Source organism: Xyrauchen texanus, chromosome 27, assembly GCF_025860055.1.
Source record: "Xyrauchen texanus isolate HMW12.3.18 chromosome 27, RBS_HiC_50CHRs, whole genome shotgun sequence".
Taxonomy (NCBI): Eukaryota; Metazoa; Chordata; class Actinopteri; order Cypriniformes; family Catostomidae; genus Xyrauchen; species Xyrauchen texanus.
Genome location: NC_068302.1, coordinates 23,595,752 through 23,667,840, shown reverse-complemented (window position 1 = coordinate 23,667,840; position 72,089 = coordinate 23,595,752). Strand labels below are relative to the sequence as shown.

Genomic DNA, 72,089 nt, shown 5'->3' with positions numbered 1-72,089 from the left:
ACATAATAATACAATAAAAAAACCATGTCATGACCCCTTTAACAGCACTGGTGTTTTTAACTGTTTGTATCACTCCTATCACTCAACATCCTTGATGATTTTCAGTTCAACAGCTTTCCGGCTGCTTGAATGGACTTTTATGTTCAAGAATTGGAATTAGAGCTTAAGAATAGTGTTTAGGTTGAGATTTCATCATATTCCAAAGAAGTAAAATAATCCAGGAATTAAGGCATCTAATTCCTAACCTGGCTCCACTATCAAATTATTTTGGAAAAAAATTCACACTCAAAAAATACTTTGGATATAAACCAACCATTTAAATATGCAGTGTCAAATGTACCTCTAGCCATGAGAGGAACTGTCCTTTCCCATCTTAAATAAAGCAGGAGAGCAGACATTCAGGGCCGGGGTGAGATGAGATGCTCTTCAAACACAAAAGAGACAGAATTATGAGGCTGTGAGATTATGTGTGTTACAGTACTTAAGTTTTATGGACTGTGTTTTTTTTTTTTTTTTTTTGAGTGTACGCAATACATGCAGGAGTGTGTGTGTGTAAGAATGTGGCTTATGCATTCTTTGAGATTTGATTTCTAAAGGGAGAATGTGTGCATGTGCGCAATCTGAGAAGGGAGTGCTGAGTGAGTGAGAGTACTCGTTTGTCATCGAGATTTTGTTTAATTACAGCATGTCCTTCTCTCCCTCATCCCTCCATCCTCAGAATCTTCTCCTCCTTTTCTTGTGTAAATCTCTCCCTCCATTCCTCCTTCAAGGGGTGCAACAGTCAGCTGACTGACTAAGACAGACTGATGAGTGAGTAGGATTGTGTGTATACGTGCTTGTGTGTGAGGTTTCCGAGAAACAAAAAGAAGCTTGAGCACGCAGCAGTCTCCTGCAGGGCTCTGGACAGGGTTTTGTGTGTGTGCACGTGCGCGTGCGTGCGTGCGCGTGATTATGCATGTTCGTGTGTGCATGCTCAGCCGGAATTTGACCGTGAACATAAACAGAAATGGATCGCAAAGTACACACAAATTTTCTGCATCTTCCATACTCTCTCCTACTGTGTGGTCAAATAAACCCACACATCTGCCTGCCAAACCCTCTTTCAACATTTAGTATCAAGGGAAAATGTTCAGCTAATGTTTATAATTACGATTCAAAACCAGACAGTAACTATCTAATCTGTTTACAGATTAAAATCTTAATTTACATTAATAAGCTTTTAAATTTAGAGTTTCTATTTTGATACGTCACTATTTCTTAACCTTTAGGAGGGCATTTTTTCTAACATAATTAGAATTAAATCAACGTTCTAACATACTTTTTCCTAACAATAGATCAAAATTAATAGAAATGAATTTACATTTAAATTTTAGTTACAAGAGATGGTCACTATGGTGTCTAAGCCATGACAATATATTTCATAGTATATCAAATATAAAATAACAGATTAAAAAAATCGGAATTCACTACAAGGCCATTTCTGGCCCGTACTTTTTAAATATCTAGGGCATTTTGTCACTTTCTTTGGCATCTTTACCCTGAAACCTGTTACATTTTTGACACTGTTGTGGATTATCGTGCAAATGATTGTATATTTTCAGTCAGGACTTAAAATATAAAACCTGTCCAAACTTCACCATTAAAGGTCCCGTTATACTTCATACGAAATTGAATAACAAATGGGTGTGATGCCATTTAAAAAAAAAAAACTTTCAGGATTACTCTGTACCAGTGGTTAAACTCCTCCTTTGAGGCCGACAGATAATTCTGGTTACATTGTTCAGTCAGTCAAGATCAGTCAACATGAAAACACTGGCTTGTAGAGTTATTAGCAAACAGGTGCAAACTTGCCTACATTTGTATGATCGTTCACATAGATACATTTCCAAAAACATGTCATGTGATAGTTTTTTTTTTTATTAGTCAACAAAAGGAATCAAATCTACTTAGATACTCTGTTGTTTGATATGCTGCTTCATTCATGTGCCATCTGCAGCTGAATATGGAAGCCGCAGAGTGCAGATTAAAAAATAATTAAGAAATAAATGATCAATGGATTAATCAAACCCTGAAAATCATGATTCGTAAGTTCATGCACGAATATGCTCGGAATTGTGTGAATAAGTGGCTTGAACCCCTGTTATTTGCAGTTCGAGAGGTCCCACAAGCCTCCAATGGGTTCCCCTGTTTGAATTACTGTTTAGGTGTAAGCCTCGCTGTGTCTTAGAAGTCATGAGGGAAAATTGGGAGGAGGTCCTGTGTGGATTATAAGAATGGCAACAAGGAGTCTAAATTTGACATGTATCCAATGCCCAGTATTGATGAACTGCTCGATTGTTTGGATGCGGCTCACTTTTACTCAACACTGGATTTGACAAAGGGTTATTGGCAGATCCCCTCAACACCAATATCCCGCAAGAAAATGGCTTTTTCCACACCATTTGGCTTACACCAATTTGTGACCCTTCCATTCGGATTGTTCAGGGCCCCAGCTACGTTTCAGTGCCTTATGGACAGAGTCCTCCAACCGCACTCTGCTTACACCGGTACCTATCTAAATGGCATCATAATATACAGTAATATGCATATGCAGCATCTGGGGGCTGTTCTGAGGTCACTGCAATGGGCAGAACTCATGAAAAACCCTTAGAAATGCGCAATTGGATGGGTGGAAGTATGGTATCTGGGGTCCACTTGGGCCACGGGCAGGTGCATCCCCAAATTGATAAGGCCCCATAGCAATTGCAGCCTGCCTGTGACCTAAGATTTAAAAAGGAGGTTAAACAGTTCCTGGCGCTGGCTGGCTACTATAGAACGTTTGTGCCTAATTATTTGGTAGTCACCAGCCCACGAACTGATCTCACTAGAAAGGGAGCCCCAGACCCGTTCCAGTGGATGGAGCTGTGCCAACAGGCTTTTATGCAGGTGAAAGCTGCGCTTTGTGTTGGCCGTTGTTATATTATATTTCTCTCTCCTTTTTGTGTTGCAGGCCGATGTGTCTGACGGGGTAGGAAGCCATGTTGACCCAGCTGGTCGAGGTGGGGGAGCGCCCGGTGCTGTACATCAGTCAGCAATAGAGGTGAGGTACAGCACTGTGAGGTACAGTGGGCAGTCCTCACCCTTCGCTACTACCTCCTGGGATGGGCTTTCACCATCTGTTCAGACCATGCCCCACTCCAGTGGATCACCCATTGGTATCTGGCTCTTCAGCCTTTTAAAATTGAAGTGGTCCACAGACGACTGTTGCAGACTTCTTCTCCAGAAATGGGTGGGGAGTATTGGGCAAACCGGATGGCTACCTGGCCTGAGTCAGGCGATGGGGGTATGTGAAGGTGGGGGCGTGGTTGAGTGCTGGCTTGAGAATGGAGAGAATCATTGCAGAGAGAGTTGGAGAGGGATTAAAGAGCTAGCCAGATGCCAGAGAGGGAGAGAGAGTTGTGCACGCATACACATCCAGAGAGTGTTTATTAAAGTCTGCTGAAAAGCGTGTTTTGTGTGAAAAATAAAATGACCTTTGAGTTGGATTTCGCCGTCTCCCACATCCTCCTTTCCCTTCCTTGTAAACTTGTTACAATCAATGTCATCATCATAAAGATGGATCAGTGAAGTTAATTTAACAAAATGAAGAATAAAGATGAGTAATGTCTGATCTGAGTAAAGAGTTAAGGCAGGAAGATCTTTATGAATGATGAATGTTCTAGTGACATGTTTAAGAGAGAAATGCATTTGTGTAGAAATCCTTTAGATTTAAAGGAATGTTTTTTTACTTTTTGTTCCAAACTCATATGACATTGTGTCTTCTGTGGAACACAAATGGAAATATCTTAAAGCATGTTCTGTTAACTGGTTTCAATAGTAATTTACATATTTGATTTGTGCTCCGTTTATGGGAGTTGATCAATGTTTTTTTTCTTTTTGTCCAACATGCCTTCAGAAGATTTGGAATGTCATGCACATGGACTACTTTAATGATACTTTTGTGTTCTTTTTTAAGTTCTGCAGAAGAAAGTATGTCATATGGGTTTGAAACGACATGAGGATGAGTAAATAATGACAACATTTAATTTTTTTGGTGACCTATTCCTTTAATAATACTTCTTACAGAACTACAAATTATCTTTTGTTCCTCACTCACTTTGGTTTGTCCAAATGTTTTCCCCACATTGAGATTGTTTCTCTCAGGTGGTTTGTCTCTGCCTCTTTTAATGTAAAACTTATGAACCTCTGTATTCTCTCTGTTTTTGTTTTTTGCTATTTTTGTGGCTTTTCCTCTGCTTTCTGTTTGAATATCCAAAAGCATAGCTTTGAGTGTGTGTTCACTGCTCCCTCAAGGGTGTGTCCCTCTTTAGTTGAACAATACAAGTTTCCGTGATCAGGAAACTTCCACCTTCTAAAATTGACAATACAAGCTTGATCTTTGACTTTTGTACAGTCAGTGGGCTGAAAAAGGAAGGAAACAATGCAATGCTTAGTCACATGTGACCTGCATTTAATCTGACACTTATACTACAACATATTAATATGACACACTGTGCCAATCAAGCTTGGTATTCAGTATGTGTGTGTTAACTAGGTTTTAGATATTTAACCTTTTTAAAGGCACTGTTTGGTGGATAGACAGTTTTGCATTTTAAGCCTGGCCTATAATATCATACATACAGGTACTATATTAATGCATTTACATACAGTTGAAGTCAAAAGTTTACATACACTTAGGTGGAATTTTTGTGATTTCATTTTGGTGAAATCCACAGATCTACTTTGTGCATGACACAAGTAATTTTTCCAGCAATTGTTTACAGACAGATTGTTTCACTTTTAATTGTCTATATCACAATTCCAGTGGGTCAGAATTTTACTAGACACCAAGTTAACTGTGCCTTTAAGCAGCTTGGAAAATTATAAATTGGAAAAGCCTTTAGGCAATTAGCTTCTGATAGGTTAATTGGAATAATTGGAGGGGTACCTGTGGATGTATTTTAAGGCCTACCTTCAAACTATGTGCCTCTTTGCTTGACATCATGGGAAAAATCAAAAGAAATCAGCCAAGACCTCAGAAATTGTACAATTTGAACAATGGTACGCAAGTATAAACACCATGGGACCATGCATCCATAATACCGCTCAGGAAGGAGAAACATTCTGTCTCCTAGAGATGAATGTAGTTTGGTGTGAAAAGTGCAAATCAATCCCAGAACAACAGCAAAGGACTTTATGAAAATGCTGGAGGAAACAGGTACACAAGTATCTATTTCAACAGTAAAATTAGTCCTATATTGACATAACCTGAAAGGCTGCTCAGAGAGGAAGAGGCCACTGCTCCAAACCACCATATAAAAAGCCAGACTACAGTTTGCAAATGCACATGTGGACAAAGATCTTACTTTTTGGAGAAATGTCCTCTGGTCTGATGAAACAAAAATGTAACTGTCTGGCCATAATGACCATTGTTATGTTTGGAGGAAAAAGGGTGAGGCTTGAAAGCCGAAGAAGCATGGGATTTGTAGTATCATGTTGTGGGTGTGGTTTGCTGCAAGAGAGACTTGTGCACTTCATAAAATAGATGGCATCATGAGGAAAGAAAACTATGAGGCTATATTGAAGCAACATCTCAAGACGTCAGCAAGTAAGTGAAAGCTTGGTTGCAAATTGGTCTTCCAAATGGACAATGACCCCAGGCATACCTCCAATGTTGTGGCAAATTGGCAACAAAGTCAAGGTATTGGAGTGGCCATCACAAAGCCCTGACCTCAATCCGATAGAACATTTGTAGGCAGAACTGAAAAAGTGTGTGCGAGCAAGGAGGTCAACAAACCTGACTCGGTTACACCAGTTCTGTCTGGAGGAATGGGCCAAAATACCAGCAACTTATTGTGAGAAGCTTGTGGAAGGCTACACAAAACATTTGACACAAGGTAAACAATTTAAATGCAATACTACCAAATACTAACAAAGTGCAAGTAAACTTCTGACCCACTGGGAATGTGATGAAAGAAATAAAAGCTGAAATAATTATCTTTACTATTATTCTGACATTTCACATTCTTAAAATAAAGTATTGATCCTAACTGACCTAAGACAAGGAATTTCTAAATGTCAGGAATTGTGAAAAACTGAGTTTTAATGTATTTGGCTAAGGTGTATGTAAAGTTCTGTCTTCAACTGTAGTTAAGATGTTATGATGCTTACATTGCAAAGGCATCAAAATAATCATGGTTTATGTAATCATCAGGGGTGTAAAGTAACAAATTACAAATACTCACGTTATTGTAATTAACTACTTTTTCTCAAGAATTTTACTTTTTTTTAAGTAGTTTACTTTTAATTGAGTACATTTTAAGTGCTGTAACTGTACTTTTACTGCGCTATGTTCCCACCAACTTCCCTATCCTGAATTGATTTTTATCCATAAACTTGATTGGCTACAAGAGTCTAGTGACTCCCGTCAAATCAAATCACACTTAAAAAACTTCAACAGGAGCTGCAGATCTGGCGCCAAATGTGGAGAATGCCTCAAGCACAGTTGAACGCAGTGAAAAAGGCCAATTGCTTGATCGTTTCATGTGAGTTTAACTTGCTCAATCCCTATAAAATCATTAATCCTGGCTCTAATTTGAAGAAACATATCAAGCTAAATTTCATATGTCTGCTTACTAGATTCTGTATCTATAAAATAGCCTATAATTTAACCATCTATCACTGAGATTATCGGGCTGCTGTGAGAGATTAAAATGATCTAGATGTTTATCGGAAAAAATTGAAATGTTCTCGATCAAACTTTTGAGTATTGGGGATGTACATTACAACGATCACGATAGCAACTGGTTGGTTGATCTAGAATCTAGATGAAATATAAAATATTGACTTTTTATTACCTGTCGTCTGCGCACTGTTTGATGACAGGCGGTTAATTTTTGTAGGCTACGCTTTATATATGCGCGTGTGCTCCAACAGCGCGAATGATGATTCGCGCCTAAATGATCAAATACACTTTATAAGTCTTAGTGAGGATTTAATGTAAACGCAGTCGTGAACTTTAAACAGTGGGACAAAAAGCGTATTTGTATCAAAATGTTGTAGGCATACATGTATGTGAATTGAGCACTGTCTCGTAGGCTCTGTCATATAAAAGTTATTAATCAAACAATAACAAGGAAATGAGAAAACCACTCACTACTTTTGACCGAATAACTTGAGGAGCTTTAAAAGTATTAATGTAATAGAATAAATCAGTGACATTTTTAATAAAAATATATTTTTTGTTATATTATTATAGTTTGTTTTTTAATAATACCGACCCCCGATGTAGAGAGTGTGTTAATTGGTATAATAAATTACCAGGAAAGTAGAGATAATAAAATAATTTATAATTATGCTTAGCCTTTATAAAAATTAACATTTGTTCAGCAATACTTCAGGCATAACATTCTCTCATATTTTACTCACTCTCATGCCATCCCTGATTTGTATGACTTTCTTCAGAACACAAATGAAGATTTTTGGAACAATATTTCAGCTCTGTAGGACCATACAATGCAAGTAAATGGTGACCAGAACTTTTAAGCTTCAAAAAGCACATAAAGCAGCATAAATGTAATATATACAACTCCAGTGGTTTAATCCATGACTTCAGAATTGATATGATAAGTGTGGGTGAGAAACAGATCAATATTTAAGTCATTTTTTGCTATAAATTCTTCTCTCTGCACAGTAGGTGGCGATATGCATGAAGAATGTGAATCACCAAAAATACAAGAAGAACAATGTGACATTTAAAGTTGAGATTCACTGAGCAGGAAGGAGAATTAATAGTAAAAAAGGAATTAAATATTGACTGTAGTCACATGGATTAGACTACTTTTATGCTTATTTATGTGATTTTATGAGCTTCAATATTTTAATTGTATGGACCTACAGAGCTGAGATATTCTTCAAAAAATCTTAATTTGTGTTCTGCAGAAGAAAGAAAATCATACACATCTGGGATGGCATGAGTAAATGATGAGAGAATTTTTATTTTTAGGTAAATTATTTAAGCGTGATATAGCCCCTGTACCAAACCACTTTTCCCATGACTGCTGTACCTCTATTCTGCAGGACATGACGTGCCAAGTGATCCTGCTTATTTAGCATTTTTTTGCATTCCTTGCATTGTTTGAACATGTTTTATGCACAACAATAATCCTCTGTCACCATTAAGGGAAATTTAGACCCTACACATAAACTGATTTTAATGTAATTGTTTCATACAAAATTATTAAAATGGTGATCAGTGTATTGAAAATAACTTTTTAATCTTAATTTCTGTTATCATGTCTCCCTATTCATTTTGGAATCAGATTCATGTAGTGCTTATTAGGGATGGGCATTCATTAATAATTTGGTATTTGAATATTTAAGCTCATAAAATTTTTTATATTCTATTATTTAAATGAAAGTAATTAATGAGAAAGAGACATAAAATATATATTTTTTAGTCATAAAGGTTGCATCACCATTAAGAAAAACAAGCTTCATATTATATTCAAAACAAGCTTATATCATGTCCTGTGTTTTTAAAAAAAATATTTAAACAAGCAATGCGTGAAAATAAAAAAAATAACAGAGCGAAAGCATTTAATTGAATTAAATCATTTAACCGCTAATGAAGTAGACTGATGTAGTTAACATACAGGACGAGTATAAACACTCTACATATAATAGTTATCATGTTAATATTGTGTCTCATGTCATGTTTTTGTTGAGAAAAACAAGCTCAGTAAACTATACTCATTTATACACACCAGTTTAAATGATTGAATGTCCCTTACCTCAGCTAGCAAAATTTTTCTCTGATATCATGTTTGCTGTTTACAGAAGAGTCGCAGGGATTACGTTGCTACGGGGACGCTGCTTTTTGATGAGCTGCACATATACGAGAGTAAAGTGTACACCACTTATCCAGTACATTTAACAGGAACCCAGCTTTCTCACAAGAAGCCACATTCTCACAATAAACCGCATTTTTGGTGTCCATCTGAACGTACTGACAGAACTGTTTGCTCAACAAATGTGATCAACTTGTGCCCACACTCAACAGCGCCACCCAGTGCATTCTGTTATAACTGCCAGTTTTATTTTGTGTGTTCAGGATTTAACATGCATCTCACTGTATATATGGCCAGCAAAGCACAACTTTGCAAAATTCAAATAGTTTTTTTACTATTCGAATAATTATTGCACAACGAATATTCGACTACTCTTGCACATCCCTAGTGTTTATCATAGATAAGTGATGTATTTTAAAAGCTGGCATACAGTGTTCGTTATAATGGGGCATAGGTTTTGCAACTTGGTACTCAATACACACTACTCATGAGTACTTTTAAATGAGCTACTCTTTTAGTCTTACTTGAGTAGTTTTTAGCTACTTTTACTCTACTCATACTACATTTTCTGGGAAGTAACAGTACTTCTACTTGAGTATGATTTTTCAGAACTCTTTCAACCCCTGGTAATCATACTTGCACATTACATTTAATTATTATTTTGTAATGTGGGAGGGATAATTAAACATTTAGCTGAACTTTAGTTTCTTAACTTTACAATTGGTTGAAGTTAATGTTTCTTTATTTTTTAATTCATATTTCCATTTATTTTTTTATTAGTTTTAGATTAAACAATAATTGGTGGACCCACTTTTGAAGACCCCTGTTTTAGATAATTTTTAATTAATTTTCATATATGTTGGTTGGTGCCACTGGTGTGCCTTTAGTATAAAGACCAGAGAATACATTTCCTCATGTTTCCATCATGACCTACTCTATCACTCACTCAGTCCATTCTGGGAATGAGGCTATAATCATGGCGATTTGTGTTGATTATGGATGTGGAAACAAGGCACACTTAGTAGATAACCTCCCTTTGCAACAGCAAAACATTTGTTCTAGAACATCAAACATACTTGTGTGTGTATGTTGTGATATTTGTTTGAATTTTCTTAAGTATTTTTTTTAAGTAAGGAAGCACACACACATACATGCTGTCCCTATAAGGAGGTGACTGTTTGTGTCCGCACTAGTCATTTATCATAACAAAAATATTACACACACACACACACACACACACACACACACACACACACACACACACGTTGTGAGGACTCTACATAGACATAATGATTTTTATACTGTATGAATAGATTCTATCCCTTAACCTTAATCCTACCCCTAAACCTAACCCTCTTTCTGCATTTTAAAATTTTCAATAAAACATAATTTAGTATGTTTTTTTTAAGCAATTTGAATGATGGAGACACTAGAAATGTCCTCATAAACCACATTTATAGCATAATACCCTTGTAATTACCAGTTTGTAACCTAAATAAGAGTCCTCGTAAACCTTATATATACTTATTTGCCTGTCATCGTCTTAGGAAAGAAAACAAACAAAATGTAACAATAATGCTTTATTAACATTTTCCAAACAAAGCATTCCACAGTATAAAGATAGAGATGCACTAAAATAGCACCAATGCTAGTAACATCAAACTTTTCTCAAAGTCTAAGCTGGAGGTTGAATATTTAAAAGAACTAGTCCCCATAGTTTGCTTATTTATTACAATGTGCATTAAAACTCTTAAACCCCTTTCTTCCACAACATTAATTGGCTTTCAGGTTGTGGCTATCTGCTTTGTATATGGAATTCACATGATTTGCACAGGGGCGTCAAGCGCCACCTTGAGCTTCACATGAAAAGCGCAGCAGATAGTGGTTGTGTCCGTAATGCCACACTACCTATACTATTCTTACTGCTTCTGTCATATCTATGTATACCAGAAATAGTAAGAGTGGTGTGGTAGGATGCCATTCCGAAAATTACCAACTTCTTGTTCTGCTTTTAGAGCTGGCACTGCCCACGTAATGATACTTTATCCAAATTGTCCAGTACTCATTAGCTGACAGTTCAAAAGCTCAGTGGCAATGGGTACATTATATATAGTTGAAATTATATGAACTTTGAGCAGAGTTGATAGGGGAGATAGGGGAGAACTCCAACAAGCTGCGCAGCTGCACCCCACACCATCAGTACCATGAATCGTGTTTGGCTTGTAGGTGAAAGTTAAGATTTGATCTGCTTCTGTTGTAAAATTCAGACTTACAAAGGATGCAAAGAACTTTATTTTTGTCACCATCTATCAAAGTCCCATCTGAATATGTGTTGTAAGAGGTCCTTCTCCATCACTTGATCAATGTCACGTAAATGCTGTTGTGCATTTCTGGCGTGTGCATCAGTGTAATGTTTCTTTCTGACACATAGCAAAGGTTCCCTATTCTCACAGAGCTGAATAAAATGCCAGAATTGAATGTGAAAATTGTTAAATGTGTTAATCAGAATTAAGAAAAATGAACAAGTTAAATAGTTTAAAGTAATTGCAAATGCTAACACGCTAGCTTTGTTAGCTCTAAAAAATAATAATAGTCAATTTTCCCTTCAAATAATTGAAATATGTTCAGACCTATCAAAAACCAGTAGGCAGATATAATTGAAGATTTATCCCCCTGTTTTACCACAATGTCGGCCTTCACTTTTCAGAAATTTGATATCAATTTCTGATATCATTCTAGTGACATTGTTTCTGTTTAGGGTCAATTTTACACCAACAAACACATTGTAGAGAAAACTGCCGAAAAAGAAATTAAAATAAACAAATGGCAGGATGGTATCTCTATGTATCAGTCAGAGAATATGTGAAACTTTATGCTTTAGTTCTTGATTTACATCTGGGTCTCTGAAACCCCAAACAAAGCCATGTAATATTCATGGAGGATATTTGAGGCATAATATTAAGTTGTGAAGTTGTGTATGAAGTTTTTTTAAGCACATTTCTTTCACAATGTTTTGAGCAATTAAAATGGCCATGAGGGCCTCTGAGACTCCAAAGAGAACATGAGCGTTAACTGGTGTGCATACAATAAATGTATCTTTATTTCTCTGTTTAACTTTGTCTCTCTCTTTTCCTCAACCTTTTTTAAAAATATGATTAATAGTTGTGAAGAAAAAAAAAACGAATAAGGAAATAGATGAAGGAAAGGATACACATGCATGACCCAACATCCCAAAGAATTATGTTATTTTCTCTCTTAATAAAACTAATAAGATTAAGTAAAGATTAATTAATCCTGATCAAGAAAAATCCTTTTTGACAAAGCAAATCCTCTGTCAGCAGTAAATATTCTTTAAAAAAAGTCTTAATATGACAGGAAGAATAAATGAGCATTCAGACAACCCAGAAGGAAAAACATATTACGTCTTTGTGGCTATATGGATTATGATAGTTGTGTGATTTAAAGTCTCCTTATTTTATAATGAATCTTTCATATAGTGCACAGGTCAAATTAGCTGAGCTAAGGTGTTTATGTAGAGATTAACTTGACCTTAAATGCTAACTCTACCATTAAAGCAGGTTTTGGTTTCACTCAAAGGTAGTCTAGGGGTAATGTCTTAAGGTGAACGATGTTCCAACATTTGTGTGACTTCGTAAAAGGGCTTTAGAGCTGACAGAAAGATTTGTCTTCACAAAAGAGTAAGCTGTTTAAACAGATGAAAGACAGAGGCCCGAGGCCTCATGCAGAGTGACTAGTGTGTGTGCGCTCGGGCGCGCGCGTGTGTGTGTGTGTGTGTGTGAGAGAGAGAGAGCGATAAGGCTATAATATCCACACAGCTGTATGTTTGAAGAATGAGCTTTATGAGTAAAAGTACACAAACTTGAAGATTAACAGTATGTGTTTGCCCGTCTGTCTCTCTCTTTCTCTCTTCTTTACTCCGTATGAGTGTAAGAATGGCTGCGTGTGGAAAAATTTCAGTTTTAAATATTTGGAAGGTGAAAGTTTAAAGGTCATTGGTAGCAAGGTGAACGCTAAAGATGCTATACCAACCTCCTGATGCTTATTGGTCGGTTTCCAGATGATTGCTGGAATGTAGCTGGATATTCTCCATGCAGGTCTGTGATTGCTGGACCATTGCCATGTAAAAACATTTTTTGATCAATGACCAATCTAGGAAATACCAGATTTTGACAGGATCCATGCCAAAAAGTCAAAGTACACCACTAGTCAGAAATATTCACACACTCGACTGAATTTTTTTCTTATGCGCTTTCAAAGCATTTTATCTAATGTAATATGCTTGACATTTGTTTTGTAGACAAATATAATTGTGCCTAAGTGTAACTTTCATTACTAAACAAAAATCATTATATTTATTTCTTATTTTTTTTTTTAATTTTCATTCTTTTTTGCTCATTGCATAATTTCTACAAATGGAATTGACACTTCCATTTGTGTAATTTCATGGTTTTGATGTCTTTACTGTTTTTCTAAAATGTCAAAAAGAGTAATAATAAGGAGTGAGTTAGGTCATGTCCACACTAATCCATTTTGTTTGAAAGTGTATTGATTTTGCAATGTTTACACCTCTCATTCACACTGGAATGGCATTTTACCCCACTGAAAATGTAGAAAATGCTGGCAATAATCACATACTTTGTAAAACAATGATGTTAGGAAACTGAAAACAGAGGTTTCAAATTTAAAGGTGTACTCTAAATGTTTTTATTTGTCATATTGGACTTACTCTGACACTCAGTGGCGTGGATGCAGCATCATTCAAACACAATCATTTTCAGTTACAAACACAATTATAGAAATTTACCATTCACAGTCATCATTAAATTAATTCATGAGTGAAGTGTCCAGTAACAGGGCAGATAGTGAGATTAAGCAAGTATTATGTGGCTGGTCATGTGGACCCTCTCCATGTACAATAAAACATCATTATTGTAATGTTACTAATATGACAAGAGTCTTTATCTCATGTGAGTGCTCATGATTTTATGCATATGTATCAAAACTACAATTAATTTATTTAGTAGTAAAACTTTTTTAAATGAGGAAAATCATTACTGAGAGCACCTTTAAACGGCTTAGTGAATTATTGACTTGAAGCGTATGTGTGAATGTGAATGGTTGGGTGTGTGTACAACACAAGGGAAGTCAGCATGTTGTTTCACAAAAGTTCCAGTACCCTATGATATGACACATTTTGCCGATTCACTGATTCAACCTTTGTCCACAGGTAATACAATTACCCTTGAGGAGGTTATGTTGTTTTAACCTTTGACCTGATGACCCTTGTTAGTGGGTGCTAAGTTAGTTGTGAAACGATTGGCTGTTTGACGATTTCTGGGTTGTTGGTGGGGATTGCAATCCAGCAACTGCACCAATCAGAACGTTTTGCTTGCTTTAAGCAAGAATAGGAGAATTTTAACAAGAATTTTCAAAGGAGTGCAAGTGTGTTGCGTGTATATATTGTGTTTGTGCCGATTAGTGTTTTGGCTCAAGCTAATCTGCTAGTCTCTTGGGAGTCTGGACTATTGACTGTGTTGAGGAAATGGCAGAGTTGTGAGTTTGTGTGGTTCCAGAGGTTTGTTTGTGATGTCCAGTTTGTGAGTATGTGAGCACAAGTCAAAAGTATGTAGTCCGGCTGTCCATATGCTACCGAGCTTTTATATTAGGGGAAAAAGCTTTCAAAATGCAACTGCATGATGATAAGCATTAATAATACTTAATAACATCTTAATCTGTTGATTTTGAGGAGACTGTATTTTTGGGGAAGCATCCACAGACTAACGTTTGTGTGTATATGTCTAATAGAGGGAGTGTGTGTCCATTTGTGATAGTGTCTGTGTGTGTGTGTGTGTGTGTGTGTGTGTGTGTGTGTGTGTGTGTGTGTGTGTGTGTGTGTGTGTGTCTTTGTTTGTGTGTGTGTCCAGCTGTAAAGTCCCTGCTGTGGCTGGTTTGAGAGAGTAATTGGTGGTAATTGGTAGTAAATGCCCAGGAGGCACAGAGACCATTTCAGCCCTAATCTATAAACAAAACTGGCAATACTTTAACTGTGTTAGTGTGTGCTCATTGTATAAATGATTTCTTTGTGTAGGTACATGACTGGCTGTGTGTGAGACATATATATGTGTGTGTGTGTGTGTGTGTGTGTGTGTGTGTGTGTGTGTTTGCCTTTGGGATCTATTGCCTTAAAGTCACACTGAAGGTTTAGAACCAGGCGCCATATGGAAATGGGAAATTAGCCCGAGGCAGTGTGTGTGTGTGTCCAGAAGGCTTTATAGAAAGTGCACAGGTATTTCCATAGAAACGTTAAGGCATAGAGCCCAGATTCTTGACAGGAAACAGACTTATTGTGGACCTGTGAGCCTAGGATAGGGAGTGACTATGTATATATAAATGGAGAATAGAGATATATGGGGAAAAGAGAGGGATGGTCTCCTTATGTTACTTATAACCAGCAATAGAGATATTATGTGTATTGTACCATTCACAATAATTGCGGTGTTTCCATAATTGGTAGGGTAGCAGCCAATCGAATAGAAAAAACAAAATGTAAAATGTTATATCAACTAGTTTTTTCACTTTGGTTGCTCTTTTGCGGCCAAATTCCAGTCTGAATTGTATTACCCTCTTCAAGAGTAAAACCCATTAGACAATAACCAATGTTGAATACAATAGAAAAATATATAGATTGAAAAGAATTTGGAGAACCTGATTTGAGGTTGGTTTTGGCAGCTGGCGTGTGGGGCAGATCTGAGGTTTGGATCATTATCAAGGGTCTCGAAGTGTTTTGAGGAGGTGTAGAGGTTCATTGGGCAGGCAGAGTCCATCGAGAGGTTTGGGAGTCAAACACTTCTTTAAAGAAAATCCCCATGTTTTAAAGAGAGGGAGGTTGAGAGAGGTATTTGTATAAAATAAAAACAGGCTTCAGTTGAGGTCTGGTCTTCACTGGGTTCACACAGAATAGCAGAGCCTTATGGAACCTTCATGATTGTTAATAAGCTCTTATAATACCCTAATTTCCTCACACATAGATTGACACACAAACACATTCAAACACTCTCTTCATGATCTCCAAATGTTTATTCAGTATTCTCAAATTAAAATTCCTTATTCTAGCATTGAATCTGCATTCAGTTACTGTGCCGTAATATACATCTGTACACTGAGATGTATATCACAATTTTATTTGTCATTTCCACGACCACACCCACAAACATTCTCTATCCTTTCTATGGACATTTTTAGCAGTATTGTAAATCAATGTGATTCATTTGTTATGTTGCTGAGCATAGGGATTGAGTCAGTAAATTAACTGAACACCCACTATAAAAACATGAAACACACACATTAATCTTGTGTTTACAGTGTGTTTATGTGGGGTCTAATGTCATTGCAAGTCTAATATATAACTTTTCAACTGAATTTGCTTCAGGACCCATATTTATTTTTTTTAGCTTGGGTCTGATTTTCTTTTAATTTGTGTAGTTTTGCTCAAGGTTTTCGATGTTGCCATGTGCCCAATTTGAGCTTTTAGCAAGTTAGATGAATATGCAACAAAATTGCATAGAGTTTGATTGGAGGCATGGCAGTTGATTTCTAAAAATATGGATAGTGTTTTCTCCTCCTTTTTAAAAGTGGATAATTTATTTTGCTATCCTAACTATGCACAGTTACATTTTTATCTGCATTTTATTCACTGCATGTAGCATTGTTGTTCTCTCCTTTTATACAACCCTATCAGAACAGATCTATAACCTATTATTTGCCTTGGTTTGGTTGTCAACTGGTGGGTCACCAGCTGAGAACCACTGTGTTAAACAATGAGTATGGGAAAAATGTGAATGTGTAAATATTTGCAGCCAAGAGATTAATTTTAAACTGCTACTAAAACCACAAACGTTTGCTGTGTTAACAGAAATGACCACAGAATTGCTGATGAGTTCCCAAAATCCAGCGCTTAAATAAAAGCAGGGAGGAAGATGGAGAATTATAAGAAAGAGATGAAAAGAAAGAAGTGAGGAGAGGGAGAAAGAAAGAGGGGAAATGGGGTGTAGATGAGGAAATGAAAATCTTTTCATCCTTTCATTTGCTAATTTCAGTTCAATCTGTGCAGCTGGGTCTGGACTCTGTTCTGTGGATAGTTATAGCAAAGGACAGGGATAAAAGAAAAACAGAATGAAGGATGAAAAGAGGAAAAAAGTTCAAAGGGGCAGCTCTCACAGGTTTTGAGGTATGAGCATATACAGACAAGCATGAACAAACACTGGTGTCTAAATGAAGATCAGAACAGACAGAGTTGAAACCAATTCATAAGCAAGAATAAAGATTTTTTCCCCCATTTTTTGTTGTGTCAACATTCATGTTGACAGCTGTGTGTGAGAGAGAGAGAGAGAGAGGGTACAGTCATGCAGTAAATGTGGAAAATGGAATGGAGAAATTTTTTCCACTAACTGTCATCTGAAAAGGTCAGTAATCTCACACACTTTCACGTGAACACAAACTTAAAGTCATGTTGTTGTTTGGCGAGGTCTGCATTTTTCAAACATATTCCTTATGCTTTTATCTCCATTTCTCTTCCCTTCAAAACAGTTCATACTTTAGGGTGACAAGATTGAGAGGGATTGAATTTAGGACTTATGGTAAAGATCAAAAAGTAACAAATGTTAAACATAATTTAATATCTTGACATCAGTATTATGGGTATAAGCAATGTATTCAAGTAGTTTCAGCTGTGACTGTGTATGTGTGTGTGTGTGTGTGTGTGTGTGTGTGTGTGTGTGTGTGTGTGTGTGTGTGTGTGTGTGTGTGCGCCCATTCTCTGGAGACTGTAGTTTGTTACTTGGTGAGAAATTACCTTGGCACATTTGTAAGCATGACTCATTAATATAAAGCCGTTATCATATTAAATACACAATTATACACATTCGCAAATAACTCATGCATTCATATTTCGACAGACTAAACATGGGAAATTTGTATGTATTTCTCCTGAATCTACATTCACACACCTGCACACATACAGAATGGTAGGCAACTCAAAGATACAATTAGCTATTAACACACATACTGTTGTGACAGTTATGATTTATGAGCACTGGGGTATTGGGGGTAAATAAATTAATGCAAACAGAATGCTTGGAAGGTCAAAGGTCATGAGTCACAGTCAATGACAATTTCCCTATGATCATCTGTGTCAGCATCATGATCCTATCATGCTTGACCAATCACTGCAAAGCATCATTACATTTAGTCATTTAGCAGATGCTTTTATCCAAACCGACTTACAAATGAGGCGCATAGCAAGCAATTATTCATACAAAGTTTAACAACATCTGCAGTTTAAGACTGCCAAGTTCTCACAGTGGCTGGAGTAGTAAAGATGCTAGCACAGAAGAAAGAGACAGATAAGGATTTTTTTTACATTAAGTGCAGGTTAAGTGCAGTAGTAAGTGCAATTTGTTTGGGTTGGTTAAGTGCTCGTGGAACAGATGAGTTTTCAGCTGGTTCTTGAAAGTTGGAAGTTCATTCCACCACAGAGGAGCAGAGAAAGTGAACGATTGTGAAATGGACTTTGAGCCTCTTTGTGATGGGATCACCAGGCACCGCACGTTCATAGAACGCAAAGAGCGAGTTGGAGAATAGACCTGAAGAAGTGAATCATGCACTTTCCAAACCACAAACTAGGGCGGGACAAAGTGGGTTCATGTTATAAGAGCTCCATCAGTAATAATAACCTATAACATTAATATAAAGACCTTATCAGTGTTTCATGTTATCAAATTACCTCCAGAAATGAGCAAAGCAAGTTAAGAACTCAGACTGACCCATAACATGTTCATTGCACAAGTACATTCCACATAGAGGCTGAACATGAATATATTCTTAAATGTAAGCCAGAACAATTTAGTGTACAATGGTTTTGGATATGTTCATTAATCTTCCTATGTAATGCCGTGTCAAGCTCACTCTTAAGCGGTTGGTCCAAGCTGGTGTATATCTGACGTAAGTCATAAATCCCATTCTGGAGATTTGCCCTGATAATGGATCTGTCAGCAAGTCCCACACTGGAAACATACACGCACAGGCCCCTGAGTTTTTTTTTGTTTTACAACAAACACACCTAAATCTCACTTGGGGCTACTTTTCTCAATCCCTGTATAGGTCAGATGGCACCAGGGTCAGAAATAAACTTTTCCATTTTAGGGAAATATCTGATTTCCAGGGGTAATTTTACCTTTACAAGGGCATTTTTTTTTATTCTAACCTTATAAAATGACAGTGTCATCCTTTTTGTGTTATAATTTAAGCAATTCATTCAATTTGAAAAATGCCATATTCATACAAACAATGCAAGTGAATGGTAATCAGACCTTTGTAGCTCCAAAAATCTAATAAAGGAAACATAAAATTAATCCATATGACTCTTCAGAAGCAGACACATTTTTTTTCTGTAAATCTCCACTTTCACTTTTACATCTGAAAGTGAAAGTAGAGATTTAGAGTAATAAATTACTTAAATATTGATCTGTTTCTCAAACTCGCTTATTATATAGTTTTGGAAGATATTAATTAAACCACTGGAGTCGTTTGGATTACTTTTGTTTCCTTAATGTGATTTTTGGAGAAACAAAGGTCTGATCACCATTCACTTGCATTGTTTGGACCTTCAGAGCTTAGATATTTTTCTAAAATCTTCTTTTGTGTTCTGCTGAAGAAAGAAAGTCATACACATCTGGGATGGCATGAGGGTGAGTAAATGATCATTCTGATCGTTTTGTATCAACTACCCTTTTCAAAAAACTTAACAAATCCTTTCATTTCACAATGGCAATTAGTAAGAGATATGATTCATACACTAAAAGTGGTTAATGTAAAATTATTATTGTAGAATTAATAAAGATTTATGTAGCATCAAGGCTATTTATACAGATATTATTTTGAACTACATTGTAGCATTTGATTACATTAGATAATTGTTCTCTCAGACCCGATTTACTTAATAAATATACAGTTTAACATCCATCCTTCCCGCACTTTTGGCATCTAGCTGGTGAGGAGGCTTTTCAAACAGACCGATACGTGAGATGAGCCGATGGCAGAGAAGTAGCACAGGGAGCGACAATGTTACTCACTCGGGTAGTATATTTTGAATAAATGGTCCGAACGGTCACATAATTTAGTATGTGTGTGTGCCCGTCTGTGTGCGTTTTTGTTGCAAGCATCCACCACTGACTGAGCAACATTTGCAAAATGAGTGGCACGAAACAAATAACATTCAGCGAAAATTCAAACGAAGAGCACGATTTGTGTAATTGGACTAGGCCAATATCAGCTGTTATTTTTGCCACCATATTTTGAATTTCGGGGGCATTTTTGCCCAGAGCCCCCATTTATTTCTGACCTTGAATGGAACACTAGGGATGGAGATGAGAGATGTAACAGGTGATTAAGTGGCTCTCTTCACCATGCAGCTGGTACAAAAAGTATTTTTGCTATTTCTACCTTTCTTGTAAAATATGCTGCATTATGACTAATGATGGAGTGCCAAAATATGAAAGGTGTAAAAACTATAGTTTGCTCCAACGTCATGCGCTTGCAATGTGAACAGCTTTGTTGATTATGATCAAGAGCCTTAGTTTTATCGCATCACTCCCTCACTGCGCACACTCACACTAAACTCAACACGCTGCCGAATGCCGACAGCTGCAAGTTTGATACAAAAACTTTTATTTTATTGATTTGATTTCTTGACTTCTATTGGTTTAATAATTCGCAGCTGGACTGTAAATTCCCAACTCAATCCGGGAAGCTAACTCACTCTCTATCTTCAAAAAACGGCTAAAAACACATCTTTTCCAAAAGCACTTAACCGGTCAATAAAAAAAAAAAAAAAAAAAATATTTACATTTCTTGTTGCACTTAAATCTGTTTTGTATACTATTATGATTATAGTGAAACTTTGTAATATGGCACTTTTTGTAACACTGTCTTCCTAAGATGATTCACTGATGTTCTTCCTCTTTTGTAAGTCGCTTTGGATAAAAGCGTCTGCCAAATGAATAAATGTAAATGTAAATGTAAGACACTAATGAGAAAAAAAAGGCAAAAGGGCGAAATTAGCATTGTGTCAGGGGTCACAGTATAATCAAGACTTTCTATAAATGACCCTGTTTCCTCTTCAATGGATCAAAGGTCAAGCCCCAAAAGGGTTTTGGGGTTACCTTGCTGTTTCACATGACTGGCAGGTGGCTCACACACACTCTTTGATGAAACTTGTTGCTCCTTATTTCTTTTCATTATAGTCCCCTCTCTTTCTCTCTCTGGCCTGAACCTTTCCAACTTACAGGTAAATTGAAAGATAATATCAGGGCTATTTTGGTATTTGAGACTATCAAAATGTGATTTGCACTTCAATAAATTCGATAATTATTCAGTTTAATAATGACATTTTTACATTTTTGGCAAATACATCCAAAACATCAAAAAAGTGATACAACAATAACATGATGATATTCAGAAAGGAAAAAAACTAACTATGAATGAAAGCAAGTGAAATATAACATTTGTTTAGATGAAAAATACATAGGCTACAAATGAAAAAGATAATGGCATGCAGAGGTATCATTCATGTATATAATTGGCCTACACTACATACTAAATGTGCATGGAGTCAGAGGTCTATGCAGATAAGTTAGAAACACAGAAACACACACACACACACACACACACACACATTGTCTCAAATTTGTTCTCCCAGCCCACCAACATACTGGCTGTCAGTCTAAATCATTGCCCGAATCCTTTTGTATATTTAGACGTGAGCTGCTGTGTTTGGACATGGAGTGACTGAGTACTCCTTACAGACTTCAACTACAAAAATGTCCTAGACAATAAACTAAAAGTCTGTTAAAATAGGTTATAGTACTCCAGACAGTTTGCGCTTGGCAAACACCCATATTGTGTCCAAAATTGCTCCCTATATAATACACCTTTTTCTCTACGTCTCTTTGCCTGGTCATTTCCAATCACCTGTTGCTATGACATTAACAGCTCTGGAAATGGTATGCTGACATCAAGAGCAATGATGTCACCTTTTTCTGCATTTGATTTACTTCAAAAGATCCTGAAGTGTCTTAAATGCTCTCAGAATATTGGGGCCTCAACTGGCAGAAAAAAAAATAAAGTTTTACAAGACACATTTTAGGACTCCCTCTCCAACACGTAGCAACATGATCCCTGAGTTTATTAAAATCCTAGAATAGCACCAAGTGATAATTGAAGATCAAGGAAGAGAGGATGTTGGTTATATGTTCTGGAGTCAAAATAATCATCATCTACATCTTAGCGCAAACTGAGGCCACGCCCACACTAATACATTTTCGTTTGAAAATCCCATCCACACTGAGAAAGCATTTAGTCCAGTGAAAACTGAGCTTTCGAAAATGCTCTCTCAAGTGGATTAATTTGAAAATGCCATCTTTGCGTTATAGAGTGGACAGGGGAAACTGAGATATTCTAAAACGATGTTGTATTTGTTGTCATGTGACACAGTTATCCATTCAACCCAAAACAGTCAAGATGTTGTAGCACCGTGGTTGTCTGCTATCCACTTTGATAGCGTTGTTGTGTTATTTTGAACCACCTTCACATTGTATTCCTTCAAAGGCGACAGGACATTTTCTCAGAATTAATGTCCGGCAGCGGACACAAGGACAATTACGTTTCAGACCATAATTGGAAATGACACAGGGCCACACTTCTTTTCCCCCCCGCATGCACAGTAAGGGGAAATACAATTTCAGACATTTCAGTATGGACGAGGGACTTTTGAAAAACTTTTGAAAACAGCAGTGTGGACGGAGAGTGTTTTGAAAACAAAACGCAGTTTTCAAATTTATTCGGATTCATGTGGACTAGGGCTGGTTAAATCCTAGCACCTTACTATATGTTTTGCAATACACATGTCACGATTCAATATATTGCAATACATCACAATATCATAATTTAATTTTTATTACAAATCCATTTCAATTTCAATTCCAATTAATTTGTCAACTTTGTTGTGTTTACATGATATGAATACATAAATAGTTGAATATACACTGGCGGCCAAAAGTTTGGAATAAATGTACAGATTTTGCTCTTATGGAAAGAAACCGATACTTTTGTTCACCAAAGTGGCATTTAACTTATCACTGATACGATTCCCTGTTGTCTGCCGAGCGTTTCACATGTCACTGTCATGCACTACATCATTGTGTCATTGTTTGCACCTGTTTATCGTTTGCAATCATCCTGTCCTTGTGTATTTAAACCCTGTTTGCTTTCCACTTCTGGTCGTTCATTGAATGTTCATGTTCCCACCGTTCTGATGTTTGTAGATGCCTGGATCTTGTTGTCTTGCCTGCCTTGCTTGTCTTGTCGTGTTCATCCAGTTTCCATGTACCTTTGATGTTCTCCTGTTTTAGTTTTGTTTTCCCCATGTGGATGTTTCATTTGTTCCTGTTTATCTTGTTTTCTCCTTTAATTAATAAAACCCGCATTTAGATCCCCAGTCCTCGTCTGCCTCCTTCTGCCAAACGTTACAATCACAATCTATAGTCAGGACATTAATAACATGAAAAATTATAATTACAATTTGATTTTTATTTTTTCAGAAACATGTCTTGTTGGGCATTTCTCACACTCCTTGCAGTCTAGCTGATCCCACAAAAGCTCAATGGGTTTAAGATCCATAACACTCTTTTCCAATTATCTGTGTTTACTTTTTGTTTTTCTGTTTCAAAAGTGTCATTTTCTTTGCATTTCTTCCCATAAGGCCTGCACCTCTGAGTCTTCTCTCTACTGTTGTACATGAAACTGGGGTTGAGCAGGTAGAATTCAATGAAGCTGTCAGCTGAGGACATGTGAGGCATGTATTTCTCAAACTAGAGACTCTGATCTACTTATCCTCTTGTTTAGTTGTACATCTGGCCTGCTACATCTCTTTCTGTCCCTGTTAGAGCCAGTTGTCCATTGTCTTTGAAGACTGTAGTGTACACCTTTGTATGAAATCTTTTTTTTTTTTTTTTGCCATTTTTGACCTAATATTCTGACAACTCAAAAACAAACACAAAGACAATGTTAAGCTTCATCTAATGAAGCAAATTGCTTTCAACTGTGTTTGGCAAGTGATTTTTATAGTACCAAATTAGCACGATTACTCAAGGAGTGATGACTGCTGGAAATGGGGACTGTCTAGATTTGATTCAGTTTTTTCCATCAGTAATGTCCTGACTATACTTTGTGATCAGTTGAATGACATTTTTTTGAAATTTTTATTATAATCTTCTTGTCAGTGTTTGTGTCCACATTTCTCCCAGAGAAGAGAGTGTGTGAGAGAGAGAAAGAAAAAAAATCATATTTGGACCATTGGGAAAAGCAAATTAGAATGTTATTGGACTCTAAACAGAACGTTTAATATAGTAGAGTATCTCCACACTATAAGAGATCCAAAACAGAGATGGATCCTCACCAAATACAGACTCAGTGATCACAGTCTGGCCATAGAAAAAGGCAGACACAGACAAACATGGCTTCCAAAGGAAGAACGAGTCTGTGCTCACTGTGACACGGGTGAGGTCGAGACAGAGACACACTTTCTCCTTCACTGTGAGAAATTTACAGAGTTGAGAGACAGATACCTCCACAAACTCTCAAACCTCATGCCACAGTTTTCCAGTTTGGCAGAAACCGATCAGATGCTGGTTTTACTGGGGGAGGACCATCATGCATCAGTTACAGCAACATTTATTTTTGAGATGCACACCCTCAGAAACCAATCACTGCCTTAAATGTACTTAAATCACAGTACTTTTATTTTCTTATGTTCATAATGTCGTGTTAAAGGCTTATTTTATTTTAATATTGTATAGTGTATATTGTTATTATAGTTATTAATTACCTGGCACCTTATTTTTATTAAATTTTTATTGTTATTTGTTACTATTTTATTATTATTATTTGTCTTGTCGTTATCTGTTTTGTGTATTAATGCTTTGGCAATATTGTATGTAAATACAATCATGCTAATAAAGTACTTTAAAATTGAGAGAGAGAGAGAGAAAGAGAGAGAGAGAGAGAGAGAGAGAGAGAGAGAGAGAGAGAGAGAGAGAGAGAGAGAGATGTATAGTGTGGGAAAATTGCGCACACGGGCACTGGCGAGAGACTCGTACTTAACCTGAGATCTCAGAGGTTCCGCTGCAGATGTCCAACAATTTGTGTGTGTGCTTGGAGTTTATTCAAGCTTTTATGAAAGGAAACAGTCCAGTCAGAAGTCCTTATTACAGTTAGAGTAAAACTAAAGAAAGGTCCATTCAAAATGGAATTACCGGTTCTGGTTTTAGCGGCGGTCCTGTCGTTTGCCTCCAGCAATAAACTGAACGTGCCGCGTCTTCGCCTGTCTTACAAAGGTAAAGTGCTCACGTAATATTTATCTGAATGTGTCCAATTGATTTATCATTTAGGTTTGGATATATGTCCTAAACATGGAACTCCAAGCCAAATACTTGATGAATAGATGTCAAATGTCCTGCCTTGTTAACCTTTTAGTAGGCTACTGGGAGGAGAGAGCACGACCCGGTGCTTAAAGTAGATTAATAATTGTTTTTCACCGTTATAGTGGTAATGATGCTGTTGCCATCCCTCGGTTCATTGGGTGTATGTGTGTGTGTTTCAGCGTACATACAATACAGATGCTTGTGGAAACAGTGTGCAATGCAATCAGAGCACTGAATAATGTTTCCAGGCAGTAAGATGTTATCCTTGTTACGTTTTCCATCCGTTTCTATGCTTGTCACATATAAGGAGACAGTTTTCAAACTTTGTCCCTTCGTGACTTATCAATTCAAAATCTGAATGCACGGTTGAACACGATTACATTGCCTTTTCCGTATATGCATGGCAGTGAAACAGATGTTGTGGCCGGTCTTTTTTTAAATGGTGGGAAAAAGCTACAGTATGTCAGATTTCCGTATTCCAGTTCCAGCTGTTCTCTATCCAGAACTCCGGGATTCATGCCCTCGAACTCTCCTGGCACGCGCTCACCTCCTCGCGGTTGGACTCTCCGCGGTGCGCGAGGATTTACAGACTGCAAGGAGAATTTTGCGAAAGGAGTTTGATATGATTTAACTGCGTTATTAGATTCTGCTGCTTTGGACGTAATACAAATATAATGCTTAACAGTAGTTTACCTGCAGGCTACTTGGAATGAGGCGTCAGGTGATGACAGGAATGTGAAGCAGTAGTTGTATTAATCGTTTATCAGTGCTACTTTAAGCTTTTTTCATGAATGATTATAAGCTGAGTCAGGTGTCCGGTTTCTCTCCAGCAGTATGCGAAGCATCTGTGCATATTTTAATGTGGACATCTAAAGCCCAAAATATACTTCGGAACAGGACGCGTAACGCTAGTCTCGTCATCTCTTCACTGAACGCGTACAGCCCGATTTTACTAGACTGCGTATGCGCCCGGAATTATTTGCACGAATTAGTGGATCCACAAGGTAGCAATAATCGCCGGTAAATAACAGGAGACGTAGGCAAATAACAACAACAACAACAACAACAACAACAACAGTATATGCACTTCAAGAGCGTATGTGTGAGGAGATGAAGAGATACATGTATTTGTTTTACTCGAGTCTGAAGGAATATAAAGACATCTTCATGGGTCTAATCTCCTGAAGAGAAATTGTCCCGCGTCTCATAGCAGTCGTGGCGCGCATGCTCTAAACGCTTGCGGATACGCGCACTGTTAAATGTAGGCCTAGTATACTTTGACAGGCTCGCGTTCGACTGTACGCTGACGCTGAGTATTCGCGTCAAACCAAAAAAAAGTGTACTTTGGGCTAATGGGCTTAAGCCTTAATGCGCGCGCTGTCTTTGCGTTGAGCTCTGGTTGCTAGCACTGGTTGCGTATAATCCGCCCTATGGCCTTCTCCACTGATGCACTATTAACATTGATCTTGAACAGCCTTGTTGTTCTATGCAATTGGGCTAAATGTATTTACATTCTCATACGAAAAAATAAATCACAACTGAAGGATCTAACAGCTATTCGTCATTCTTCGCGCGCCTGTCTTCTGAAAAGTCTGAATTAAGCAGCGCGCGCATGCATGCACTCATCAAGCTGTCAGAATTGTATGGATTGGTCTGGAGGGAGCGTGTTATGTTTTGAATGGGAAATGAGGGACAGCCTGTAAATGCCAGCAGCTGAGCACTAAGTGTGTGTGTTGGTGTGGATCTGTGGGGTCCTTTGGTAGGTCAGACCTTTGGGCCATGAACTACACACACACACACACACACACACACACACACACACACACACACACACACACACACAAACAAATACAAACACAAAATAGAATACAGCTTTCCTCCCTCATACACTTTCACACCCGTATGCATTCATACAGTACACTCACACTGGCACTCAGTCTATTTCACAGTTGAACATACATACAGGCACAGATGCTGGCAGATATGTTTGTTTTAGTTTCCATGAATGGACTAATGAGTTTGTTTTTGTAGTGTTGTTCAGCTGTTTGTGGAGGGTTTGATGAGGTCTAGCTAAAGAATATTTCAGCAAATGGATGGGTGATTCCTCTTGCCTCATTTTCTCTCACTCCCTCAATATTGCCTTTCTTAAACTATTAAAAAAAAAAGAGAGAGAAAAAAAAGGGTTATTTAGCAAAGGATTGATTTGGCTTACCCACACTGACAACAAGCCAACGTTTGTGAGAGAGAATTTACACAGAATTAAAGGAATATTCTGGGTTCAATACAAGTTAAGCTCAATCAAATGCATTTGTGGTATCATGTTGATTACCACAAAATTTTTTCGACTTGTCCCTCCTTTTCTTAAAAATAAAAAAATAAAATATGAGTTACAGTAAGGACCTTACAATGGAAGTGAATGGGGCCAATTTTAAAGGCAGAAATTTGAAGCTTATAATTTTTTAAAAGCCCTTACATGAATTCTTCTGTTAAAACTTTTGCATTGTTTTAGCTTTAAGTTGTTTAAATCATCATTTTTACAGTCGTTTAGGGTTTTAGGGTCATGACAATGAAGTTGTAAAATGGATTGAAATTTACACAGAACTCGTTATTAAGCTTTTTATCACACTAAAGTCATGTTAACAGATATATTGTTAATGTCTTGTGGCAATACTTCTGAAATAGTGAGTATTTTAACCTTTACAAACTGGCCCCATTCACTTCCATTGTAAGTCCCTCACTGTAACACAGATTTTTGCTTTTTCTTTTTTTCTTCGTGTTATGTGACAAATATATTTAAATTGAGCTTAAAGGAAAAGTTCACCCAAAAAGTAAATTCTCTCATCATTTACTCACTCTCATGCCATCCCAGGTGTGTATGACTTTCTTTCTTCTGCTGAACACAAACAAAGATTTTTAGAAGAATATCTCAGCTCTGTAGGCCCACAATACACAAAAGTGAATGGTATCAAAATTTTGAAGCTTCAAAAAACACATAACGGCAGCATAAAACTCCAGTGGTTAAATCCATATCTTTAGAAGCAAGATCATTTGTGCTCAGCAGAAGAAATAAAGTCATACATATCTAGGATGGCATGAGGGTGAGTAAATGATGAGAGAATTTCCTTTTTGGGTAAACTTTTCCTTTGTTCAATCAACAGCATATATTTGGCATAACACTGATTACATTTATTTCTTGTCCCTCATTTTCTTTAAGAATTTTCATTTTTGGGTGTAATATTTTAACATGTATTGAACCCGGAATATTCCATTAAGTATTTGAATGATGGATGTTCTGAGACCCTCAGGTTACATTGAGACAACAGCTATAGATTAGGGAATGCTCCAGAATATTTATGCATGCTTAGAAAATGTGTGATGGGAATATCTGATAGTAAAATTCTTGGCTTGGTCTAACAGCTGTTTTCAGCTCTCAAACAGCACTCTAACAGAATCTAAATTCTAAAAACAATAATAATGAAAAACATAAAGAGAAACCTAAAAATGTAACAAGCGGAGCAGGAAAAACAGTAATAAACATACAGAATAAATTAAAACAATTCACAGCTAAAACACAACATTAAGCTGTCTACTCTGGAAGGGGGTCGGGAGATAATTTTTTATCAAATATTTGGTTAATGATTCTTAGCCCGGTTGTACCTTAGGTTATGTCTGGATGCCATAAATCTGGCAACAATCTGTAAACAGCTGGCTTATTCTGCGAAAAAAAAAAAAAACATTGTTTTTTCACAGATAAAAGGAAATACTGTAAATTGTTTATTTTGTAATCATTAATACATGATTTTTATTGTTTGATATTTTGGGCTATCTATCTGTCCGTTATATCTATCGTTATATCTATGGCTCTGTTGTTCTATGGACTGGATTGAGTATTTCTGTAACAGGCTGATCTCCTGGGATTATATATATATATATATATATATATATTGGGAAAAGAGCAGGGGTTATAAAATAACTCATTTGTTGGGTTTTATTTTTTGGGGGGGCCAAAATGTTACTTTAACCATCCTAGTATTATTGTTGACATCATTATTATTGTTATTGCTGTGTAAATAAATTATAATGCACAAGTTACAAATATCTTGAAAATGCTTTATTTCCATTAAATTAAAAGTTGCAAACATTTTCATTAATTAATCAAGTAAATGGTTGCAATTGTGTTATCAATTTACTTCCTTTTTATCATTAAGTTACTTACAATCATGTTTCAATTTACAAGAACCACCACAAATAAATAAGTAATAAATAAGTAGGCAATGGTGTAACGTTGCTGGCAAGGATGAAGACGATGGAGTGACGAACCCAAGTGCAGTTTATTAAACAAAAGTGAGATCCAAAAACCCTAACTAGAAACATGAAACATAAACATGAACATGACTAAACTAGACTTGACACAAACAAAACATGACTCGACTAAATCTTGACTTGGCTTGACTTGACTTGACTTAAACAAAACATAACTACAACAAAGTTACATTTAACAATACTCCACAAAGGTCAATGACAAACATGAGGGCTAAAATACATTGAGTTAACAAGACCACCAATCAAAAAACAAGACTGAAAACAATATAACAAGACAATGAAACATGAACCAATAACATGACAAGACTGATAAATAAAGGAACCAATGAGAAAAAAACACATGAAACATGGCAGGAACAGTATAATCACATGACTAGACAAAGAAGTGAACAAATTTCAAAATGAAGGACCTGAAGACATGAACAGGACTAACTTTTTTTTAAAAAAATGCCCCAACACATGAACAAAGGTGCCACGGTGAAGTCGTAGGGATGGAGGTGGGCCTGGACCGGTGAGCTGAGGTTTGCTTGTGACATGGCATGGAGCAGTCTGGGGTTCAACTGAAACATGGCATGAAGCAGACTGAAGCTTGGCTATTACATGGCATGGAGCTGTCAAGGGTTTGGCTGTGACATGGCCTGGAGCAGGCTGAGGCGTGGCTGTGACATGGCCTAGAGCTTTTTTTCTTTTTATTATTACTGGAATTAAGGTTCCACTTCTGAAGTGTTTCCCTCACATATGAATCCATCACATCCTATTTAAAAAATATAGTTCATAGAAAGTAAATTAACAACTTGTAATTTCAGTTTCAAGAAATAGGCTTCATTAACGAGGCCATCACAAAACGAGCCAGGCACATTCCTGCAATGGTAAAAGAACACCATCAAAATGTTGCTGCTTTTTGGCATTAAAAATGTCACAGTGTGAAAAAAAAGTCATAACAGGCGTGAATTCAGGGGCGCAGAACTATCTGAAAAGTGGCTTCTGATTAGGCTATCACCCAATGTCATGTAGATGCTGGCTATTGTGTAATACAGGGGTCGGCAACCTATGGCACACGTGCCAGCATTGGCACGCGGAGGGGTAATCATTGGCACGCCAGCAAGGGCGAGAGAGGAGTAGACTATATTTAAATAAATTCCGCACCTACATTCCAATCTACATCTTGATGTAATCCTTCCTCATGATTACGCAGCGTGATTTCATCAGCTGAATGGGAAACTAAACACTATTAAAGTGTGATGAGACTAGCGCTGCACGTGCAAGCCATCACGAGCCAGCAGCACTTCTCTTTCGATTAATCACGCAAGTAAATGCGCCCGCTTTGCTTCCGTCAGACTGCGCGGATGACAGCCTACATTCCGTGTTTCATTTGCAGATATAACATTCTAAATGAAATGTTTCTTATTTCAGTTTTGAAGTATTTTAATGTTACACTGTAAAAATGACAATATACTTTTCTTTCAGTTGATGAAAAACTGCCGTGTCTGTAACACCGGATGAGTCTAAAAGCCGAGGCGTCTTACAATTTCTTCACGTGTTGGCCAAATATATTAAATATTATGTATGATTTCCAACAAAATATGTTGGGATGAACACAGAAAGTGAGGGGAGCATCCCAATTAATAGTTTCTATGCCACAGTTTAAAATAAGTTGGCTTTATAGCAAGTGTTATGTCGGTAGCCAAGTGAGCAGCAATACAGCAGACCCAAAATTAAGGGGAAATTATTAAATTTTGTAATTAATCAGCTATTATTTTATGTAGATAAAAAACATGAAAAGCGTTCATATAACATGATATTATTAACTTACCGCTGTATCTTCTGTTGGCAGTGGCACTGGTCGACCATTGAAATTTAAAATGTCCTCGTGAGAACAATTTTAACCCAACTGGGTGCGTTATTATAGAAACAACCCAATAAACGTTAGGAATAACCCAACAGAATGACCCAATATGTTTAACCCAGCTATTGGGTAAAATAAATAACCCAATGTTTTTTGGAGTTTACAGACTCCTGGTACATCTACAGTGGCCATGGGTTATGGCTGTTGATGAAATGAATTTCAGACTGAAGGTATCCATGAGGAGGAGACAATAATGAATGCTTTTACTGTGCAAAATTGATGCACACATTCCCTCCATCCTTGTGGCTTCAGTCAAGAGTTCTGGCGTAACATAGCAGGGCAATGCAATATTGTGGCAGTTTCCCCTTGAGTTAAGGGGAGATCGCAGCTTACTGCAATTAGGTCTCAAGCCCTGGACTTGATCACACACACTGATAACGACCATAGCAGCTGTCGGTCACTTAAACTATGATTCAATTTTTTTTTTTTTTTTTTTTAGCCCTGAGCTGATGACTATCCTGTGAACCATCATGAACACATTTACACTCAATTGCAGCCTTAATGCGTTCAAACACTCTGTGCATAAAAACAGCTGACTTCTCCATACACAAAAATGCACATACACAAACATATGAAAACAAAGCTGAAAGAAGTCAGGGTAAAATCTTTCATTCTTTCTTTCCTTCCGTCTGTCTGTCCGTCCGTCCGTCCGTCCGTCCATCAGTCCGTCCTTCTGTCCTTCCTTCCTTCCTTCTTCCTTCTTTCTTACTTTCTTTTTGGTAAAAAAAAATGTAGGATTACATTTTTATTAAAATTATTATTATTATTTTAAAATGTTGTCATATTTTTAACTAGATTAAACCAGTTAATGTAGATGTTACAATAAGAAGCAGACATTTTAGGTTATATGACAAAATATATTTTACAGCTTTGAATTAAAATGCTTTTATATTTTCAGTGAGGAGAAAAATGCCAAGAATAAACTCTGTGTATGAACTCACTTCTGCAAACAAAACTAAATGTATAAACAAGACCAGAAGTCCATGTGTGCAGCCATAACAAGGCGTTTAGTCTAGCTGCTGGAGTCTTATTGTGTGAGTGTTTGTACGGGAAAGTAGTGACTCTCATGGCTGCTGTCCAGAGGGGGTTATCTTAACTCTCATGTTCTGATTCTTGCTTCGGGGAGAGAGGGGATCAAGAGAGGCCAGGGAGCAGGAGAAAGAATGGGACTGACAAAAGGAACGCTGAGAAAATATGTGAGAAAAAGTAGATTTAAGGGGGAAATGGAGAGTGGGACTGAAAGAGAGAGGTTATGTGTTAGGGGTTTTATGTGTTTACCAGTTTGTACAGGAGTTAGTATAACAAATATGCCCTAAAGAAAGCTTTAGAATTACTTATATGTACATAAATGCACTAGCAGTAAAAAGTTTGCACTCACCTTCTGTATCGATTCCTTATTATTGCTATTTTACAAATTTTAGAGTAATTTTATTGAAAAGTCATCAAAACTATGAAGTAACACAAATGGAAGTACAGAAAATTTGATTCTTCAGTTACTCTTGGCATTCTCTGAACCAATCTCATGAGGTGCATCATGTGATGCTGTTTGTAACAGTACTGAAACAGTTCTCATGAATACTGTGATCTTGTTGCTTTTATTCCATCACTATCCAGTCTAACTCATCCATTAGATATATCAGTAGTTAGTTTTGTAAAGAAATGAAAATGTAGGCACAATTTACACACACTGAGCACTTTTTAGGAACACTATGTTCCTAATAAATTGCCCGAAGTGGTCTTCTGCTGTTGTAGCCCATACGCCTTAAGGTTCGACATGTTGTGCATTCTGAGATGTTATTCTACTCACTAAAATTGTACAAAGTGGTTATCGGAGTTGCCGTAGCCTTATTGTCAGCTCGAACCAGTCTGGGCATTCTCCGTTGATCTCTCTCATCAACAAAGGTGTTTCCGTCAGCAGAGCTGTCACTCACTGGATGCTTTTTGTTTTTGGCACCGTTCTGAGTACACCTTATGGCTCCTACACACTACACGACTTTCAAAGACGTCGGATCGTGGTACCATTCATATTACAAAACTGTCTGTCTTATCACTGAAGTCGTAGAAGAATCCGCGACGGGTGAACACATTACAAGACATTTCACTGTTGACGAATCCACGACAGCTCTGCTTGGACTCCAAATTACGTTTCCCAACAGAGTACATGCGAGAAGTGATACGAGATATGAAAACAAATGCATGATCATACAGTATGTTATGCATTTCAGAATATGATGTGTATGTTTTTAATCACCTAAAGGCATCATATATTTTATTGGTTACAATATGAAAAAGTACCTCATAATGAAAAATCTATCTATTTGTTGACCTGACTGTCCAAGAAAATTGGCAATTTCTCTCCATCTCTTCTCTTTCTCCACCCGGTTGTGGTACAGTTCAGATGAAACATCAAATCTGGTGCTTCTGCCAATGTTCCACTCATTTTTCCTCCATTGCTCCGGTCCAATGTGCCTTTCTCAATACCGCAGCCTGTTGCAGGTACATCAGGACTCACACTGAATCTTCCTGTGCCCCGATTCATGCTCTTTCATTGGCTGTAGGTCAACGCTGCAGTTGTATTCAGTCAAAACTTATTTCACATTGCGTGATTTGGAATCGCCGACTGGTCCAGATATTTAACATTCTAAGTATCTCGCTGACATCGGTGATGTGTCGGCAAATCTCTCAGATCGCATCTTTGATAAATCATACACTGCAATCATCACTCACGGGAGCGAGCTCTGATTTGCCTACGATTTCGGGCTTTTGTCGTCGAACGAAAATCGGGCTTAAAATCGTGTAGTGTCAACTCTGCATTAGAGACTGTTGTGCTTGAAAATCCCAGGAGATCAGCAGTTACAGAAATACTCAAACCAGCCCGTCTGGAACCAACAATCATGCCACGGTCAAAATCATGATTTTATGCATTGCTCTGCTGCCACACAATTGGCTGATTAATCACATGAATAAGTAGATGTGCCCAATAAATGCTCAGTGAGTGTACTGTATATTGGTCTACTAAACTAATTTCAAGCATTAAAGTTAAGATCATGAGAAACATTAATTAATTTAAGTGTCTAAACTTGTGACTGCAAGTGTATATTGTGAGCAATAGAGTAATGTGTATTAGTGGTTGTAGTCAGTTTAAATCTGAGATGACTTGGAGAGTTTAAGTATTAACATGCTGTGAAATGTTGACATACTCTACATTAGATTTGTAATCTGAGGAGGAAAAGGTGTTCCTGACAGTGTGTATGTGTGTGTATCAGAGCAGTGTTGTGTATTTTATGTGCCTGGGGAGGACACTGTGAGATCTTCCTGCCGATGTTCGACTTTGACCTATCTCCCCTGCTGCACGCTGCACCAGCCAAATCAATTAGTTCCACCACAGAACTGTTAAGAGAACCAGCCCGAAGCCCTTCATAAGATTAATCCGATACTGATCGCACACACTGTTAGACACACACACACACACACACACACACACACACACACACACACACACACACACACACACACACACACACACACACACAAACACACACACGTTGTGTTTCCATGTTTTATGGGGACTTTCCATAGACATAATGGTTTTTATACTGTACAAACTTTATATTCTATCCCCTAAACCTAACCCTACCCCTAAACCTAACCCTCACAGAAAACTTTCTGCATTTTTACATTTTCAAAAACATAATTTAGTATGATTTATAAGCTGTTTTTCCTCATGGGGACCGACAAAATGTCCCCACAAGGTCAAAAATTTCGGGTTTTACTATCCTTATGGGGACATTTGGTCCCCACAAAGTGATAAATACACGCTCACACACACACACACACACACACACACACACACACACACACACACACACACACACACACACACACACACACACACACACACACACACAAATGCATGATAAAATACATCTAAGTTGTAAATTAATGTATCTGTCTACACTAGAATGGAGACGATGATTTACTTCACATGCAGACTTGTTTCCTCCTGAGGGTTATATATTCATATATTATATATCCATATATCCTTTGTCACTTACTCATTTTCTCTTAATCACGTTGAGGCACACAGCCTTTTAAACAAAACTGAGAATGAATGCAATCCATAAGGCAAATGGCTCAGCCAGCTCTAATGCAAAACTTCTAAATCTCTCTCATTCACATTCACTTTTTTACCACAGCTTGAGCATCTAAAAGGTAGGACAGATGCCAACGTGCATCTGTTATTAATGGTTGTTTAGAAAGTTGGTGGCATGCCACTGTGTGGAAAGACTTCTGATGTAAGAAAAGAGTTTGAGAGAGGGAGAGGAAAGGAATACATTTTTGTTTCATCAGCATTTGCATATGTCACTGATTATAATTCAAACTGTGAACTCTGCTTTACATTTATCATAGCCTACTTTCATAGTCCCTTTCTTATTTTCTCTCTCTTTTCACCCTTCTCTTCTTCTCATTTATAATGAACACACGGATATGATTATAGGCATAATGACCAGAGTGTTTGTAAGAAATATATCAGTTAAGCAGCCGAACCGTATTCATTAGATGTGAGTGTGTGTTTCTGTGGGTGGTGTAACTACTCAATTAATTCTGATATTAACAATAGTTTTAGTTCTGTTTCCAAAGTGTTACACATCTTCTGGCACACGATGTCTTATTGTCACTTTGGGGAGTTGATGTGCATGCCAAGCCAAACCACTGTGTAGTTTCAGGTTGTAATTTTATCAGGTTTACCTTATAAACCTACATTTCATAATTGGTGATTATGAAATGTTATTTTAACAGAGCAGATTATTTACACTGCTTCCAGAAACAGACCAGACTACCTGTGTAATCCATACTATGTAATTGTGTGTGTATGCGTGAGACATACAGTATGCTCACCTAGGAACAGGTGGCAGGGGAAAAGTATGTTTTTTTTGTATGAATGGATTTCTTAGTTTAAAACTGAGTCCAAATTTGCGTAATGTCAGAATATCTGCTGCATTTGATGAAGACTGTACTTCATTCATTAGGTATGCAGTAGTATGAATGCATTCCCAGACATTCTTCATACAGGATCATAAGCATTGTCCTGTGACCCTAATGTATAATGTACAGCAGGCAACAAGTGCAAAAAATATTTTACTAAGGTTTTATTCAACAAGTACTATTCAACCACAATGAGCAACTTTCTTGATGTAAATGCAACATGATCACATAGGAAGTCGCCATGTGGTTTACAGAGTTACTGTAGGATCAGCCACATTATGCCGACTCACTGACAAGTGCCTTCGCAAATCAGACATTTTTGCATTGGCTCCAGTGTGTTTACCTTCCCCTGTGGCGGGACCGGAAGGGCGATGTGTCAGTTGTGTGGGAGACCTAGGTTTGGATCCCAGGGTTGCATTTTTCAATCTAACATTACATTTTTAATTCACTGATGTTTAGGTTTATAAATTTTATTAAATATGCATCCCTCCTTACTGTATTACAGTATCTCACTTCAGAACTCACTTTTGGCACCACTCCATGGAAATTACACCTGGAAAATGGAGCTCACATTTGTCCATACACCCAACAACACTTACCGATTTGGCCACTGGGGGCAGTGTTTTGCATTTTAGTGAACAACCAATTTTAGAAAGAAAATAAGGTCAACCACCTGTTTCTGATTTCACTGTGAGATCAGTCTGGTATATAGCACTTATAATTAAAAACAACTTCAAAATATCGTTGGATGCAGTAGGTCATATGGATATTTTTCACTGTTGTTTTATAAAAACTGAGGATTCAGACATACTACATATTTGACCACTTTTGGCCAGTGTTGGTTGTAATAAAATTATAAAGTAATTAGTTACTGTAATCTAATAATTTTTTAGTAAAAAAAAGTAGTGTAATGAATTACATTTAAAATTTTTGTAATCAGGTTACAGTTCCTGATTTCTAATTAATTTAATTACTTTTAAGTACATCGTATTGTTATGATTATTTCTAAAAAATATTTATGTAGAAAACATTAATTATGGCCCCCTCATTGTGAAAGAGAAATATGAGGTGCTGAGAGTGACTTGTGTGTAACAATAAACAAGAAAGAAATATAGACATTATTTTGAATATGATCAGTGGAATGGTGTTTTAGAAAGTAGCTCAAAAGTAAAGTAATTAGTAATGTGATTAGTGTTTTTATAGAAATATTAGCAATTTGTAATGGATTTAAGTAACTTACCCAACACTGCTTCAGGCATACTTAATAGTAGGGAAGTATGCATATTCAGATGCAATGGAAGTTTGTGGACAATTTTTTCCCACCAGAAAACCATACTTTTTTTTTTCATTCTAAAATTGCTAAAAGTTTTATTTTAAGGTTAGGGTTTAGTTTGTCTGTAGTTATTAGAATTTGTATGTGTTTGTGTGCATGTGTAGATAATGAGGACACACAATCTCCAAGCCATAGTGAGGAAAATAAAGAGTAATTTATAAAGATATCTAGGGAGAAAGAGAGAGAATGAATGTGAATGGCTCTAAATTGCCTGTGTCTCTGTTTTATTTAATTGTCTTCAGATATGTGTGTTGATCCATGGGGGACACGGGTTGATTCATGAACTGGAGAGTTATTGAGATCATCTGCCACCATTGTGCCTTTGAGCAGGACATTAAACCACATTTTACTTCAGAGTGGCTTTGCAATTAGTGTTTCTCTATGAACCTTTGTGGAAAAAAGCATCTGATAAATGACAAATAACCAGTCATCCATGATTTTGCATATGCACTTTCGTAAATGTGTGTATGCCAGTATATCACTGTTTAGATACTTTGTTCTAGAAACCAATCCCTTAAAAGCATTTATATCTTATTATGTTGTGAAACTTGCACGCAACAATAATAAAGAAAGATCAAAACTCTTTCTCTGAAGTTTAGCTTTGGGAAGGGTATTTAAGGTTTATATCATAATACCTCACACTGTAAAACCCTAGAAGCCCAGAACTGTGTGTGGGGGTGTGTGTTTGGATTTATCTTTATCTCTTTGCCAGTGATTGTAAAACTCCAAAGTCTTTTTGTAAACTCCTTAAATGGCTGAGAGAGAGTTTAATTGATGTATGCAGGGAGTGAATTTTGCTTGTTGCATGTGTTAGTTGTTTATAACACTTTTTTAACACTTGGCTTTGTGGTTTGGCTTCTGTTTGTGCTCTTTTAAGCGGCGCCCCATTAGCGGCTTTAGACGTGTGCCATCCTCTTTTACTTAACTTACTTACTCATATTATACATATAAGGAGAATGTGGAGGGAGTGCTGAGCTGCACTTCAGGATTAAAATTTTGTGTTAAAATAGGACGTTTGGTAACCTAGTATCTAGGGATGGGTGATATGGCAAAAAATAAAAATAGTTTTGTATGTATTTGCAAAATGTATTTAAAAGTTAAATATTTTTTCTAAATCAGTGAAACCATAATTTCATCCAAACAACCACTGTAGCCAAGTATATTCAATTTATTAAAGGCATTGAATAAAATTTATATTTTTTTTCTCTCCCCTTTTCTCCCTAATTCGGAATGCCCAATTCCCAATGTGCTCTACGTCCCAATGTGCTCTATGGCAGAGGACGAATCTCAGTTGCCTCCGCGTCTAAGACTGTCAATCGACGCATCTTATCACATGGCTTGTTAAGTGCGTACATAGCACGTGTGGAGGCTGCATTCACGTACAACTCACCATTTACCCCACCGAGAGCGAGAACCACTTTATAGCAACCACAAGGAGGTTACCCCATGTGAGTCTACCCTTCCCAGCAACTGGGCCAATTTTGTTGCTTAGGAGACCTGGCTGGAGTAACTCAGCACGCCCTAGATTCGGGAAAAATTTTATATTAATGACTAGGTCTATTGATCTCTCTCAAAAGTGTCATTTGTTTCATATGCCCAACCTGGTCTCATAGAATCACAGTAATATACCTTCATTTTTGCTCGTTTTAAGTATTGCTGTGTAAGTATTGCTTATTAGAGACACTGAAACATTTATGTCATCTATTCCCTTTCACACAAATCACAACTAAAGTGTCATATTATCAGTTTATAAACACTGAATTTTTGCTCTGTTCCTCACACAATGCTTATAACATTTAAACTTTTTTTTTATAGCATTTAACTTTTAAAGCGATACAGTTTCAAGTATAGGTTTAAGGTTTTGGGTAGGATGGTTTTGTTGATTTAAAACTGCCTAGAGCGTTTACCTTAAAATCTGAATTTGTCTGAAAGCAAATTTAACTTGCTTTTAGTGCTACTCTGCAGACACAATGCATATGAGTATTGTGTACACTTAATATCATTTTTCAAAAAGGTCAAGACTCCTATAATACTCTATACACGCACCTGTTTACCTTGCTACAGTATCTAATTGGGGACATATAATGGATTTCGATTGTTTTATATGAAACCAATTATTATATCGTCAGACTAAGAACTACACAAACCCAAACCTGTCCATGAAAGAAAATGTTTAGCATGTTTACAGTAAAAAAAGATAAATAAATAAAAAATTTAAATTGAGGATTTTAGTGAATATTGTCCCCAAAGTATATCCACACCTGCGCATATATACACACACCACTCTCTAATTTCTGTAATTTATTGGAATCACTTTGAGGGTCAAAGATCACTTTCCACTCTTCTGCCTTGCATTTTTGCAACATATGCTATCACATTCCCAGAAGGGGAATGTGGTAACCTAATGACTGGGGATCTGGGATGTTAACACAAAGATTACGCGTTAAACAGAAATCACAATCCAGCTCTTGAGCAAGGCACTTAACCTCAGCGTGTTGGAGTCTAGAATGAGTCTTATGCAAGTGGTTAAAATGCTTCTGCTAAGTACTGACATACACTCCCTATCTACAATATTTGGACTTGGCTTTGAACAAATAGTCATACCAATAAAGCCCAATTAAATAGAATTGAGAATGAGAGAAACAGAGAAAGAGGGGTTTTGTCTTGAATTCCAAATCCTGATCCCAGAGAGCTCCCTACAGCAGTGTTGAACACCAGTCACATTCCACAACAACCCCAAGTGCTTTTCCTGCTGTTTTAGACTGATGAACAGCTCTTTGCATGTCCTCTTTCTGTACTTTATCACAACCCAACATTCTCTCCTCATAAAGTCACTCTGCTTTGACAGAAAGATTTCCTGTAATTTATCTGTTGAAATGTGGTTTTGGTTATCAGGACATTCGTAATTCATACAGTATCTGTCTGTTTCACTATTTCTCTGTTTCTCAATTTCTCTCCATTTCCCACAGATCTGCTGGCCACAAACCGTACCTCTATCTTCAGTGGTTTCCATGGCAATCTGCACTTGTCGGCAATTTTTTTGGATGAATATCACGACAGGCTTTTCCTGGGAGGGAAAGATGTTTTGTACTCACTGAGACTAGATAACAAGCATGATGCTAAAGAGGTAACTTGCACACACAAACACTGTGATATAGGAAAACTGTCCCAAGAAAAACAGGTGTAAGAGCTGAGAAAATGTGCAAGTTATGATGTTGATGTGTAAGTGACCATTAGAGAGAGGTGTCATGTTATTCATTCTGCTTTGCCGTAGATGCTTATCTGCCTACAGATAAATTCAGCAGACGCTTATGAATGCTGACGCACTTTAGACGTGATTACAAGGAAAGAATGTGAATAAGTGAGAGAAGGACATAGGGAAAGAGAGAGCAAGGGGCAACATGCACCTATTTTGTTTTTATTAAGGGCTAGTGGCAATTGATAACTTGGTGATCTAGGTAAAGTAAAACATGAGCAAAGGAGAAAAAAATATTTTCAGCAACTTCTTGAATTTATTTTTATGTGTGAGCCATGTTGGTTTAGTTGTACAGCTTTTGTTTAGCATGCAAAATTCAAACGCTTATCCAATATATTCCGATGCAATATATATGGGTAGACAATGACATAATTATCAGTTTAAATAAGCAATCTGTGGCACAATTAGATTAGACTGACAAAATTTAAACACAAAAATATTTAATTTCTGTCACAGAAACCTACACTAATCAAGTAATTTAATTATCAAATATTTGTAATCTTTAAAACTCTTTCTTTCCATTTATTTCCATGAGTTAGAATTTTTATTAAGCTCATATAAACTGACCGCACTTGTGACTACGTGTTTAGGCCACACTTAGCCATATAAACACGTAATTGTTTTTTGTTTGATTTTACAGGCTAGATGTTTGGTGCCCAGGGTTTTTTTTTTTTTTTGGGTGTAGTTTATAACAAAGTTGAGTTAGGATAAAAACCTTATTGTATAAATAGATACTGACCTAAATGGACTGTAAAAGCAGAATTGCTTTGGTGCCACTTGTCTGTTGGACAGTTTTTTCCACACAATTATCTTGTGTGTGTGTGTGTGTGTGTGTGTGTTTGCTGCTGAGCTTAATTAAAGCCTATGTTCATGTGAATGTGTCTTAAACCAAGTCAATGGCGCCTTGGGCACATGTGTGGTCATTTTGTATGTGTGTGTGTGTGTGTGTGTGTGTGTGTGTGTGTGTGTGTGTGTGTGTGTGTGTGTGTTTGTGAGATCACACCCCATGTCTCCAAAGACCTTATCATTGTGTGTGGCCTTGTTAGAAGATATGAACAGGAAGAGGAAGTGTATTGCCATGGTGACAGACATGTGGGAGTGGCTGCCACCTCTGGGGTTATGTCCCCTTGACCTTTGGCTCAGGGACAGACGTTTTCTGCCTGGTCAGATCTTTATGTTCTCTGTAAGGCCTTCATACCACTGCTGACCACAGTGTGTGCACATAAATTAGTTTCAATCTTGAGAATAAATAAAAACAAAACAAAAATAATAATAATTACATTGTTATTACAATGTAATTGCAATCATAGCATACATTGTGCTACTATAGAGCTGATCTTGTTTATTTTTAGTAACAAAGTCATAAAAAAGCCTTTAGCCTACTGACCGCAGCACAAAATTGAGAATTGTCTTTGCAAATGTTATCGGTAAATCTTCCTGACAGGAGTTTGCCACAGGAATCAAAGAAGTGACTCATGATGTTTTTCTTTAAGTGGAAAATCACTCAGCCCTGATCAGACTTCCTTCTTCCCACTTGTGGATGTATTTACTGCTAATCCCCATCACTACAGCCTTTATCTCAACTGATCTCAGTTCAGTATAGGGAATCTTGCCCACCTATATATTTCAGAAGGCTGGCAGGATGCAATTGTCTAAGATCTGTAAAGCCTAGCAGCTGGGTTTCTCCCATGATTAATGGACCGTGATTAGTCTTAAACGCTGTGTATCCTGGACAAATAATAAGGGTAAATGAGTGAGGCTGCTTTAGCGAGTCCAGGGAACCCTTGCCCTCATAATATGGGTTTACAGTACAGAGATTTTTCATTAATGATCACTTTTAAGGACAAACACTAACAAAAATGACAGTTACATTAGACCAGTAACAAAGTGTTTTGGGAAAATATTATGACTAACTAAGGAAACAGGAAATATCTTCAAGCATAGGAAGGATACAGAGTAATGTAGTTGATTGCAGAATCCAGATTTAGACAATGTCAAAACGTGTAAGAGCTGAACAAGGTAAATAAAAACAAGTGACTCACTTATTGTTCATATGAATGCTGGAACAGATATTTCTGTAGTGATCTAATATTTTGGGCTGGAGGAATCTCTTTGTAACCACCACATGACCCATAGAGGTCTGACAATCAACAAAGCTGTTAGTGTTGAATAGATTTACTGTCAAAAATGGACACACTTGATTTATTTTTGGCTAGGTGACATCCTCAACATGTTTGTAGTTTTCTCATAATCATTTCATCTTGCTAACAGACTGATATCTCTGATATTATACCGTAATTATATTTCTAATGCCATGGGGAGCATAGAACCAATGCAAGGAAATGTTATTTTGATTGTAAATGTTTGCAGATCTGGACAAATAATCCCAGTCTCAGTGAGGTCTGAATGTGACAGAAGTTCTTTACCTTGCCTTGGAGATTGATCTGTGGCACATGAGAAATTCATGTGTTGGGATGTGCATGTTATATTTTGATAGAGGACTAATTTCTGTGCCAGAGTTATTAAAAAAGTGAAGAAATTCTTAAGGGTTTTGACGTTTATTTCTCAATCATAATTTGAGGTATTGATGACTATGACACTCACAGATTAACTGTTTTCATAAATATATTGTTTCATAAATCACCTGTGGGGAGACAAACAAGACACAATCACACCTTTTCTTATACATCACCCTCAGAGACAACCAGACCCCATTAACACCTGGTAAAATGATGCGTTTCGGGTGATCTGATACCAGGTGGTCAGCGTTAAATACAGGCGTAAATGGAGTGCAAAACGTTTTGTCATCAGATCACAAAAAACACATATTGAGGTAGTCAAAAACGCATGTGACCACATCCCATTTGAAGTGTAAATGCTATCTATCCTGAATGCATCCTACTCTCACCTAAAACAAGAGTTTAAACTTTGCCAGTTAAGAGGAAATAACCATCCGATCTGAAGATTTTAAGTGAATACATAAACTTTATGGATCTTCTATGTGTGTAAAATATCAACATGCAAAGACACATATGACCATCACACACATCTGATACTAACACAGGTACTGAACATTTTTGAAATGTTACCTTTGTGCTTAGATTGATTTTCAAGTGCATCTGGGAGAAACTGCAAGTTTTCTGAATGTTTTCTGAATGTTTTCTGAAGTGAATCGATATGCTTATGTGAAAAATCGCTAGTTAAAACTATATTAACTTTAAAAACAAATTGCTTCCTGTAAACACTGAATGCCTTACGTCACTGTTGTGTGAAGTCATCACGCCGCATTAACGTGGAAATTCAGAAGTTTTACTCTATTTACCACTGAGGAACGTACTTCATTCGAGAGTTCGTTCAATTAAAACAGCTACAGAGAGCTGGCGAAAGCGCTGAATTAAAGTTAAAAACATTTTAAATAGCAAATAGTTTTTCACAAAAATGTTTCAGTTAACTTCAGACATTACTTAATCGACTGGAGTCGTATGGATTACTTTGATGCCGCCTAAATATGCTTTTTCGACTTCCAAAAATTGGTGTCCATTCACTTACATTGGATGAAGCTAAAAACCTGGGATTCTTTTCTAAAAATCTTAAATCCTGTTCTAATGAAGAAATAAGGACATATACATCTTGAATGACCTGAGGGTGAGTACATTATCAGCAAATTTTCATTTTTGGTGAACTATTCCTTTAATGTCAGATGTAAACGGGGTCACATTCTATTTTCCCCAAATATATCTGTCTCTATTTAACAGAGAGTGTCTAATTTTGTTTATCTGAGCCTTTGGATCCGCAATTAGTTTTAACAAGTAAATGAGTTTGGGTGTGACAGAGCTGTGGTAAGTGTATGTTTTAATTCATGATGAGACAATACATTTAATATATTCTTCCTCTTTATCTCTAGATTCATTGGCCTTCATTGCCTGGTAACCGTGAGGACTGTATTCTAAAAGGAAAGGATCCTGAGGTGAGTGAATAACTGGTTATTATTCTGCAATCAATGAGGCTTTGTTCAGACAGGCATCAAAAATAAAAAATTTAGCGGATCCAACTCGTTTGTAATCTGAACAGCAAAAATTTGCATGAGATCAAATTTTTATAAACCCAATCCAAACAACATAAACCACTTAAAGTCAGATATTTAAAAATAAATTTCAGGTCACAACATCACGTATGGAAAACGTATTGATTTTGCTACGTTTATACCTCTAATCCACACTGAAACGGTGTTTCTGCCATTTGGAGACTATTCAGGTTCTGACGGGATTGTTACGTCATGCACAAAGAGCAGTATTGTCTAAAATCACAAATTTTCACTCACATGTGGCATTTACTATGTATTAAATGGTAAATTAACTAATAAGAGAGAGGTTTGAATTATTAATTCATACATTTGTATATATAGTACTGCCTGGAATGCTTATGTTGTTCAATGCGCTTCATGAGTTCAGCACCATGGCAAGATGCCATGATTGATATCAGTAGAGGCAAAATTTCCAGTTTTCCCAAGTCTCTTTCCAAAATGACAACTACTATATCATGTATCTTGACAATGTGCTGACATAATTACAATGGCAACTGATGTAGATATCCAATCTACATCAGTCCAATTTCATAACTTGCAAAAAAACAGACAGTCAGTCGATTTGTTTGCAGTCAAATTAGAATGCTGCATGAATAAAGCTTTAACCCCCCCACACACACAGATGACATTAGAAATCCTTAGAATCCCTGAAACTTGGTTTAATTCTCAATGTTTGGTTAGTGTGATTCTTAAAAATATTGCAAATGATTCGTTCTAGAGTTTCAAATGAAAACATATGTCCATCTTCTGATTGTGCTGAAATTGGCGTGCTGAGTGGAGAGAGGAAGCCAAACGGCCATAAAGGATATTTGATCCACTCACTTATTGTTGTCTTGCTTCCAACCATGTGTATGTGTGACTCACGAGTCTCTTAAATCTAATGTCCATAGTAGGCTGTCCCAATACACACACCATAGTGTAAATTTTTTGTTCCCCTTTGCTTTCTCTTTCAATTTCTGTTTCTCATTCCTTTTCTTTTATTTCAATCTCTCTCTTTTCATTTTTCGCCACCATAAACATGTTAATTATGTTCTGAAAACTGTCTTTCATGTCCCGTCCCTATTGGTGGCATGTCTCTCTCTCTCTCTCTCTCTCTCTCTCTCTCTCACACACACACACACACACACACACAACAACCGCCATTCGCCACTAAGTGACGGTGACGTCTCCACGATGCTTGTGCCAGGCTATGTGCACATTGAGGCCACGTGAAATGTCGAAAGCCCACTGGCAGGAGGTCACGGGTCAGAACCAGATGCAACGGTTTGACTGACTGAGACGACTGGCTGATGGACTTGTTGTGCTTTAGCCATCCGGCGCTCCGCTTGTTGTTGTGAGTGTTGCTCCTGCTCCCTCCGTTGTTGTTGGAGGGCAACTGCCTCCAACTGCCCAGTAGCGTCCTTCCTGAGCCTCCTCCACAGAGGCCGATCTTGACACCGCTGGTACCAGTCAGTGGCAAGTCCACTCAGCTCCAAATCCTCCTGTACCACATCACTCCATCTCCTCTCCAGCCCGTGCTGTGCACGTTTAGCCCCCTCAATCCAGCCGAACAAAAGCTGTTTAGGCATACGGTGGCTGGGCATACGAGCTACATGGCCCAGCCAATGCAGCCTCGCCTGACGGAGGAGCTCACCGATGGGACTTTGTCCAGATATTTCAAGGATTTGTGAGCTCATCACTCAATACAGCCTGGTTAAACCCAGGATGGAACATAGGCAGGTCAGCCTAAATGTTTCTAAAAGGTGAAGATGTTCCATTAGCAGGGTCCTCGTTTCACAAACACACACACACACACACACACACACACACACACACACACACACACACACACACACGCTGAGCCAATTATAATCAGGGCTTGAGTTGAGGGGGATGCGAGGGAATGCCATCCCCCTTGTTGCAAGAAATACCAAAAAGCATCCCCCTTTTAAAGCCACCATCCCACTTACCATCCCCTTGAGATTATTTGTGTCAGTTATTACTTAGAACTAATCATGCAAGTAAAATGTTTAATATTTAACTTTAATATGTTTGATAAATTACAGATTTTAAATAAGTTCGATTAGCTGGTCAGAATAAGATTTTGACATGTGTGAGTTTGCCAGATTTCTATAGGTGAAATCCCCCAATCAGTAGAGTTGTAGAGTTTGATATATTGTCCCGCAATCTAGCAACCTTGAACGCACAAGCTCTCTCTCCACTGTGAAAAAAGACGCTGGTTTTCTGAAAACACTGGCAAGTATGTCGGAGTTTGCGATGGTTTGATTTGTCCTTCCTAGTGTTCACAAGAAACGTATGACACAAGTTTTCAAATGTTTCCCATTTGTGGCACATTTGTGTGTCTCTCTCTCTCTCTCTCTCTCTCTCTCTCTCTCTCTCACACACACACACACACAATTATGGGGACTTTCAATAGACATAATGATTTTTATAATTGTTTAAAAAACAATTTAGTATGATTTATTAACTGTTTTCCTCATGGGGACCGACAAAATGTCCCCACAAGGTCAAACATTTCGGGTTTTACTATCCTTATGGGGACATTTGATCCCCACAAAGTGATAAATACACACACACACTTAGAGAAGTACACTGCATCTGTTAGTGTTTAGTTAGTATGTTTTGCTCACCAGTGTAGATGTGAAATGCCTCCATGATTACGTGCTCTGGTGGCTGTCGCGACAGTATTGTTTGATGTGACAGGAAAGTGTGATTTCACAGCAGTGTTTTAATGACTCTGTTCATTGTGTGAGTATGTGTTGGAGAATTAAACAGGATATTTGTTTTTCATTTAAGCTCTAGCTCAGGGGTCGGTAACCTATGGCACACGTGCCAATGCAGGAGGGGTAATCAATGGCATATTAATAACGGCGAGAGAGGAGTAGACTATTTTATTTGTATAAATTCCACACCTGCATTCCAATATACATCTTAATGTAATCTTTCCTCATGATCACGCAGCGTGTTTTCATGAGCTGAATGGGAAAAAAAAGTTACAATGTGACAAGACTACAGTATACCCAACAGACTCCTGCAGTGCCTGCAATCCATTCACACATCATAAGCCGGCAGTGCTTCACTTTTGGTTAATCCCTCGAGTAAACGCAACTGCTTTGCTTTGGTCAGGCTTCGCGAATGACAGCCTACATTCTGTGTTTCCTTTGTTTCTTTTTATTTTCAGAACAACATGTGATGTTATAAGGAAAACACCACTATTAATCCTTGAAATTTCCAACCCAGCATATAGGTACACCCTCCTTAAACCATGGTCACAATCAAAATTACATTAAATATTAAAAGAGAAACATAAATCCACATTGTGTGGTTAGAAAATCTAGAGTCTATTAAAAATATAAATTAAACCTGAAAAAAACGTTTGGGAGTATACAGTACAGAATATTTGCAGGTGCATTAACCTAAAAGGGTTACATAGTTGATCGGCTAGTGATGCTTGAATGGCTTGCACGCTCAGCGTGAGTTTTGTCACACTTTAGTAGTGTTTAGCCTCCCATTCAGCTGATGAAAACACGCTGTGTAATCATGCGGAAGGATTACATTAAGATGTAGATTGGAATGCAGGTGCGGAAAACTCCGGAAAATAAAAAATGGCACTCCATGTCAAAAAGGTTGCCGACCCCTGCCTAACTGGTATAACACTGAAACAACACACAGTTATGTGCTCAGAAGTGTTTTATGAGCCCTAGAAGAGCAGTAGTTTTTAACTATTTTTTCATCAGGATTGTTTTGCATTAGACATCAAGTGATGACCCAACATAGTACCAATACTTTTTATGGAACAAAGGTACAAAAAACCCTGTCCTTAAATTATACATTCAAATGAATTATTATAACCATGTATACTACACATGAAAACAATATGTAAAACTATTAATATGATTTTGGCTTAATAGGAAAATATATACATTTTTGTAAATTTAGTCAAAACAGCAGCTATAGCATGTGCAAATCAATGGACACTGTGTGTCAAAGTTAAATTTTATTTTGCATTGTTTTCTGCTAGACCTGTAAGCCATTTTGGGGTCGTGACCCACCATAGAATACAACTCTCACACTCTTCAATCCAAAAAACTACTGGTACATTTTGTTGGATCGCTCTCTCTGCCTGTCCTGCTGGATAACATCTGGATGCAGTTTGACCATCTGCCTGCATCTTTTATGACCATTGACCTTTCCTTAATTTATGCTTCAGTGATTTTGACCTGACACATTCAATGAGGCGGCAGACAGGTGGCCATAGTTAGAGTGTGCACATGTTGATTGTGTGTGTTTGTAGGTGTTTTTCCTCTTTCTGAACCTTTTGTAACTGTCCCATGAGAGCTTCTTCCCCATGTTGAGAGCTCTGATTGGTTTTAAGTGATACGTTTTAAGAGGGGATAATTTTATAGCTATTTACTCATTTTATTCCTCTAATACATTAAAATGTTGCTGATTCCTGTAACTCTCTGTCCAAACACTCAAGGATACCAAACAGGGAAATATCAGCCACTCTCACACCAAAATCAAACATGATCAGGAACCGCACTTGACGAGTTTAACATGTTTGGCGAATGCATATGTATGTGTTTGTATGTTTGTGTATCTTGCAACACATTACAAGATCACTGTCAAAGATGAAATCCTCTGCTGTGAGTACAGGTGAAACTCGAAAAATTAGAATATCGTGCAAAAGTTCATTAATTTCAGTAATTCAACTTAAATGGTGAAACTAATATATTATATAGACTCATTACAAGCAAAGTAAGATATTTCAAGCCTTTATTTGATATAATTTTGATGATTATGGCTTACAGCTTATGAAAACCCCAAATTCAGAATCTCAGAAAATTTGAATATTACATGAAATCAATAAAAAAAAAAGGATTTTAAATACAGAAATGTCGGCCCTCTGAAAAGTATAATCATGCATATGTACTCAGTACTTGGTTTGGGCCCCTTTTGCATTAATTACTGCCTCAATGCGGCGTGGCATGGATGCTATCAGCCTGTGGCACTGCTGAGGTGTTATGGAAGACCAAGATGCTTCAATAGCGGCCTTCAGCTCTTCTGCATTGTTTGGTCTCATGTCTCTCATCTTTCTCTTGGCAATGCCCCATAGATTCTCTATGGGGTTCAGGTCAGGCGAGTTTGCTGGCCAATCAAGCATAGTAATACCATGGTCATTGAACCAGGTTTTGGTACTTTTGTCAGTGTGGGCAGGTGCCAAGTCCTGCTGGAAAATGAAGTCAGCATCTCCATAAAGCTTGTCTGCTGAAGGAAGCATGAAGTGCTCTAAAATGTCCCGGTAGACGGCTGCGTTGACTCTGGACTTAATAAAGCACAGTGGACCAACACCAGCCGATGACATGGCTCCCCAAACCAACACAGACTGTGGAAACTTCACACTGGACTTCAGGCATCTTGGATTGTGTGCCTCTCCATTCTTCCTCCAGACTCTGGGACCTCCGTTTCCAAATGAGATGCAAAATTTGCTCTCATCAGAAAAGAGGACTTTGGACCACTGAGCAACAGACCAGTTCTTTTTTTCTTTAGCCCAGGTAAGACGTTTGACATTTGAAGCCCATGTCCAGGACTCGTCTGTGTGTGGTGGCTCTTGATGCAGTAACTCCAGCCTCAGTCCACTCCTTGTGAAGCTCCCCCACACATTTGAATGGCCTTTTCCTGACAATCCTCTCCAGGCTACGGTCATCCCTGCTGCTTGTGCACCTTTTTCTTCCACACTTTTCCCTTCCACTTAACTTTCTATTAATGTGCTTTGATACAGCACTTTGAGAACATCCAACTTCTTTTGCAATTACCTTTTGAGGCTTTCCCTCCTTGTGGAGGGTGTCAATGATGGTTTTCTGCACAACTGTCAGGTCAGCAGTCTTCCCCATGATTGTGAATTCAACTGAACCAGACAGAGACCATTTAAAGGCTCAGGAACCCTTTGCAGGTGTTTAGCTGATTAGAGTGTGACACTTTGAGCCTACAATACTGAACCTTTTCACAATATTCTAATTTTCTGAGATTCTGAATTTGGGGTTTTCATAAGCTGTAAGCCATAATCATCTAAATTATATCAAATAAAGGCTTGAAATATCTTACTTTGCTTGTAATGAGTCTATATAATATATTAGTTTCACCTTTTAAGTTGAATTACTGAAATTAATGAACTTTTGCACGATATTCTAATTTTTCGAGTTTCACCTGTATATTATTATCCTAGTCGATTAGTCGGTCAAACTGTGGACATACTAGTTGATTATGAATTGGTCATTTTGCACATCCCTAGTAACTACAATGCATATTATCCTTTAGAATTTAAGTCATTCATTTGAAAAATATGAAATAGAACATAAATTACCTGCTTGCAGACGCTCCTTCAGACACCATTTTTATTTTTTCCACCAACCATCAAACCACACAAACAGGATTTTGGAATATCAGGGGTGCTGAAGGATGCTCCTGTGCTGCCATGAAAAACCAACTAGATGCTGACATCTTAGTTAACAGGATTTTACACAAAGTTTGGTTTTACATGTGCTTTGCCTTCCAACATCCATATATTGCTTGAGAAGCAATTTTTTAGCTTTCGAATACAGTCATTAAGATTGTACCCTCTCTAATTCTAAATAACTGTCTTTACCCTCTTTTGTTTTTGTATTTGGTATAGACGGAGTGTGCTAACTTTGTACGGTTGCTGCAGCCGTTTAACCGCACTCATCTACTGGCCTGTGGAACAGGAGCATTCCAACCTGTTTGTGCATATGTATATATTGGACACCGCACAGAGGTAACACACACACAATCACTCACTCCCACAAATTCACACCTAGTGTGTTTGTGTATGTACATCAGGAGGATCCAATTTGCTTGTGTATATCAGAGACCAAACTGTTAAATTTCACAGGTCAACCCACCAACAGATTGACCCTGAAGGTCAAGACTAGATAATGAGAGAAAAGACAAAGCAAATACACACAGACAAATTCAGTAGCAGAGGAGACATGCAGGAATGCGCTTTAACATGAATAGACAAAATTGTAACCAAAGTGTGCTAAATCCGACAAAATATTAATTTGATGACATTAAGGGGTAGACTCATATTTGTATTTTTTAATTCAAAAATGCAAAAATATTTATTTTAAGGTTCGAGTTAGGATGTGGTTAGTGTCACTTAGTATATAGGGTGTATAGTTATATAAGGTCTATTGCGATTCTAATTAGCTTTATATAAAAACAACAGAGGTCTATGCTGCGATAAAAAGCCAAAACACAGTAACTACACCATCACTGAAACTGAGAAAAAATGGCTTCAAAATGGCTTTTGATTGTCCTGCATAATGTGCATTATAAAATAGTCTCACAAGTTTTTCAATTAATCTTATCATAGTGCATAGTACTTTCTGCATTTTTACATTTTCAAAAAACATAATTTAGTATGATTTATAAGCTGTTTTCCTCATGGGGACCGACAAAATGTCCCCACAAGGTCAAAAATTTCGGGTTTTACTATCCTTATGGGGACATTTGGTCCCCACAAAGTGATAAATACACGCTCACACACACACACACACACACACACACACACACAACAACAACAACCACCATTCACCACTAAGTGGCTGTGACGTCACCACAAGGCTTGTGCCAGGCTATGTGCACCTTGAGGCTACATGAAGTGTCGAAAGCCCACTGGCAGGAGGTCACGGGGCAGAACCAGATGCAACGGGTCGACTGACTGAGACAAACTGGCTGATGGACCACCTGTGCCCCCTACTGTGCCAACTTGTTGTGCTTTAGCCATCCGGCGCTCCTCTCGTTGTTGTGAGCGTCGCTCCTCCACCCTCCGTTGTTGTTGGAGGGCGACTGCCTCCAACTGCCCAGTAGTGTCCTTCACGAGCCTCCTCCACAGAGGCCGATCTTGACACTGCTGTTACCAGTCAGTGGCAAGTCCACTCAGCTCCACATCCTCCTGTACCACATCACTCCATCTCCTCTCCAGCCTGTGCTGCACCCGTTTAGCCCCGTCAATCCAGCCGAACAAAAGCTGTTTAGGCATGCGGTGGCTGGGCATACGAGCTACATGGCCCAGCCAATGCAGCCTTGCCTGACGGAGGAGCTCACCGATGGGACTTTGTCCAGATATTTCAAGGATTTGTGAGCTCATCACACAATACAGCCTGGTTAAACCCAGGATGGAACATAGGCAGGTCAGCCTAAATGTTACTGAAAGTTGAAGATGTTCCATTAACGGGGTCCACGTTTCGCAAGCATAGTCACACGTGCGCATACACACACACACACACACACACACACACACACACACACCCACACACACACACATTCGTTTGATAAATTACAGATTTTAAATAAGGCCGATTAGCTGGTCAGAATAAGATTTTGACGTGTGAGTTTGCCAGATTTCTATAGGTGAAATCCCCCAATCAGATCTTGACACTTGTAGAGTTTGGATATAAGCCAGGGTGTTGCTTTAGTCCCGCAATCTAGCAACCTTGAACGCACAAGCTCTCTCTCCACTGCGAAAAAAGGAGTTTGTGATGGTTTTATTTTTCCCTCCTAATGTTCACATGAAACTTACGCCACAGGTTTTCAAATGTTTCACGCACTTTCAAACATGGTCAAGCAGTAGATTAGAGTAGAAAAACTTTGTGTGTGCAGTGAGCGAGCAAGCTTTTTCATGATCATAATGTGGATCAGAAAATACAATTACAGAGGGGAACAGGTGCATATTATGGCCATGTGTCCTAATGGCCAATGAAGTGTCCATATCTATTAAATAAAAAATACATAAAAATGCAATTCACATTAACCATTTGCTTGAATACACCTATTCTATGATGAACGTTTTTACATTTCTGAGTTTAAAGTCATATTGATATTTTTTCTGGGTCTTAAAGTAAAAAATGTCATGTGGGGTCCAGAGACAGTAAAAATAAATAAATAAATAAATATGAAATTCCTGAAAAAATAAATGTTGGTATGACTAGTGCAGAATAATATTTTATTGTTATTTCTCACAAAATAAACACTACATTTAAAAAAAAAAAAATATGAAAATCTTTGGGTGTAACCAACATGTAAGTAGCCATTTTGTAGTTTATGCTGACCATGAAACACAGTAAAATAATGTTTTGTCAGTGTTTGGTTTGCTGAGATAAACACTGGTACTGAGACTATTTAGCAGAGACGGGCCACTTCTATTAAAATGAATGGGAGAAATTGGAACGCTTAGCAGTTCCATCTGATATTTATTTTCACATGTTTATAAAAAGGCAGATTTTGTTCATGTGGTGTAACCCTGATAATAATTATTGATATGTTTTAATAAAAAAAATCTATGTAATTCAATGAATAAGTTGTTTATACTCTCATGTATTCAAGGTGCAAAGACATCACATGACTATTTGAAAGTTTGATTATAATTTTTAAATTTTTTTTAAATGCTATAAAAGGTTTTTCAAAAATTTATGAAACAAAAATGGACAAAGATTACATTTCTGAGAATATGACAAGTGTTTCAAACTAGATTTTTAAAAGGTTTCTCATTTTAATTTTATTTCATAATGGTCAATCATTACTTCTTGTCTGATTGGGTGGTTCTTGTCAACAGTGAATGAAGACACTGTTTGATGTGCAGCGCTCAGAATAGCAGATCTAATAATATTCTATAATAATTTTTTACTGAGTGCATGATTGGTACAAGGTTATAAAAACATCCGGGGCTTAAGCCCGGTAAGCCCACCCCTAGCAACACACCTGTGCACAACCACAAGGAATCAGAGCGCATTGGGGAGAAAAGGGGAGAAAATAAAAAATAAATAAAAAAAGATAATTTTAGGATGTGAAAATAAATCAAGTTTTTGTACTTGGGAATGTCTGAGACTCCAAACATAACCTAAAGTACTGTAAAATGTTCATAAAGGATGTAAGAAGCATGTTATCCATTTGAATTTTTTTTTTTAATCAGTTCTACTAAGATTAGGAAAAGCCATGCGGTGTTAACTCATATGTTTTTGGAAATATTAAATGGTTCTTAGGTTCTCTCAAACCCCGCACAGAACATTATTGTTAATAATACATTACAGAATTATTTAAATGAATAATGAATTTATTGATAAGTAAAAGTAACACTAGTTTATTGTTAATGAGAATGTTCTGTCTTCTTGTTGGCAGCATGTGTTCATTTTGGATCGTACCACAGTGCAGAATGGGAGGGGCAAATGTCCCCATGACCCCAAACTACCCTTTGCAAGCACCTTCACAGGTACAGTTGAATGTGGAACAAAAATATATGAATGTGTGTGTCTCTCTCTCTGTGTGTGTGTGTGTGTGTGTGTGTGTGTGTGTGTGTGTGTGTGGAAATAGTGACTTTGTGTTATAAGTTGCTGTGTTAAATTTAATGCCACTACATGTTTGTCTTGTGTGTTTATGAGTACAGTATGTCAGAGTGAGTTTGTAAAAGTAGTTTGTGTGTGTGGGATTTTGTTAGTGTGTGTGTATTTTGGCTCTTGTGCATGCAGGGTGGAGGTTTGAGCTTGTCAGTTGTCATTGAGTTTATGGGTCTATGTAGATGGACTGCTCTGATGGGGGAAAGTTGAGGTCCTCTTCAGGCCAGTCTTTTGGGTCAATGAAACATCTCCCAATGTGTGTGTGTGTGTGTGTGTGTGTAATAACACACAATCTTGGCTGTTCTTCTATTGACAGATACATTGCATTATGGGACAGTGTTAGGATTGCATATTCTTGAACTTGGACATAAATGCGCACACTGATTTGACAGTGTGGACTTGGACACATGATGCACACAGATATACACACAAACATAGTTTTCTCTGATAATTTATAGGGAAAAGAGACAATGTGTGTTTGTGTTTAAAACTGAAGGCTGACACATCTTTCATTACCACCACCCTAATATTATGAGACACTATGTGTTTGAGTGTGTGTCTTGCAAAGGCTATTGACAGTATATCGAGTTTCGTCTGATTGTATTCTGATCTGTGTGTAAGTGTGTGTGTGTGTGTGTGTGTGTGTGTGTGTGTGTGTGTGTGTGTGTGTGTGTGTGTGTGTGTGTGTGTTTTCAGACTGACAGTATGTTGTAATGGAAAATATTACATTAAGGCATCTTTCCTGCATCTCTCTCTGTATGAATCTTTCTCTGTCTGTCTTGCAGGGGGAGAACTGTACACAGGTCTGACTGCAGATTTTCTGGGCAGAGACTCAGTGATTTTGAGGAGTTTAGGGTCTCGTTCACCCATGCGAACAGAGACAGATCAGAGGATATTACATGGTATAAAAACACATGATAATCTCCTACCAGATCTACATACATGGGCATGCAACATTATACAATGAACACATGGGTGAACTTACAAAGAATTAATAAATACCACAAGCAAAATTTTTACCTAATCTTATTTAGAGTATGGTTACTGAAAATTATGAAACTTGAGAACTTAAGAAAATATTTTTTACCATAATATTTACAGATTGTGAAATTAAACCTTTAAGCTCGGATGGGCCCACGAGAAAAAAATAATTCTTCAAAATATTAATAACTAAAGTCTTGATCAACACAAAATATGTATCATTTGAAATCTTAGAAGCTCTACTTTACAATGCATGTTGGCATTATGACCAAAACTGAACAAGTGCTTTGACATTTATAGACAAATCAGAAGTGTTCCGTTTTGATAATTTATTAATAATTTTGCACGTTTATATTCTGTGTATGTGTATATTTGCAGATCCCAGGTTTGTTGCAGCCCACCTCATTCCTGACAGCGCAGACAGAGATGATGATAAAATGTATTTCTTCTTCACCGAAAGAGCAACTGAGACCGCAGAGAGAGACGATGAAGGAGCCATACACACACGCATTGGACGAGTGTGCGCTGTGAGTTAAACTATCTTCATCACATCTTACTTCCTGATTGTCTACCAACATTGTCAACTTTTCACACAATTGCCACTGTTATGGCCAAAACCCTTGAAATAATCTCTTATAAATTAGAGGTTAATGACCAAAAATATGAAAAATCACAGATGCTTGAAATTGCACATATCCAATGCCATTCTTTTTATTGCAAGGAAACAGCTACAGACTATAACCAACAGAACATAATTATCTGTGGATCAAATTAATATTAACAGCAATAATAATAATATTTAACGAAATAGCAAAAAGGCAGCAGTCAAGAACAGATCAAAGCACTAGATACTACGAGAAGGAGAGTTTTGAGCCAAGGTAAACACATTCTTGTGTGCAAGAACATAATCCTCAGCTAAACCAGTAGCAGCAGAAGCAGCGCATTACAAAACATTTAGCTCTTTTAAGTAGGTATGCCATCAAGGCTTTATATAGGAATTCCTCAATGATGTGGCCCAAACACACATTTAAGAATAATTCTGAGCAAAAGCATGTAACAGCCATACACACACATGCATGCACAAGCAGGAAACCAAAGAAGACCAGCATACTGGAATGACCATTCCTTTTTTCAAACCCATACACACAGTTGTTGGATGGTTTGCATACCTTTGCTTAGGTTTACACACACTTACCAATTACCCAGTAACCGTGCACACACACACACACACACACAAACACACACACACACACACACACACACACACACACACACACACACACACACACACACACACACACACACACACACACACACACACACACACACACACACACACACACACACACAGACAGTTGTGTTTCCATGTTTTATGAGGACTTTCCATAGACATAATGGTTTTTATACTGTACAAACTTTATATTCTATCCTCTAAACCTAACCCTACCCCTAAACCTAACCCTCACAGAAAACCTTCTGCATTTTTACATTTTCAAAAAACATAATTTAGTATGATTTATAAGCTGTTTTCCTCATGGGGACCGACAAAATGTCCCCACAAGGTCAAACATTTCGGGTTTTACTATCCTTATGGGGACATTTGGTCCCCACAAAGTGATAAATACACGCTCACACACACACACACACACACACACACACACACACACACACACACACACACACACACACACACACACACACACACACACACACACACACACACACACACACACACACAGGCTGTACAAATCTTTCTTGTCTTTTAGAGGTCAGTGTTCAAAGAGCCAGGGATCAATCACAAATTACTGTCACTTTGACTGCTATTCATTGTCCAACTGTACCACATTCCCAATTACACACACATTTACACTGCAGAGAGGGTGATTATCTCCACATATGGTGATTACACAGATTTAAAGTAATTTAAACCACTCCTGTGAGTGTTTGAGATTTTAAACCTAGCTGTTATGCTTCTTGGGATCCGTGACAATCCTTTACTTAAAGTGTGGTAATCTCCATAACTGGGTGATGCTCTGAGATATTATGGGATATCGAAACATTCTTGTTCCCACGAACTGATCTGAATGTTTATGGATAAGTGAGTAACACAAGCACACACTTTCACTCACTCACTCACTCACTCACTCACTCACTCACTCACTCACTCACTCACTCACTCACTCACTCACTCACTCACTATCACCTCTCTTTATTCATTACTCTCCAGCATTATTTAGAAGGTGAATGATTTAATTTAGTTTACCTGTAGATTGTCAGCTGTTTTTGTCTGTTTTAGGATAACTCTCTTAATGCCCGAGTGTACTGTGTAGTTTAGCTGTGTTCCGGATTTTGTTCCAAGTTCTCTTTTGATCGCAAGCAAATACATGCCACATGTGGATAGTCCAAGCAGCCTGTGCTGATGACAAAATTGATGTCATGCATACTGTGCATGGAGCGATTAGCTACATGGACATCCGAACTATACTTTGGCCTTTAGATTGTGTCCCAATGTGCGTACTTATACCATGCACTCAAAGTATGTACTTTGCTGGTGATTGAAAAGTGAATTCTTTTAAGTGTGTAATATTGGGATATATTATCACATAATAATATTGCATCTTGATAACACAGACCCCCTTGTGTTAGCATGTCACTAAATTCATTACTTTAATCAATAATTAGATTCATGCATGTAAAAACTGCTTTGACAATCTTCGACCTCACATTCCTTGAGAAGTTTCGACAGCTAAAATTGTTTTAACAGAACCTTCTCTTACATTGTGCTAGTTATTGTGGGCAGTATTAGCTGAAAAAGCATGCACAGATGCACACTTTGAAAATCTGACAGAGAAGGTATATCCAGGCACCTTTGGCAGACAATTTTCAATGTACTATGATTTGGGACACACTAATTCTGATTTTGCAAATCATTTAAGACAGATTGTATGAGCATGGTAATGGAGGGATAGTCTCTTATTTTCATTGTGGTTGGTCTAAAGGTAAAACAAATGATGCATCATCATCATTAATCATGTTTGTGTTGTTTCAGAATGACGTGGGTGGGCAGAGGGTTCTGGTGAATAAGTGGAGCACATTTATTAAAGCCCGACTGGTGTGTTCTGTTCCTGGACCTCACGGCATCCAAACACACTTTCATCAGCTGGGTGAGAAAATAAATACACATTCACACTTTAGGGATATTTAACCCAGAAAAGAAAATTATTTCATCATTTACTCACCCTTATGTTGTTACAAACTTATATGACTTTCTGTTTTAGTGGAAACCAAAAGAATAAGAGGTTAAGCAGAATTTTTGCCTTAGTTTTTCCAAACAACTCCTTTCAGGAGTTCATGAAAGAAAGTCAAATGGGTTTCGAACAACATGGGAGAGAGAGAGAGAGAGAGAGAATGATGACAGAATTTACATTTTTGGGTGAAGTATTGCTTTATTTTACATTATATAAGCTTATATTATAAGCTTGAGACATAATTTTGCTGTCTTGCACTCCTTAAAATTGTACTGCTTGTTTGTTTATGTGTATATGTGCAGAGAATGTGTTCATGTTAAGAACTAAAGATGAAACTAATCCAGAGATCTATGCAATATTCAGCACCATCAGGTTTGTATGCTGTTGTCATTTCTTTAATCATTGCATAAAGCACCGATGTGTGTGTTCATTAAACAGACATGTTCTCTCTCCAGTAATGTGTTTCAGGGCTATGCAGTGTGTGTGTATAGTATGACTGATATCCGTGAGGCCTTTAACGGGCCGTTTGCTCATAAAGAGGGTCCTGACTATCAGTGGGGACCTTATGAAGGACGAGTCCCTTATCCACGGCCAGGAGTGGTAAGAAAATACGCACACACATACTTCTTTATTTACAGGTCATTTTCTATTATTCAATGCAAGACCCTGTTCACACTTATGGCACTTTTCCACCGCACCTTACGGTTTGGTTCGACTCTACGCGCGTTACTTTTCTGAGCTTGCTTTTCCACTGCTGTTTAGTGCCGCCTCAATGTGGGTGGGATTATAGGCTGATCGTCATAGTTACGCCACCTCTACTGTGATGACATCATCTTAAACATGACACAACATTATAAACAATAACACGACCGCCAGCTGTTAGCTACTAGCTCATTGTGCTGCAAAAAGCAGTTGTTGCATGTTGATTTTACACAAGTATAACAGTTAAATTGGCCTGGTTGTTTTAGAAGCAAACTTCCAGTAGCTGGTCAACTAAATAAAGTTAAGCTTTCAAGCAGAGTGAAGAAAGACGATTAATGGGATTGTAACAACAGAGTAAATTATGGCAGAATTTTAAATTTTGGATGAACCATCCCTTTAAAACTACATGTTAACAGCAAGCTGTCTTCACTGACAACATGTGAAAGGATCACCCAAGATGGATGTTAATACAGGTGTAAACGGCGCCAAAGTTAAAAGTGTTTTTTTTTTTTTCAGATTGTACACCCCATATCTACAACACTTTTACTCTTCTCTTTTTTTTATCCAATTCCTTTCTTTCTTCTCTCTCTCTCTCTCTCTCTCTCTCTCTCTCTCTCTCTCTCTCTCTCTCTGTGTCTCGCAGTGCCCCAGTAAGATCACAGCCCAGCCTGGCCATGCATTTCGTAGCACACTGGAATTTCCAGACACAGTGCTACAGTTCGCAAGAACACACCCACTTATGTGGCGCCCTATTTACCCCTCACAGCGGCAACCTCTGCTGCTCCGCACCGGTGCCCAATATAGACTCACACACATAACTGTAGACCGCACTCAGGCTGAGGATGGATACTATGATGTCATGTTCATTGGCACTGGTAATAGGGAGTGTGTTATAAAACATCACTTAACACTTATTTGTAATTCTTGGTGACTGGTAGAATAACTGTGACCTTTGACCTCTTCAGATATCGGGACTGTACTGAAGGTTATCGTACTAGGAAACGGTAACTCACTCACCACTGAAGAGATCACACTAGAGGAACTGCAAATGTTTAAGGTCTGTGAGCACAATTATGTGAATGTGTATATATTTGAAAATATATTGTACATGTGTCTTAAGGTGTGCATTTATATGTCTGTCTTTGAGGTTATCTATGTATGCGTGTCTCTGTGTATGTTTGTACACTACAAGGCTAAAAGTATTTGGACATCCAACACTACACCCATTGATGAACATCATTTCAAAACCATTGTCATTAATAGAGAGTTGGTCCTCCCTTTGTTGCTATAACAGCTTCGATTTTTTGGGTTAGGTCAGGCCCTGACGTTGGGTGATGGGTCCTGGCTTGCAGTCAGCATTCCAGTTTATCCCAAATGTGTTAAATGGGGTTTAGGTCTGGGCTTTGTGGGGGACAGTCAAGTTCTTCCACACTACACTCAGTAAACCTTTCATCTGGATGCATCAAGGGCAGTACCACATTAAATATCACTGTACTCTTTTTTACGCCCCATTCTCATAATAATGTTTGACTAAAGAGATTGCGTGGCTGTATGCTTGATTTTATCCAACTGTAAGTAACAGGTGTTAGTGAAGCTTAAAGGGATACTTCACCCAAAAATGAAAATAAATAAATAAAAATAATTATTTAATGCCATCCTAGATGTTTATGACTTCCTTCTGCTGAACACAAACAAATATTATTAGAAGAATATTTCAGCTCTGTTGACCAGACCTTTGAAGCTCAAGAAATCACATAAAGGCAGCATAGAAGTATGACTCCAGGGGTTTAATATATGATTTCTGAAGCATTGTAATCACTTTGGGTGAGAAACAGATTCATATTTTAATCCTTTTTTTACTATAAATCTCCACTTTCACTTTCAGAATGTGAAAGTATAAGTGGAGATTAATAGTAAAAAAGGATTTAAATATTGTGTCTCTCACCCACACCTATTATATCACTTATGAAGTCAAAGGTTTAAACACTGGATTCATATGGATTACTTTTATGATGCATTTTTGTGCTCTTTGAAGCCTGAAAGGTCTTTTCAAAATTCACTTGCATTGTATGGACCTACAGAGCTGAGATATTCTTCTAAAAATCTTTGTTTGTGGTCTCCAGAAGAAAGAAAGTCATACACATCTGGGATGGCATGAGGTTGAGTAAATGAGGAGAGAATTTAAATTTTTAGGTGAAATATCCCTTTAAATGACCAACCCTGTTAATTAGAAGGGTGTGTTTACATATTTTTGGTCATGTAGTGTACTTGTGAGTGCGTTTTTGTTTGTCTTCTGGAATACATGCTTGATATCCTATTCCTGTATTTCATGATGTTTCCTCTGCAGGTACCTACTCCCATAACCTCAATGGACATATGTGTGAAGAGGGTGAGTTCACAGTCATGCAGTCTTATGCTTCTATTCCAGTATATTAACATAAAAGGAACAAAAAAAAATAAAAAATTTCCATAGAATTCCCAAAAGGACTTCCACTGTAGTGGTATGAATGGCACCCCGCTTTGTGTGTACATGCTGTTGGCTCTAAAGCAATAAAACATTCATGCAAAACAACCAGTTACTTGGTTATTTGTCATGCAGCAGGTGTTTTAAATCCAAATTACAGTACACTTTCCACATAGGCAGATTACAAATTTGAAATCTTTTGTGGAACAGAAAAGGGGATTGAGACTTCTGCACAATCAAACATATCTCAAGAAGCACTGCACCAAGTTTGACATCAGCCATGACGTTGGTTCCTGTGTGTCTTGTGAACAGTAGTGATAACACGTGTTTCAGGGTTTTAGATCAAATTAATCAAATAATATGTTAAAATATGTTTTCACTCAAAGCCATCATATAGCTTTGGAATACAGCATACGAGGTCCACTTTTAAGGTCTTTTTTTCATAATTTTGAAGCTTGAAAACCCCAGTCCCATTCACTTTCATAGTATACAAAAAAGCTGCCAGGGCATATGAAAACATTTAATTTTTCATTCCATGGAAGAAAGTACTACGAGAGTATGCAACAACATGACGGTTAGCAAATGCAGAGAGAATTTTCATTTTGGGGCAAGCTATTCCATTTAGGACACAATGGATTTGTTATGGATTTGTATGGAGTGGTGGTGGTGTAGTGGTCTAAGCACATAACTGGTAATCTGGTAATCAGAAGGATGCTGGTTTGAGCCCCACAGCCACCACCATTGTGTTCTTGAGCAAGGCACTTAACTCCAGGTTGCTCCGGGGGATTGTCCCTGTAATAAGGGCTCTGTAAGTTGCTTTGGATAAAAGCGTCTGCCAAATGCATAAATGTAAATGTAAATGTAAATGAACTAAATCTGTTGTTTCTCTCTCTTTCCAGCAAACTCTATTTGTGGGCTCACAGACAGGTGTTGTCCAGGTGCCTCTGCACCGCTGCAGTATGTACGGTAAAGCGTGTGCTGAGTGCTGCCTGGCTAGAGATCCATACTGTGCCTGGGATGGACACGTATGCACACACTTCCTGCCAAACACAAAACGCCGCTACCGGAGACAAGACATTAAACATGCAAACCCGGCGGTGCAATGCATGGACCAAAACCTCAGTGGTGAGAGAGAGGGGTCATCATTTATGTACCCTCACGTTGTTCCAAACCTGTTTGACTTTCTTCCGTGGAACAAAAAAGGAGATGTTAGGCAGAATGATAGTCTTAGTGAATGGTGAAACATCTCCGTTTGTTCCACCAAAGGAGGAAAGTCATACAAGTTTGAAACAATGTGAAAGTGAGTAAATTATGACAGAATAATTTTTTTATAATTATATATATAATTTTAATATAATTTTTTGTGCATGCACAAATACAATGAAAAATTCTTGACTGACCTTGAACTGTGCCATTTTGTGTCTCTGTATGTGTGTGTTAAAGTGTTTGTAATAATGTGTGTTTTCTCTGTAGTGGAGGACCTGGATTTGACAGAAGACCAGGTAGTGTATGGCACTGAGAACAACAGCACCTTCCTGGAGTGTGTCCCCCGATCGCCACAGGCCACCGTCACCTGGCATATTCAGAGAGATGACTACTTACAGGAGGTGAGAGACAATTTATAAGGACAGGTTCCAAAATTAACACTCTCTGAATGCCAAATGAGAGTAAGAGTTATTTGCCATTTGGCAGGTTACTTTATTAGAAACTGCAACATAATACATGGTTTAATTTGCACAAATCATAGTCTGACCCTCACTAATGGAAGTGATCAGAGCGCCTTACTAATTTAACTACCTACAGTAATAATGATGTGTTTGTGCACTGAAATGTGTTTGCATACATGGACAGTTCAGGATGCCTGAAGTTTTTTTCCCCTCCAGAAATCAATGTGGTGACAAATGACTAGTCACCAAAATTAGTGTTTAAATGTTTTAATGAGAGGTACATTTGAAGTCAGAAGTTTACATACACTTAGGTTGAAGTTATTACAACTCATTTTTAACCACTCCACAGATTTCATATTAGCAAATTATAGTTTTGGCAAGTCGTCTAGGACATCTATTTTACGATTCATTTTTCCAACAACTGTTTACTGTCTGTAAACAGTTGTTGGAAAAATGAATCGTAAAATAGATGTCCTAGACAACTTGCCAAAACTATATTAAAAGTGATTGTTTCACTTTTAATTGATATCACGATTCCAGTGGGTCAGAAGTACTAATATATAACGTAATACTTAGTTAACTGTGCATTTAAGCAGCTTGGATAATCCAGAAAATGATGTCAAGCCTTTAGGAAATTAGCCAATTATATTCTGATAGGCTAATTATCTAATTGGAGGTATACCTGTTGATGCATTTTAAGGCCTACCTTCAAACTCAGTGCCTCTTTGCTTGACATCATGGGAAAATCAAAAGAAATCAATAAAGAGCTAAGAAAAATAATTGTGGACCTCCACAAGTCTGGTTCATCCTTGGGAGCAATTTCCAAATGCCTGAAGGTACCACGTTCATCTGTACAAACAATAGTATGCAAGTATAAACGCCATGGGACCAAGTAGCCATCATACTGCTCAGGAAGAGATGCATTCGGTCTCCTAGAGATGAATGTAGTTTGGTGTGAAAAGTGCAAATCAACAACAGAAAAGGACCTTGTGAAGATGCTGGAGGAAAATGCTAGACAAGCTTCTACAGTAGTTTCTCATTGCAACTGGCTAGTGTATAGTGCTTCAAATAACACCTCCACTGTTTTCAAGGTGAACATCTTAATTCCATTGTCAGAAGGACACTAATAGATTTTTTTTTAACCTTTTAAGCTTGGTTGGGCCTGTGAGAAAAAAATATTTATCAAAATATTAATAACTGCAGTCTTGACCAACACAAAATAGGTCTCGCTTAAAGTTTAGAAGCTCTACTTTACAATGTATGTAGGCATTATGACAAAGAACAAGTGCTTTGAAATAGTACATGACACAGACTCAACGATGACACAAATGGCACAGAATGAAACTCATTCTATAAATCTTGTCTGCATGCAATTCAAATTGTTGTGTTTGCATGTGTAATTAGATATGTTCAATTATGTTTTATTTTTTGGAGAGTTTTATTTTTGTACATTTACTGTACATGTATTTTTATAACGCTATAACTTTTGATTTCTTTGTCATATTAACACCAAATTTGACTCAATTACGTTTTAAATGATTGGGAACAAAACAAAATACATTTTTCAGACCCACCTTATTTACACACAGAGATATACAATGTTGTGGCAGGGCGGAGCCGTGATCCTACACACCCGGTCCCGTATTAGGCTTAATTAGCCTAATACGTGATCCAGCCCGCCCCGCCCTACGCCCTGCCACAAATGTCAAATCAGAAAAATAAGAAAAGCTAAATTTTGGCAAAAATTCTCAGCAGTTTCTTAGGCTGAGTGTAAGCATTTATCATTTTTCATCTATATCATTAAAAAAGAAAAGTTCTTTACAATGATAAAACACATTTTGTCGAGTTATAAGCCTTTAATTTTGGGCATGCCACTGAAACAGAAAATATTTAAAAACGCCCTCAGAACTTATAGGGTTAATAATAATAATAATAATAATAATACAAAATACGGTTTCTTGGCTAGTTGAAATATTTATTGCTGGTCAAGTTTCTGATTTCACTGACTTTTAGCAGGTGTGGTGAGAAGTTCATTCTTGTCCTTGCGAAAACTTTCATTTATTTGTGAACTTGATTTTATTTTTTCCCCAAGATAATTTCTTTTTTTACTTTTTCTCTCTGTTTAGGTGGTATTAGATGAACGTATCATTAAGACAGATGGTGGTTTGTTATTCCGTCGCGTGCTACGTCAGGATGAAGGTATCTACGTGTGTCGCTCTTGGGAACATGGATTTACACAAACCCTCTCTCGCTTCTGGTTGGACATCTTACATGCCGACACCCTTTCAGACCTCCTATCACGTGATAGCAAATATAAGGTGTGGTCGCCGTGCCCTGCCCACATAAGCCCGGCCAATCGTAGCCCAGCAAGGGCATGGTTTAAGGACGTCTTGCAGCTGATTGGTCCTTCAAACCTTCCGCAGGTTGAGCAGTACTGCGAGCGTGTTTGGTGCAATGAGAAGCTTAGAAGGAAACATAAAAGCATGATTGACAAATATCGGCAAGCACAGGACTCCGCGCGGAGAGCACGGATTCAAAAGAGCACGGGAGAGCGAATCCGCTCACCAAGGGATCTCCACACTGCTGAGTAAAATGCACACATCAAGCAGGATGAGAAATAAGGACTTCCTATGGAAAATTGACTTTTAGATCGCAGTATATAACAAACTCTGCCCATGCTCTTACACTACACACTCTGTGGTGATATAAAATATTGTAGGTGTTGTGTGTCTAATGGTGCAAATGTTCTGTTCTTGTTAAGGCCTATTCGCACTAAATGCAAAACAAAAATGCTGAATGATTCACAGACGAACGGTCTAGTCACAGCTAGACTGAGACAGATATTCTTGCTTTTCATTTTCTGAAATAAAACCAAGATGAAGCGTTTAACAAAAGTAATCTGCAAACATGTATTAATAAGGACATTCTTCAATGTCTCTTTATTCCTGTGACCATGGCAGCAAGCCCCCCATCACCCCACAGTACACCGTGGCTAATGTCTCACTTAAGTATTTAACAGCTGCAAAACCTATTTACTGGAACAAGTAAGTGTAGACAGGATGGAACTGGTTGTCTTGTAATTTACACTTGATTGGAGAGTTGCCACTGATGTACTGCAGGTGCCAAAAAACATAAATTTATTTAAGATATGTCTGACCATGTTACAACTGGGCACAATGCTCAAACAGAGACTTTAACTCAAGTGGCAGAGCTCAGCAAAGCTTAGCTTGCCAGTGCATTAAGCTGTAAAGAAATGCAATTTTGGACTAATTAAAGCATTTTTTTTCTGGTTGCTAAATCGTAGGTTGACGACTGTTGAGACTTTAACAGAAATGTAAACCTTTTATTCTCTCTCAAACACTACATCATGAGCTACAGAACTGTACATGCTCAGTTTCTTCTTTTTTACAATGTATTTTTTTAACCATATTTAAAGCTTTATATAAAGCCCATCAAAATTGACTAGGATTTGCCATAGACTGTTCATTGATCCTAAAGATGCATGTGCTCGGAGGCTTCAGAAGCCTTAATGTAAATATATACCTCTTTTTCCTTTCTATTCACTCTCTGTTCTCCAGTTTGCTTTTAAACTGTTTCTTTTATATTTAGACTAAACTCCTGCATCACTTGAACTAGGTTTATTTATTTATAGTCAAAAAGGTCTGGAAAACTAAAATGACTGCTTTTCTCTAAAAATATTTCTGTTCCTAAAAATCTCTCAGATCAAGCTCCCAAACTTTCCATCTCTTTTCAGAACTTCAGGTAAAAACCATCATACCGCTGGACCAAATCAAGCAAGCAAATGATCACTTAAAGCTGAAGTATGTTATTCCTGCAACACTGGTGCCACCGAACTGAATTTTCTCCACACTCACGCCACTGGTTGAGTAATGTTGTTGGGGTGGGTCCAAGCAGGTCGTTCAAAACAAACAGAGGAAATTTCATAGCGCCACAGAGACACGATGTTTAAAGATTTCAAGAAAATTAACTTCTCAATGGCTTACTTATTAAACTGGAATAGAAGAAAGTATTTTAACACAAAGTTACATACTTCAGCTTTAATATCAATTTATCTGTCCAGTGCCCTAACAGATACGGCAGCATCGAACAGTTGCACTGAAAATGTGCTTATTGTGAAAGGTTACAGTGGTATTTAAACGCAAAAACTTTGGCATTTAAATGCATTTTTGCCTTCATGTGCCTTCGGCTCTTTATTGTTAGTTTCAAAGATAATTTTAATGACTGTGTAGAATCATTAACTGAAGTAAGCATTTAAAAGTGCTGTACTTTTTAATAACATGAACAGCACAGTTTAATTTGTCTTTTTTCAGTGTTCTTAAATAACATTACTAGTTTTTTCCCTGTTGATAAAATATACACAGCAAGAATGCAGTGTTTTTACCAGGTTGTGTGATGTATTTATGTGTTATTTAAAAGTGATTCCTTGCATGCAGAAAACTTTGACCTGTGTTTGGTTCAGTGATACATAAATAAAAACATTTCTCAGAGGATTTAATGGGTTTGTGCTTTATGAAGTCCACAAAAGTGAGAGATTAGGTCAGCTCATAGTAACCCCTCTTAGAGGAACCCAGGGGTTGGGTGTGACCATTACAGATGTTCTATATCCAGTGTGTGCACATGAATGTCCGTTGGATTATTGCACTGGACTGAAAAGGACTTTTTCTCCTGAGAATGTCCTTATCAATAAAAATATATAACAAATATTACTTTGTTTAAAGTGAGGTCATATGCTAGAGCCATTAGTCAGTATGAGGTTTGACATGTGCCTGTGCTATGACATACAGCTTCTGGAGAACAGACCACAGTAAAATGTCTATAAAAATCCATAAAGACATTAATAAACCAGACCTAGCCAGAACAGAAACACAAGCAAAACGAGGCTCAAATGTGGTGTTTATATGTGATATAGTTAGCAGGTTGACATAGTTGCATCATATAGCTGACAAATGGTGCAATGTGCTTTTTTTCTCTCTCTCTTTTCTCTCTCTCTCTCTCTCTCTCTGATTGTGTTTACATACAATATTGCCAAAGCATTAATACACAAAACAGATAATGACAAGACAAATAATAATAAAACAGTACAAATAACAATAAAGATATAATAAAAATAAGGTGCCAGGTAATTAATAAAATAAAAACTATAATAACAATATACACTATACAATATAAAATAAAATACGCATTTAACACGACATTATGAACATAAGAAAATAAAAGTACTGTGATTTAAGTACATTAAGGCAGTGATTGGTTTCTGAGGGTGTGCATCTCAAAAATAAATGTTGCTGTAACTGATGCATGATGGTCCTCCCCCAGTAAAACCAGCATCTGATTTGTTTCTGCTGAACTGGAAAACTGTGGCATGAGGTTTGAGAGTTTGTGGAGGTATTTCTCTCTCACTTCTGTACATTTCTCTGTACAGGAGAAAGTGTGTCTCTGTCTCGACCTCACCCGTGTCACAGTGAGCACAGACTCGTTCTTCCTTTGGAAGCCATGTGCTTCAGCTCTTGGGTTTTAAGGGCTTCATGTTGCAGTGTGTTAGGGGAACTTGAATTTAGGTGTGTCCAAAATTTGAAGGGATCGTTTTTCAATATGTATAATAAGTGGGTGTCTGCCTAGTTCGGCCCGGCATGCATTAGTAGGTGTTCTTCTCTGAACTCTTAGAATGTTTCTGCAGAATTCTGCATGCAGGGATTCTATGGGGTGTTTGTCCCATCTCGAGTAATCTGCCAGACAGAGTGAACCCCAAACCTCACATCCGTACAGAGCAATAGGCATTATAATACCATCAAAGATCTTACACCAGATTATTACAGGAATGTCAACTTGGGTAAATTTGCCCTTAATAGCATAGAATGCTTTTCTAGCTTTCTCTTTTAGTGCATTCACTGCCAGACCAAAACCCCCTGAAGCACACATTTTTAGACCTAGTGTCGGGTGTGTTCTATTGCAGTGTTTCCCAGAGTGAATGTGTATCTGGTGTCCTGTAATCTGACTTTTTTCTGGAAATTCATAATTTTAGTTTTTTTCAGATTGACTGTCAGGGCCCAGTTCTGACAGTAGTTCTCCAGCAGGTCCAGTTTGTGCAGTAGCTGACAGCAGCACCAGATCATCTGCATAGAGAAGAAATGTAACTACAGAATTATAAGTAAGACCGGGTGTTGCAGATTGTTCCAGTAGCACTGTTAACTCATTAATGTAAATGTTGAACAGAGTTGGACTCATACTGCAGCCCTGTCTCACTCCTCGCCCTTGAGTGAAAAATTCTGTTCTTTTATTGCCAATTTTAACTGCACACCTGTTGTCTGAAAACATAGATTTGATAGTGTCGTACATTTTACCCCAATGCCGTATTGTAGAATTTTATAATATAGACCATCATGCCAAATGGAATGAAATGCTTTTTTTCAATCAACAAAACATGCATACATTTTGCCTTTGCTTTTTTGATGCACGTGCTGGTTGACTATCGTGTGTAGCGCGTGAATGTGGTCGGTGGTGCGGTGGTTTGGTAGGAATCCAATCTGACTCTTACTCAAGACATTGTGCTTGGTAAGGAAGGCCTGTATCCGGGCGTTCAGGAAAGTTTCCCTCTCACACAAATGCCTCGGTAGTTATTGGGGTCGAATCTGTCTCCACTCTTATATAATGGGTGTATTAAGCCCATACTCCAGGTGTCAGGAAAATAGCCAGATTGCAGAACCAGATTGAAGAGTTTTAACAAGGCCTCCTGCATTACTGCTGGATTGTTCTTCAGCATTTCTGTTCTAATGTTGTCTAAACCACATGCCTTTCCGGGTTTTAGTTTTCTGAAGTGCATCTGCCAATTCTTCTCTGCTAATCTGATAGTCTAAAGGGTTTTGGTTATTTTTTATTGTAGAGACCATGCTTTTCTGGTCAGGTGTGAGATTTTCTGGAGAAATTTCTTTGCATAAGTTTTTTAAATAGTCTTTCCATAATTCTCTGTTTTGTGTCCTTGCTGTGTTGTTTATTCAGACTGTTCCATTTTTCCCAGAACTGATTATTATTAATTGAGTCTTCACTTTCATTAAGAGTGTGGTTTAGAGGTTGCTTTTTGTGGTGTATTGTATTTTTATAATCCCTGAGTGCTTCACAATAATCTTGTCTGGTTTCAGATTTGTGTGGCTCTCTATGTTTTTGGTTAGAGATCTGTCCGAGTTGTTTTCTTTTCATTTTGCATTCTTTATCGAACCAAATTTCATCCCCAGTTTTAAGTTTCATTTTCTTGTTTGTACAGAGTAAATTTGCTTTGATTGAGCACC

General features: G+C 37.6%; 1 protein-coding gene across 1 annotated transcript; it reads left to right on the top strand.

Annotated features, from left to right (window-relative positions):
- Positions 1–25,098: 25,098 nt before the first annotated feature.
- Positions 25,099–69,290, top strand: sema3bl (sema domain, immunoglobulin domain (Ig), short basic domain, secreted, (semaphorin) 3bl). The gene is made up of 16 exons (XM_052094645.1): positions 25,099–25,336; positions 40,941–41,098; positions 45,132–45,194; positions 51,985–52,104; positions 55,509–55,599; positions 56,509–56,625; positions 57,083–57,231; positions 59,754–59,868; positions 60,255–60,324; positions 60,408–60,552; positions 61,298–61,529; positions 61,620–61,711; positions 63,002–63,043; positions 64,018–64,243; positions 64,592–64,725; positions 66,912–69,290. Exons 1-16 carry the CDS (start codon positions 25,246–25,248, stop codon positions 67,374–67,376), a joined length of 2,310 nt encoding a protein of 769 aa, XP_051950605.1. The 5' UTR covers positions 25,099–25,245; the 3' UTR covers positions 67,377–69,290.
- Positions 69,291–72,089: the final 2,799 nt, after the last annotated feature.

Excerpts from the sequence above, each read along its gene's own strand:
- sema3bl (XM_052094645.1), top strand. The coding sequence starts at position 25,246 with ATGGAATTACCGGTTCTGGTTTTAGCGGCGGTCCTGTCGTTTGCCTCC. Across the intron at positions 45,195-51,984 it reads TAAAAGGAAAGGATCCTGAG|ACGGAGTGTGCTAACTTTGT; the intron begins GTGAGTGAATAA and ends TATTTGGTATAG. Across the intron at positions 60,325-60,407 it reads GCAATATTCAGCACCATCAG|TAATGTGTTTCAGGGCTATG; the intron begins GTTTGTATGCTG and ends TTCTCTCTCCAG.